The following is a 68,821-nucleotide window of genomic DNA, read 5'->3' as shown; positions in this document are numbered from 1 at the left end:
ACCTATTCCATTTATGTGGCGTCGTCAAATATGGAATCTTTGCTATCGTCAATTTATTCCAAGATCAGCATGCAGATGATGTAAGTTAGTGCTTCAATGTCGCTGTGGTAAGGTTAGCGATAAACTGAAGTCCAAACTGAACAGAACTACACTCTCTTCTACCATTGTCTTAAATATATTTAATGGTCTCGTTGCAAAAGCTAAATTGTCGCAAGGGAACTTTTATTTATTTATTTTATTTCACCTTTATTTAACCCGGGTAGCAAAGATTATAGCAAACACCACTGAAACTGAATTGGTGCTCGCTAGCTTTGCAAATTCAGCTATTGTTGGAAGCCAGCCAATATGAAACAAACTATTAAAATTACAAAAGGTTGCAGCATATGTTGTGTAAATGGTGAACTCATACAGCTGTCAACTCTTGTCATTTTAATCCGTTTCACATTTGCTAGCTACCTTTTAGATCGAAGCCCAAATACAATGATTGAAGATGATAGAAGCCCATCTCCTACTGTAAATAACCTACACACTGTGTGTGTAACCAGCCAGCCAGCCAGGTAGAAAAATGGCAGAAAAATAAAAGACGGACATCGGAGTATTTTTCAATACACCAAAACGCATAGTAAGAACTCTAGTAGCCTAATATCTCAAAGACTAGTTGATAAAATGTTCATAAGAAAGAAATGAAATTCTAATGGAAATGTTTCACAATGATGTCATTAGGCAGAGCAGGCAACAGATGGCACACAGACAGCAGAGTTGGGGACAGATATGCAGGGACAGACTGGCAGAGACAGGGAGTCTCAGGTAAGTTTGTTGAGTCTTTGTTTGGCAACATTATGAAAGGTTCTCCATTTTGTTGACTTGTAAAATAGGAACATAATTGGAAAATGCCATGGATACCCACACTCTCAACTTAAACTGGTGATTGAACTAAGATTTGTTAAAGGCAATGGTATTGCTGTTGTGATTAGTTGTGTAGTTTTGGGTACCGGTAGTTAGGAGTACGGCAAACACCTTATTTCTTTGGTTCCTCAATATACATTTACCATATTACAATGTAGGCTATGTGTTACAGCACTACTTTTGGTGTCCCCCTCAGGAATTGCTCTTGAGAAAATTTCATGTAATTGTCCCCTCCAAAGTTGATATCAGATTTTCGCCCCTGAGGCACACCTGCTCTTTCCATGACGTAGACTGACCAGAATGGTCCACCACCCAAAGGACATCCAGCCAACGTGACACAACTGTGGGAAGCACTGGATTAAACATGGGCCAGCATCCCTGCGGAACACTTTAAACACCTTGCAATCCATGTCCCAATGAATTGAGGTCGTTCTGAGGCCAAAAGGGGTGCAACTCAATATTAGGAAAGTGTTCCTAATGTTTTGTACACTCAGTGTATAAATGTTTAAAAAAACAAATCTCTCGTTGGACAGACGCATGTTACATAACTGGTATCGTGTAGGATGCGACTACTGACAAGAAACTTTTTCTTCTGGTGAGCAGATTTTTTTGTCACTGATTATTTGAACAAATCCTGATTTCGAAGATGTTCGCATCGGAAGAATATTTTCTAACACGTCTTCATCCAGAATTGAATCGAGCGTCTGACACAATTACGCCTGATTTTAGTTTCTGTGATTATGAAAATATTAGCTACTAGGATCGGTGTTGAAGAAAACCTCATAAGCATATTTATCGTAGTATTGGCAATTTCATGATTAGAAATATAGTAATTTAGCCGACGGCCTAACAGCTGAACCGCTTGTCTTTTGCACTTGTTGCCTCAATTAATAAAATAGCAAAATAAATGTTTTTGAGTGCAACCTCTCTACCAACAACTAGAAATGTGATCATGTACTACGGTTGTTCATGATATAGAGCTTGTCACATTTATGGCCAGCCTAAGCCTAAATACTCACCAAGTCCATTACATTCATCCCACTTAACCTTGTCTAAAAGGGCTCTAATGCAACAACATACTGTATATACAGTGCATTCGGAAAGTATTCAATACTTTTTTATATCACATTTACATAAGTATTCAGACCCTTTACTCAGTACCTTCTTGAAGCAGCTTTGGCAGCGATTAGAGCCTTGAGTCTTCTTGGTTATGACGCTACAAGCTTGGCACACCTGTATTTGGGGAGTTTCTCCCATTCTTCTCTGCAGATCCTCTCAATGTATGTCAGTTTGGATGGGGAGCTTCGCTGCACAGTTATTTTCAAGTCTGTCCAGAGATGTTCGATCGGGTTCAAGTCAGGGCTCTGGTTGGGCCACTTAAGGACATTCAGAGACTTGTCCCAAAGCCACTCCTGTGTTGTCTTGGCTATATGCTTAGGGTCATTGTCCTGTTGGAAGGTGAACCTTCACGCCGATCTGAGGTCCTGAGCGCTCTGGAGCAGCTTTTTATCATGTATCTTTCTGCTCTGTTTATCCTACAGATGGCGACCGAAGTCAGCCTGCATGCGCCCGGCGCGCCACAAGAGTGCAATGGGACAAGTGACTTACCCGGCTGGCCAAACCCTCCCATAACCCGGACAACTCTGGGCAAATTGTGCACTGCCTCATGGGTCTCCCGGTCGCGGCCGGCTGCAACACAGCCTGGGATCGAACCCGGGTCTGTAGGGACGCTCTAGCTCTGCAATGCAGTACCTAAGACCGCTGCGTAACTCGGGAGGCTTGACCTCTATTTAGAGTCTCATAGCAAAGGGTCTGAAAACTTATGTAAATAAGGTATATCTGTTTTTTATTTTTAATACATGTGCAAAAATATTTCAAAACCTGTTTTTCCTTTGTGATTATGGGGCATTGTGTGTAAATTGATGAGGGGGGAAAGTATTTAATCCATTTTAGAATAAGGCTGTAACATCACAAAATGTGGAAAGTCAAGAGGTCTGAATACTTTCCGAATGCACTGTATATATTCAGAAATGTATTCATTAACATATTATTGAAGGAAGCAGGTTAAATTGTTAGGTGCTGTATACAGTTGAAGTCGGAAGTTTACATACACTTAGGTTGGAATCATTAAAACTCGTTTTTCAACCACTCAACAAATTTCTTGTTAACAAAAAATTTTTTGGCAAGTCGGTTAGGACATCTACTTTGTGCATGACACAAGTCATTTTTCCAACAATTGTTTACAGACAGATTATTTCACTTATAATTCACTGTATCACAATTCCAGTGGGTCAGAAGTTTACATATGCTAAGTTGACTGTGCCTTTAAACAGCTTGGAAAATTCCAAAAAATTATGTCATGGCTTTAGAAGCTTCTGATAGGCTAATTGACATCATGGAAAAATCTAAAGAAATCAGCCAAGACCTTTTGTAGACCTCCACAAGTCTGGTTCATCCTTGGGAGCAATTTCCAAACACCTGCTGGTACCACGTTCATCTGTACAAGCGATAGTACGCAAGTATAAACACCATGAGACCACGCAGCCGTCATACTGCTCAGGAAGGAGACACGTTCTGTCTCTTAGAGATGAAAGTACTGTGGTGCGAAAAGTGCAAATCAATCCCAGAACAACAGCAAAAGACCTTGTGAAGATGCTGGAGGAAACAGGTACAAAAGTATCTATATCCACAGTAAAACGAATCCTATATCAACATAACTTGAAAGGCTGCTCAGCAAAACCACCATAAAAAAGCCAGACTACGTTTTGCAACTGCACATGGGGATAAAGATGATGAAACAAAAATGGAACTGTTTGGCCATAATGACCATCGTTATGTTTGGAGGAAAAAGGGGGAGGCTTGCAAGCCAAAGAACACCATCCCAACCATGAAGCATGGGGGATGGCAACATCATGTTGTGGGGGTGCTTTGCTGCAGGAGGAACTGGTGCACTTCACAAAATAGATGGCATCATGAGGAAGTAAAATGTATGTGGAGATATTGAAGTAACATCTCAAGACATCAGTCAGGAATTTAAAGCTTGGTCGCAAATGGGTCTTCCAAATGGACAAACACCCCAAGCATACTTCCAAAGTTGTGGCAAAATGGCTTAAGGACAACAAAGTCAAGGTATTGGAGTGGCCATCACAAAGCCCTGACCTCAATCCCATAGAAAATGTCTGGGCACAATTGAAAAAGCGTGTGTGAGCAAGGAGGCCTACAAACCTGACTCCGTTACACCAGCTCTGTCAGGAGGAATGGGCCAAAATTCACCCAACCTATTGTGGGAAGCTTCTGGAAGGCTACCCTAAACGTTTGACCCAAGTTAAACAATTTAAAGGCAATGCTACCAAATACTAATTGAGTGTATGTAAACTTCTGACCCACTGGGAATGTGATGAAAGAAATTAAAGCTGAAATAAATAATTCTCTCTACTATTATTCTGACATTTCACATTCTTAAAATAAAGTGGTGACCTAACTGACCTAAGACATGGCATTTTTACTAGGAATAAATGTCAGGAATTGTGAAAAACTGAGTTTAAATGTATTTGGCTAAGGTGTATGTAAACTTCCGACTTCAACTGTATGTCGTAGTAATTGGCCTCAAACAATAATGGTCTCTCTCTCTCTCTGTGTGTGTGTGTGTGTGTGTGTGTGTGTGTGTGTGTGTGTGTGTGTGTGTGTGTGTGTGTGTGTGTGTGTGTGTGTGTGTGTGTTTGTGTGTGTGCGTGTGTGCACTGGCAAGTGGGTGTGCAACCAGGTCAAATTATGTTCTGTGGAGAGGACCTTAATTGACCCCAAAGCTAATAGGACAGAGAGAGAGAGAGATACAGAGAGAGAGGGTAGAGAAACAGAAAACTGAAAAGTTTTAGCACACAATCATATTAAAATGCAACCAAGTGAGTTAAGTTATTTTAATTACTGTACAAAAGTTGTTTTAATTACTGTACATTTTTCAGGAAGGTCTGATGAAAACCGTATAAATCCATATTTCCCAGCATTAGTTCTCTGTGGTTAGGAGTGGAAGTGTTGTGTTCAGAGCTGGGGGTCTATTGATCCACATGCTTTATTACCCTACACTGGGAGTGTTAACACTGTCCAGGAAGATGGGAGGGGAGGATCACCTGGAAATGGTGCCATCGATCTCGGCTCGCTGCCACGGGAAAGGCTTCTATGACGGAACATCCTCCAGGGATACGTGGGATCGGGAAGATCTACCAACAGAGAACAGCGCTGCACAGGGGACACACAACACATCTGGCATGTGTTGGGTTTTTGGGGTCCGAAGGGACATCTAGTATTTAGTCTATGTTATGTGGGTTTTTGGGGTGAAGGGACATCTAGTATTTAGTCTATGTTATGTGGGTTTTTGGGGCCGGAAGGGACATCTAGTATTTAGTCTATGTTATGTGAGTTTTTGGGGTCCGAAGGGACATCTAGTATTTAGTCTATGTTATATGGGTTTTTTGGGGGAAGAGTTTTGTGGTGTCTCAGCTAGCGTCCCATTTGGTACCCTTTTCCCTAAATAGTGTACTACTGTTGATCAGGGTCCATAGGGAATGGGGTGCCATTTGGGATGCAGACTCATGTGTCATGTCTGCATTGTTGACCTATTCACTGTCCAGACACCATGATGTGACCTATTGGCTTATTAGTTGTCAAAACAAGTGCCTCGGTGCAATTTACCGTTTCATCATGGCCTGTCTTAACATATTGTCATTCATTTTGTAAGTTACTGCCTTTATATTGCACATGGTGAAGTAATGCTTGACAGCATCCAAAACAACTGGAACAAAAGAGCGTACCGTATAACACATCAAGACAGAATGTCACATGTGAAACATGATCTCGCAAAATTGATTCTGTCCAAATTCTGCAAATTCTGCAGTGTAAACATACAGACCAGGCTGCACCTAGAATTTAAATAATATGGAACATAGTATGGAACCCCCTGGAATCAAATTAGTATAATCATTTAATCACCATTTTATTCATCAAAGTACGTGACTTCAAATCAAGAGACTTCTGGGTTTTTGCATGGGCTGCATCTCATGCCACTACATCCGCCGGTGTCGGCCATTCGGCTCTGTGGTGGAAAACGGCAGACTTACCAAGGTGTTTGTGAGACCAGGAGACATCCCGGAAACAGGTCTTCTAACAGAAACTTCTGAACAGCTGAGACACTTATGAACATGAACGTGTCATCCGTTTTGCTCTATGACGCCCACCAGCTTCACAATACTGGTCCAAAGGTCATCTGGTGAATGTGCAGTAAAAATGACATCATAGGTGGACGGGTCATTCCACTACATAAAATGTAATGAACAATTCCTTCGCTATCTCTCAGATATAAGAAACATACTTCAAAACATACATCCTTTTGATTTATTTTTTGACTATTTGTTTTTCCATGCATGAATGTGTTATTCAATGTATTTCTATGGGCTAATAGCAGTAAGACCAAATTCAATGTTTCATCAAATCCTTTTTTAATATATATGTTTTTAGACTTACAAGGGTCCTAAAATTGTAAATCAATGAACTAAATGGTCCATGGTATGAGCATCGTAAAACAATTCCACATGTTAGCTTGGTGTGGAACTTGTAGCGAGTCAGTGAGAAGTGGGAGGAGGACGGTGCCAGGAGCAACACCTGGTAGACACCAGGGTCATAATCAATCAAATGTGCTGAAACATTACTTGGACTTGTCCAAAAGAAAGCACTCGTATTCATTTTCCATTGCACATTTTTAAAAAACCTTTTCCATTGTGTGCCCTGATGAATACAACCCCGTTCCTCTGGGGTCATGTGTGGAGGGTGGAAACCCTGGCAGACTGACAGCCTGGCTGGCTGGCTGACTGTTATACTGCAGTCACCCCATACCTCACTGGACTCTAGGCCTCTGCTACGTCAGGCTGCTCAAGCAATCCACTGTCAGAGTCAGTTTGCCCTCTGCTGGGGTGAGTGGAATCAACAATGTCAATACTGTCTCAGTCTATTCCACAGATAAACAACCCAAATAGACACTTAAACACTGCTGTATCATGGTGCAACTGCTGTCATCATGGTCAGCCCATCCCCAGTTCAAGCAAACCCCTTTGGCAGGCCAGGCATCACCTGAAGCATCTGAAATCCCCAGCATAATGACTCTGTGATGAAGTCAACTGACTCCTATCTGTTTTTTTTATCCTCCCAGTGCCCAGTCAGTGCACGGTGCCCATCGCAGTAACATCAAGACTATTAATACAGATTGTCATGTCCGGAGGTGTAAAGAGGCTGTGGCAGGAGGATGTTGGACTTATGTGCACTGGTGGTCCGCTGGGTTCTCTCCTTTGAACTGGTGACCTTCCTGGGGCTCTGGGTTCTCTCCTTTGGACTGGTGACCTTCGTGGGGTTCTGGGTTCTCTCCTTTGGACTGGTGGCCTTCGTGGGGTTCTGGGTTCCCTCCTTTGGACTGGTGGCCTTCGTGGGGCTCTGGGTTCCCTCCTTTGGACTGGTGACCTTCGTGGGGCTCTGGGTTCTCTCCTTTGGACTGGTGACCTTCGTGGGGCTCTGGGTTCTCTCCTTTGGACTGGTGGTCTTCTTGGGGCTCTGGGTTCTCTCCTTTGGACTGGTGGTCTTCGTGGGGCTCTGGGTTCCCTCCTTTGGACTGGTGACCTTCGTGGGGCTCTGGGTTCCCTCCTTTGGACTGGTGACCTTCGTGGTCCGCTGGCTTCTCTCCTTTGGACTGGTGACCTTCGTGGGGATCTGGGTTCTCTCCTTTGGACTGGTGACCTTCGTGGTCCACTGGCTTCTCTCCTTTGGACTGGTGGCCTTCGTGGGGATCTGGGTTCTCTCCTTTGGACTGGTGGCCTTCGTGGGGTTCTGGGTTCCCTCCTTTGGACTGGTGGCCTTCGTGGGGCTCTGGGTTCCCTCCTTTGGACTGGTGACCTTCGTGGGGCTCTGGGTTCTCTCCTTTGGACTGGTGACCTTCGTGGGGCTCTGGGTTCTCTCCTTTGGACTGGTGGTCTTCTTGGGGCTCTGGGTTCTCTCCTTTGGACTGGTGGTCTTCGTGGGGCTCTGGGTTCCCTCCTTTGGACTGGTGACCTTCGTGGGGCTCTGGGTTCCCTCCTTTGGACTGGTGACCTTCGTGGTCCGCTGGCTTCTCTCCTTTGGACTGGTGACCTTCGTGGGGATCTGGGTTCTCTCCTTTGGACTGGTGGCCTTCGTGGGGATCTGGGTTCCCTCCTTTGGACTGGTGACCTTCGTGGGGCTCTGGGTTCCCTCCTTTGGACTGGTGACCTTTGTGGGGATCTGGGTTCTCTCCTTTGGACTGGTGACCTTCGTGGGGCTCTGGGTTCCCTCCTTTGGACTGGTGACCTTCGTGGGGCTCTGGGTTCTCTCCTTTGGACTGGTGACCTTCGTGGTCCGCCGGCTTCTCTCCTTTGGACTGGTGATCTTCGTGGTCCGCTGGCTTCTCTCCTTTGGACTGGTGACCTTCGTGGGGCTCTGGGTTCCCTCCTTTGGACTGGTGACCTTCGTGGTCCACTGGCTTCTCTCCTTTGGACTGGTGGCCTTCGTGGGGATCTGGGTTCCCTCCTTTGGACTGGTGACCTTCGTGGGGATCTGGGTTCCCTCCTTTGGACTGGTGACCTTCGTGGGGCTCTGGGTTCCCTCCTTTGGACTGGTGACCTTTGTGGGGATCTGGGTTCCCTCCTTTGGAATGGTGACCTTCGTGGGGCTCTGGGTTCCCTCAATTGGACTGGTGACCTTTGTGGGGCTCTGGGTTCCCTCCTTTGGACTGGTGACCTTTGTGGGGATCTGGGTTCCCTCCTTTGGACTGGTGACCTTCGTGGGGCTCTGGGTTCTCTCCTTTGGACTGGTGACCTTCGTGGGGCTCTGGGTTCTCTCCTTTGGACTGGTGACCTTCGTGGGGCTCTGGGTTCTCTCCTTTGGACTGGTGGTCTTCGTGGGGCTCTGGGTTCCCTCCTTTGGACTGGTGGCCTTCGTGGGGCTCTGGGTTCTCTCCTTTGGACTGGTGGTCTTCGTGGGGCTCTGGGTTCTCTCCTTTGGACTGGTGGTCTTCGTGGGGCTCTGGGTTCCCTCCTTTGGACTGGTGACCTTCGTGGGGCTCTGGGTTCCCTCCTTTGGACTGGTGACCTTTGTGGGGATCTGGGTTCCCTCCTTTGGACTGGTGACCTTCGTGGGGCTCTGGGTTCTCTCCTTTGGACTGGTGGTCTTCGTGGGGCTCTGGGTTCCCTCCTTTGGACTGGTGACCTTCGTGGGGCTCTGGGTTCCCTCCTTTGGACTGGTGACCTTCGTGGTCCGCTGGCTTCTCTCCTTTGGACTGGTGGCCTTCGTGGGGATCTGGGTTCCCTCCTTTGGACTGGTGACCTTCGTGGGGCTCTGGGTTCCCTCCTTTGGACTGGTGACCTTTGTGGGGATCTGGGTTCTCTCCTTTGGACTGGTGACCTTCGTGGGGCTCTGGGTTCCCTCCTTTGGACTGGTGGTCTTCGTGGGGCTCTGGGTTCTCTCCTTTGGACTGGTGACCTTCGTGGGGCTCTGGGTTCCCTCCTTTGGACTGGTGACCTTTGTGGGGATCTGGGTTCCCTCCTTTGGACTGGTGGCCTTCGTGGGGCTCTGGGTTCCCTCCTTTGGACTGGTGACCTTCGTGGGGCTCTGGCTTCTCTCCTTTGGACTGGTGACCTTCGTGGGGCTCTGGGTTCTCTCCTTTGGACTGGTGGTCTTCGTGGGGCTCTGGGTTCCCTCCTTTGGACTGGTGGTCTTCGTGGGGCTCTGGGTTCCCTCCTTTGGACTGGTGGCCTTCGTGGGGCTCTGGGTTCCCTCCTTTGGACTGGTGACCTTCGTGGGGCTCTGGGTTCTCTCCTTTGGACTGGTGGTCTTCGTGGGGCTCTGGGTTCCAAAGGCCACCTCAGTTAAAGGCAGGTATCATGATGTTAGTATGTGGTGGTGAAGGTTAGAATCTGTCTGTCTGTCCGCCGGGTTTATGAACAATGTCTATTTGTGTACTAGAATGTAAAGTATGTGTATTTTTGAATTGGTAGGTCTATGGCTACGTATGTCTGTGCATGTGTGTGGTTAGTGTGTACCACAGGAGGCTGCTGAGGGGAGAACGGCTCATAATAATGGCTGGAATGGCGCAAACTGAATGGCATGTATTGATATCGTTCCACCCATTCCACTCCAGCCATTACCACAAGCCCGTTCTTCCCAATTAAGGTGCCACCAACCTCCTGTGGTGTGTACGTGTGGTGGTTGTACAGTATATGTACAGTACGTATCTCTGTACTATACCATTTGTGTTGGGTGTCTGTGTTCTCTTGTTGGCAGGCCTTGGGATGACTAGGCAGTTTTACAGTAATGACAGCAAGTGGTGAGGGGGTAAGGGTAGGGGGCCTGCACTTCTTAGATAGCAGGCTTGTATCCCAGTCAAGCTCAGACATCCTGTGTCTATTTAAAGATGACTATTAAATAGTCTAGGACAGATTTGTGATATGGACATGCTGACTGTACTGTACATTCAAGTATATTATACAATATGTTTGTATCAGCATATTAAAATATATTGAAGTAAACAATCTACAAGTACTTGCAATTGTCTCAAATTAGTACCTTTATTTTTTTGGTTGTATTTTTGTTACATGTCTTTATTTGGACTTCTATTGCTATTTAATTCTTAGCTGAAAACAAAGACTGTCTTGTAGTACATGAGTAACTACAGTTTATGGACTCCTGCACACACTGCAGTCCACAGACAGGGGAGGTCCTCCTGAGTTACTCCTCCCTCATTGCTAGTAAACACAATAGACACACATCTCAGATCAGATCTGCTTCCCATTGACTGACCCACTGAGACCCTAACAGCACATGAATAATCAAACAGTTATGAACCATTCTGGAGCATGCACACAGACTCACAAATACACACACACACACACACAGTGGGGTAATGTGTCTACTTTCTATGGTGGCTTTCTATGGTAACTAATGAGGTGGAGGGTGTGAACCACTGAGACAGACAGACATGATAATGACTGGCTTGACACTCACAGATAGGGTGTGTGACGACATTAAAACACATACACCGTCTTCAAAAACAAAGCATGGGTTTTAGAAAACTAATTTGGAAGTGGGAACAGTCAAAAGAAATGCTAGATAGATTTGTTGGCGGTAGAGAAGGCATACGGGTGTATCGTGACTCGGGAAAAGACCCAGATGCAGACATAGGAGGCAGATAGTTCGAATTGCAGGCAACAGGCAGGTCGAGGGCAGGCAGAGGTTTGCAATCCAGGAGAGTCAGGCAGGTACAGGATGACAGGCAGGCTCAGAACAGGAAGACTAAAAACGAAAACTTGAGAAACAGAAAACGCAGGTAGAAATACACAGGGGATAATCGGGAAAAATGGGAGACACCTGGTGGGGTTGAAGACAACCACAAGACAGGTGAAACAGATCAGGGTGTGACAGGGTGAGATACTTAGTTGATTCTTCCAGTGCATAGCACCATCTGATGTAATGCATTAGTCATGGCATTAGCTATCTAGTTAGTTAGCAATTAGGAAAAGTAGAACACTAAATGATGTCTATTGTGGGAGTAGTGTATTTATGCATGCATTTAGAATAAATTAAATGTTTTATTTCTAGCTGCTTTAATGTTTTTACCACATGTTATCAAAAGACGTACAGTACATGTATGCTTCAATTGATAGGAGTTTGATTTGAGGGTACCCATTCATTCTCTCATACACTCCCATACACTCTCATTACAGTCACCTCTCAAGTTAATTCTCAACGAAGATCTCTATTCTAACAAACTCTCATCCATGCTATGTATTGATAGGCTCGGTGTAGCCTTGGACAGCCTATTCTGTGATTGCTGCCGACCAAGCTTATTTATTTGTATGAAGGCATAGGCTGTGACGGTGGTTAGTTTTATAATTAGTTTAAAGTGAAGAGAGGTGTGTGTGCATGTTTTTGCACGCAAGTGTATGTGTGAGTGATAGGGTGTGTGTGTTCTCATCACGCGCATGCATCAGATTCCTGCCAAGCAGGGTGGTGGATAAACTGTGTCCCACTGTCCCATCCAGTCACTTTCCCAGTCAGGCAAGCAGGGAGAGTGAGGGGAGAGGAGAGAGACATTCTACTGCACTATACCATACACTATAACAGCAGGGCTACCAGGATCAAGGCTAATTCTTCTCTGCTGTCTTTTCCTTCCTTCCCTTATCTGGTCACAGGCAGTTCCAGGATCATGGCACACCCTAAAGACCACAGCAAGATGGGCATCGGCCGCTCCATCGCCGTGCTGACCTCTGGAGGCGATGCCCAGGGTAAGTGGGGCTGGGCGGACCAGGGCAGGTGGGTGCCAAAGGACTGTTCGGGGGAAGCATCAGTTACAGGGGCAGACAGTCCAAGGGAGGGCAGACAACCCAGAGGCTTGTTGGTAATCAGCAGGTGGCTGAGCCGGGCCAGAGTTATATAGGTCTGTGGGAAGAGTTCCCATGTGGGGGCAGCAAACAATGAGATATTACTTTAAGTCAACAATTCCCATAATTCCCATTCATGCTCAGAGCTTGTCAATGAATTTGGAGTAGGGAAACAGTGGAGTGTAGAAAGGTAAAGTAAGAAGTGATTTCTAAACATAATTTGTGTTGTCTGAAGTTATGGCTGGAATTCAAGTGTGATGCATAGACTGACTGGACTACAGAAATGCATACATTTTTGTTGACAGTCAGATGAGTCACAGCACATATACCGTACCGTAGCTCAACTAATAGAAAACATGCCTCTTATTTGTGTGGTTTGAAATTCAACTGTGTTGACGTTTTGTTTTCAGTCACAGTTCCAGTCACACAGTTTGCCACAGCCACCACCACGGCCGAATAAACTGTAATGATTGTGGAGTTCTGACATTAAAAGTTCATATCGTGTTGGTGGCTGTGATATCACATTATTGAACATATGAGACGTCTTATATGGCACGTTAGCTTCACATAGAGACCCCTTCTCTCGGTTGTCGCTGAGATATCTTATCAAGTTCAAAACAGGGTAACGTGAAGTCCTCCATCCGAGGAGGTTGCCAGGGTCACCAGAGCATTTGCAGTGGGTGTGTCACAATCTCTCCTTCCTTTTGAAGTGTGCACTCTTTCACTACTCCCCCCAAATGTAAAATCATTGGATGGGTGTAGGCATGGGTAGAGGGAGTTTCCTTATACCAATCATTTTGTTTCAAATCGAGGAAGGATGGTGAACATGCGCACACTTTTGGAGAAAGGAAAGATTATTGGGATGCACCCAACAGTCTTCCACCTGACCTTTAACTGGATGATGAATACCTCCCCTTTGACCTTTTGGGATGTCTGCCACTGACCCCACATGACCTTCTGATTGGAGCCTGTGTCAGGGAGCTGTCTGCCTGTCTGAACTTTACATCATTATGGAGCTGTCTGCCAACAACTAAGTGGCTCTAGTTGGTTAGCTGCTTTTCAGGGTTCTCTCCGTGTTCTCTCTTTTATTTCAGGTTTTTTCTTTCTTGTCTTCTTCCCATATTCTGTACATACACCCTGGCTACTCTGTCCTTTAAATATTCACCCATATCTTTCTCTTTCCCTCTATTTACCTCTCCCTCCCGCTGTCTCTCTTTCCCTCTCGTTCCTTCTCGTCTCTCTGTATTTTTTGAAGTGGTGCTAATTTTAGAGGCGTGACCTTTGTCATATGACATGGAGAGGAGGAGGAGGAGGAGATAAGTGGGCCGCCCTATCCCTCCCTTATATCCCTCCTCAATCCTCTTCCTCCTCTTCCACCTAAACCTTTTTCTCCCTCCATCATGTTGAAAGGGGAGACACTCTTGGCACCTCAATACTATCCACATGTGTTGCCCTTTAGAGTGGAGCTGGTGTGTTGAGACAGTGAGCTAGTTACATTTCCTGTCTTCCCTGTCTGCCCTACCCACCCGGTCTGCCCTACCCACCCACCCGGTCTGCCCTACCCACCCACCCTGTCCGCCCTACCCACCCACCCTGTCCGCCCTACCCACCCACCCGGTCCGCCCTGCCCTACCCACCCGGTCTGCCCTACCCACCCACCCGGTCTGCCCTACCCACCCACCCGGTCTGCCCTACCCACCCACCCTGTCCGCCCTACCCACCCACCCTGTCCGCCCTACCCACCCACCCGGTCCGCCCTGCCCTACCCACCCGGTCTGCCCTACCCACCCACCCGGTCTGCCCTACCCACCCACCCTGTCTGCCCTACCCACCCACCCTGTCTGCCCTACCCACCCACCCGGTCTGCCCTACCCACCCACCCTGTCTGCCCTACCCACCCACCCGGTCTGCCCTACCCACCCACCCGGTCTGCCCTACCCACCCACCCTGTCCGCCCTACCCACCCACCCTGTCCGCCCTACCCACCCACCCGGTCTGCCCTGCCCTACCCACCCGGTCTGCCCTACCCACCCACCCGGTCTACCCTACCCACCCACCCTGTCTACCCTACCCACCCACCCTGTCTGCCCTACCCACCCACCCTGTCTGCCCTACCATACCTGTCGCCCCTGTCTGCCCTTTCAGTTCCCTGCTAGTTTACTGACACAGACACACAGGCAGTTGCAACTACATGCCCAGGAGAGCTTGAAAGTGTTGCATTGTCATCCCAACTGTGTGGATGTGACAGGTGTGCTCTTCATTATTCCACTATGCTATGCTATGCTATGCTATGCTACGCTATGGTTCCCCATCAGCCATACATCCTGACCATGTGAATTCACAATAAAAAACTCTGGACCCTAGTACATAATTATTATTATGAACTGGTATATGTACACATTACAATTTTTTGTTCAGCAAAATCACTAAAATGAGACAATGAATCTGTTAAAGGTCCAATGCAGCTGTTCTGTTTTTATCTCAATATCAAATCATTTCTGGGTAACAATTAAGTACCTTACTGTGATTGTTTTCAATTAAAATTGTAAAAAAAAAAGAAACAAAAATAGCTTCTTAGAAAACAGAAATTTCCCAAGCAAGAATTTTGCTAGTACTGTCTGGAAGTGGTCTGAGTGGGGAGAGGAAAACCAAAAATTTGCTGTTATTGGGTGCGTTCATAAATTCACTCTGGTTATCTACTCCGATTTCCGAGCACTCTTGTCTGAGTGTGCCAGAGCGCAGAATAACGCGCAACACCCGTTGAGTATGCGCAACACCCGTTGAGTGTCAGTAAACGTCGGCATAAAAATGAATTAAATTGTTGCCAGCAGCACAGTTACAGTCACTAACACTCTAGATAAAATTAAAACCGCCTGACCAGCTCTTCTACGGTGATTTAAAATAGTCAGAGTGAGGTTTCTCTCATTTGTGTCTGGAAGTAGCTAGCAAGCTAACCAACTTTAGACAGTTATCTTGGTTGCTTGACTGCCGCTGTGAGGTCAGAACGCTCGGATCAACCCTACTCCTCAGCCAGAGCGTCCAGTGTGCGCTCTGAACGCTCCGAGATCGAAATGCTCAGAATTTATGAACAGGCAATCTGACAACGCTCTGAATTTCTGAACGACCCAAAGCACACTCTGACACACTGGAGGCAATTTACGAACACACCCATTGGCTGAGAGGTTTGGAATTCTCTTTCTTATTTGTCTATTAACTAATTCACTGCATGGTGATGTCACCATAGAAGGCCAAACTACATCCCACCAAAACATGCTGAAATTTCAGGTGGTCTATTCAAACAGCTCTTACACTAAAAGGGCATTATCTTAATTTTCAGAATTTCACAGTATTATTCCAAAATCATAAATATCTATAAAACCCAGGAAAATCTTTTGACTGCACTGGGTCTGTAAGAATGAAGTGATACAGTGGAGAGATATACTATATATACAAAAGTATGTGGACACCCCTTCAAATTAGTGGATTTGGCTATTTCAGCCACACCCGTTGCTGACAGGTATATAAAATTGAACACACAGCCATGCAATCTCTATAGACAAACATTGGCAGTAGAATGCCTTACTGAAGAGCTCAGTGACTTTCAATGTGGCACCGTCATAGGATGCCACCTTTCAGTTTGTCAAATTTCCGGCCTGCTAGAGCTGCCCCGGTCAACTGTAAGTGCTGTTATTGTGAAGTGGAAACGTCTAGGAGCAACAACGACTTAGCAGCGAAGTGGTAGGCCACACAAGGTCACCCAGGCGGGATCGCCGTGTGCTGAAGAATGTAGCACGTAACATGTGTCTGTCCTCGTTTGCAACACTCACAACCGAGTTCCGCCTCTGGAGCAATGTCAGCACAAGAACTGTTCGTCGGGAGCTTCATGAAATGGGTTTCCATGGCCGAGCAGCCGCACACAAGCCTAAAATTGCAATGCCAAGCGTCGGCTGGAGGGGCGTAAAGCTCGCCGCCATTGGACTTTGGAGCAGCGGAAACACGTTCTCCGGAGTGATGAATCACGCTTCACCATCTGGCAGTCCAACGGACTAATCTGGGCTTGGCAGATGCCAGGAGAACGCTACCTTCCAACTGTAAAGTTTGGTGGAGAAGGACTAATGAGTTGGTGCTGTTTTTCATTGTTCAGGTTAGGTCCCTTAGTTCCAGTGAAGGGAAATCTTAATGCTACAGCATACAATGACATTCTAGTTGATTCTGTGTTTCCAACTTTGTGTCAACAGTTTGGGGAAGGCACTTTACTGTTTCAGCATGACAATTCCCCTGTGCATAAAACGAGTTCCATACAGAAATGGTTTGTCAAGATCAGTGTGGAAGAACTTGATTGGCCTGCACAAAGCCCTGACCTCAACCCCATCAAACACCTTTGGGATGAATTGGAACACCGACTGCGAGCCAGGCCTAATCGCCCAACATCAGTGTTCTGCCTCACTAATGCTCTTGTGGCTGAATGGAAGCAAGTCCCTGCAGCAATGTTCCAACATCTAGTGGAAAGCCTTCCCAGAAGAGTGGGGGCTGTTATAGCAGCAAAGGGGAACCAACTTCATTATAATGCCCATGATTTTGGAATGAGATGTTCGCTGAGCAGGTATCCACATACTTTTGGTCATATATTGTAGTTTCTAACGGGCATACAAGCCATTGTGATGGTTTACCTTAACCTTCGTCTGGGGTTCTGACCTGTTATGATGAAGTGTAAGTACACTGAACAAAAATATGAACGCAACATGTAAAGTGTTGGTTTCATGAGCTGAACAAAAAAAGATCTCAAACATCTTCCATATTCACAAAAACCTTATTTTCTCTCAAATGTTGTGCACAAATGTGTTTACATCCCTGTTAGGGAGCATTTCTCCTTTGCCAAGATAATCCATCCACCTGACAGGTGTGGCATATCAAGAAGCCGATTTAACAGCATAATCATTACACCTATGAACCTTGTGCTGGGGACTTTAGAATGTGCAGTTGTGTCACACAACAATGCCACAGATTCCTCAAGTTTTGAGGGAGCGTGCAATTGGCATGCTTACTACACGAATGTCCACCAGAGCTGTTGCCAGAGAATTGAATGTTAATTTCTCTACCATAAGCCACCTCCAATGTCGTTTTAGAGAATTTGGCAGTACGTCCAACCAGCCTCACAACCGCAGACCACATGTAACCATGCCAGCCCAGGACCTCCACATCCAGCTTCTTCACCAGCGAGATCGTCTGAGATCAGCCACCCGAACACCTGATGAAACTGTGGGTTTGCACAACCAAAGAATTTCTGCACAAACTGTCAGAAACCGTCAAAGGGAAGCTCATCTGAGTGCTCGTTGTCCTCACCAGGGTCTTGACCTGAGGGTGAGCGGTTTGCTGAGCGGTTTGCTGAGCGGTTTGCTGATGTCAACATTGTGAACAGAGTGCCCCATGGTGGCGATGGGGTTATGATATGGGCAGGCCTAAGCTACAGACAACGAACCCAATTGCATTTTAACAAAGGCAATTTGAATGCAGAGAGATAACGTGATGAGATCCTGAGGCCCATTGTCATGCTATTAAGCTGCTGCTATCACCTCATGTTTCAGCATGATAATGCATGGCCATGTCGCAAGGATCTGTACACAATTCTTTTAAGCTGAAAATGTTCCAGTTCTTCCATGGCCTGCATACTCACCAGACATATCACCCATTGAGCGTGTTTGGCATGCTCTGGATCGATGTGTATGACAGCGTGTTCCAATTCCCACCAATATCCAGCAACTTGATACAGCCATTGAAGAGGAGTGTGACAACATTCCACAGGTCACAATCAACAGCCTGATCAACTCCATGCGAAGGAGATGTTTCACGCTGCAGGAGGCAAATTGTGGTCACAAGAAATACTGACTGGTTTTCTGATCCACACCCCTACCTTTTTTTTAAGGTATCTGTGACCAATAGATGCATATCTGTATTCCCAGTCATGTGAAATAAATATTTGAAATTGTTGTATGTAGCCTGTTTAGCTTCCATCTAAACCAGTCACTCAGGGAGGGACTAATCTGGCTGGCCTCTGGTGTTTCAAATCAAATCAAAATGTATTTGTCACATGCTTCATAAACAACAGGTGGAGACAAACGATGAAATTACTTACGGGTCCTTTTCCAAAAATGCAGAGTTAAAGATACAAATAGAAATAGTGACACAATAAATAAATACACAGTGAATAACAATAACAAGTCAAAATAAAATGGCTATATACAGGGAGTACCAGTACAGAGTCGATGTGCAGGGGTACAAGGTAACTGAGCTGTAGCAGCAGCGTGTGTGAAAGTATGTGTGAGTGTGTGGCGTCTCTATGCATGTGTGTGCATGTTATTAGTGTGTGTGTCTGTTGGGCTGTCTGTTTGTCAGTATGTGTGAGTGTGTGGTTAGAGTCCAGTGTGTGTGTGCATAGAGTCAGTGCAAGACAATTAGTTCAAAAAAGGGTCAATGCAGGTAGTCCAGGTAGCCATTTGATTAATTATTTAGCAGTCTTGTTTAGCAGTCTTATAGCTTGGGGGAAGAAGCTGTTCAGAGTCCTGTTGGTTCCAGACTTGGGGCACTGGTACCATTTGTCATGCAGTAGCAGAAAGAGTCTAGGTTCTTCCTCTGACACCGCTTGGTATAGAGGTCCTGGATGGCAGGGAGCTCAGCCCCACCCTCTGTAGCGGCTTGCGGGTCGAGTGCCCTGCAGTTGCGGTACCAAGCGGTGATTCAGCCAGTCAAGTTGGCTGCATCCCCTATATAATCATTAATATGTTAAGTTTGTAGCACACAGCATGCTAACTTAATCATAGCAGCTACACTGTGTTGTGTGTCATAGTTCAAAACCACCTGTGCAGGTGGGACTGTGTCAGTGATGTTTTAACAGCCACACTGTGCTGCAGGTATGAATGCTGCTGTGAGGGCCACAGTCAGAGTGGGCATCTACACTGGGGCCAAAGTCTACTTCGTTCATGAGGTTAGTACCTGACTTGTATCCCCCCCCATCTCATCAACCATTTTATATTACCCATTAGTCTATAACTATTACTATTCCCCTTTTCTGATTATTATAGTCTACAGCAATCAAGGCATTCCTAGTCGATCCCCAAACATTTCTGTAGAAAAGCCAACAATATAAAGGGATTTTTTTTGTATTTATTTTTTTGATCTCATGGCGGTAGGTGCACTTGATTCAGAAGCCCTGCGCACCGGGAAGGCAAAGTGTTCCCATTTTGAACCATTTCATTCAAACTCAGCTTACCCGGCAGACAGAGAGATCTGTGCTGGCCAATCTTGTAGCTCAAATTACAGTGCCTACAGCTTCCACGACCCAGTCCATAGCAAAGTTTGATACTAGCCTACATTACATTTTCTTTAACTTTTAAATCCATGACCAGAGAGAAACTGTCAAAGACTACAGCTAAGAGCTGCTGTTTTTATGAGTGAATTCATGTCAGTTTTTATTCAGCACTGTCAATACTGTTTTAATTCAACACTATTACAAAACATAAAATGTGTGGAAAACTGTCTAGACTTCCGGGATACTCAAATCAGTATGATATGTTATGTTTGGTATGGTTACGTTAGACAGATGGTTACTCAAGTCAAAAGTGAAAGTAGGGTGGCTGGATAGGTGTATAATGCGAACGTCTAGCAACCCGAAGGTTGTGAGTTTGAATCTCATCACGGTAATTTTAGCATTTTAGCTAATTAGCAACTTTTCAACTACTTACTACTTTTTAGCTACTTTGTAACTATTTAGCTAAGCCTTCCCCGAGCCTTAACCCTTTTAGCTAACCCTTCACTTATCCACATCCTTAACCCTTTAAGCTAACTCCTAAACTTAACCCTAACCTTAACCCTAGCCTAGCTAACATTAGCCACCTAGCTAGAGTTTGTAACATATCATACGTTTTGCAAATGTGTAACATATAGTACGTTTTTCAAATTTGTAATATCATTTAACATTTAACATTTAAGTCATTTAGCAGACGCTCTTATATTGTATGATGTGTAAATTCGTAATATATGATATGAATTATAATTCATAACATATCATACGAAATAGGTGGTGGACATCCACAAATTAATACACACCATACGAAATGTAACATATCTTACTAAATGGAGTATCTTGGATTTACAAATAGAATAATACAAAATCCATGATTAGAGGGGACAGGATGTAAACCAACAGAGCTACGGACAGCAAGGCCTGCATCTGAGAAAGGTGATCTGGAATGAGCCTCTTACAAACTCATATTCCTTTTTCCTTGCCTGTTACCTTACCGTAAAGATCTGTCAGCTAAGCCACCTCAGTTACCTTGGGTTTCACCTTAGATCCTCCCGTAACTGTGAGTGACAGGTTTGTGTGTTCGTCTCCAGGGTTACCAGGGTTTGGTGGATGGAGGTGACAATATCAAACCTGCCACCTGGGAGAGTGTGTCTATGATGCTGCAGCTGGTGAGCACACATACAGTATACACACACACACGTGTACACAGGCACACACACACACACACACACTTTATCAAATTACCTCCCCCCTCACTCTCCTTTAGTTTCTGACCAAATGTGACCTTTCAGTGAAAAGGGTGGGATCCATCCTGTGTAACATGAACTGGTCCTAGATCAGTGACCCTCTAGTCAGTAGGAGCTAGTCAAATGCCAGGGTTCACTGGATTTAATGGGCTTCAGAATGATAGGCTGGGGTTTCACCTCCCTCCTTTCCTCCACTTCCCTTCCTCCTTCCCTCCCCCTTGGTCTCTCTCCTTCTTGCTCTCTCTCTCTCTGACACACACTATTCCTGAACCACAATCTCTCTCATCCCTCTCTGCCTATATCCCACATCCTGTCCTTCTCTACTTCCTCCTCCATCTCTCCCTCTTATTTAGCCCAACTGAATGTGTTCTGTTGGCATGTTGTCTCGTCTCAGGGTGGCACTGTGATTGGCAGTGCCCGCTGTATGGACTTCAAAGAGAAGTGGGGGCGTCTGAAGGCCGCCTGCAACTTGGTCAAACTGGGCATCACCAACCTGTGTGTGATCGGTGGTGACGGTAGCTTGACTGGTGCTAACCAGTTCCGTACAGAGTGGAGCGAGCTGCTGGCTGACCTGACCAAACAGGGTGAGATACCTAGGCCACCAACAAGACTACATTACCAAGCACCCTTCACTCCAAAGCACCCAACTATCATAAAACCTAATTTAACCCACTACACTTACGTAACTCTCCCAGTCACTTTTTAGATTATCCTAAGAGGGGGGATTAGGTTATTATTCATTATGATCTTAAAGCCAAAAATGATCCTAGATCAGCACTACTAGTCATAGACAATTTGTGAATACTGGCCCAAGCATCTGTACAGTCTTTGAAATATGTGGCTCCTTATACTGTAATTTAATGCCTCCTTGTGGACCCAAGTAATTTATCCAAAGCAACTTAGAATAGTGCTTGCATACAGTTTGAAATGGGTGGCCCCAGCAGGAATTGAACCCACGACCACAGCGTTGCAAGGGCCCTTCTCTATCAACTGAGCCACATAGGACTACAAGTAGTGCATTAAATGTGAGAGCTGACTGCTAGTTTGTGTGTCCACCACCAGGTAAGATAACGGCGGAGGAGGCTAAGCGTTCTTCTCACCTCAACATCGTGGGCATGGTGGGCTCTATAGACAATGACTTCTGTGGCACTGACATGACCATTGGCACTGACTCCGCCCTGCACCGCATCATAGAGGTGGTGGACGCCATAACGACTACTGCACAGAGGTACACACACACACACACCAATATTAAGTCATTTGTAAGCATCAGTAAATCATGATTTTGGGGGGGGATTCTTGACTTTTTCACATATTTCTGTTGACAGTCACCAGAGGACCTTTATCCTGGAGGTGATGGGCAGACACTGTGGGTGAGTGCCTGACTGTGTGTGCATGCGTGTGTGTGTGTATCTGTGCGCACGTGTGTCTGTGCGTGCTTGTGTATGTATTAACATTGCTGTCTGTCCTCACAGCTACCTGGCCCTGGTGACTGCTCTGGCCTGCGGTGCTGACTGGGTGTTCATCCCAGAGATGCCCCCAGAGGACAACTGGGAGGAACATCTGTGCAAAAGACTGATTGCGGTACCACACCTCCTCTCCTGCTCCCTCTATCCCTCCATCCTTCTATCCCTTCCCCACCTCTTCTGATTGAGCCTCTATCTCTTTGTCCCTCTCCCTGGTTTTCTCTCTCTCTTCCTCATATAATAACACACGAAACAACGTTCTCTCTCCGTCTCTCTCTCAGCAAAGGGAGCGTGGTTCTCGTCTGAACGTCATCATCATGGCAGAGGGAGCCCAGGACCGTAAGCAGAAACCCATCACCTGTGACCAAGTCAAAAATGTGAGCGATGGCATTACACAGTCAATTGAAGTTGTCCCTAACCACTGAAACAGGCAGTGTCCCAAACGGCACCCTATTGCCCCAGCCAAAGTCCGATATGTTTCATCCCCCTAATGGTAAAGGTTATAAGGGGCTAGGGTAATATCACCTTTGATCAATTGTCTCGCTCTGATCTGACAGAGGACTGATGCTGTAATCTCTCTGTGTCACTCTGTACAGCTGGTATCCAAGAAACTTGGCTTCGACACCCGTTCCACCATCCTGGGGCACGTACAGAGAGGTGGCACCCCCTCTGCTTTCGACAGGATCCTGGTAATCCATCTGTCTATCACCACTTTGTGTCTGTTAATCCGTCTGTCTGTGCCGGTATTGTTTTTACTCTGTTGTCTACTCTTTCTTGACCTTCAGGGTCATTTACATAGCGTCTATAATGTTCCTGCTATGATAATCAATCCTTCATTCATTCATTCTCTCCCTCCGTCCCCCAGGGTAGCAGGATGGGTGTGGAGGCTGTAATGGCTCTGTTGGAGGCCACCCCAGAAACCCCAGCCTGTGTTGTCAGTCTTTCTGGGAACATTGCCATCAGGCTGCCGCTTATGGAGTGTGTCCAAGTTGTGAGCTATACACCTATGCCACATCAAACTGCATTATTTCCTCTCTTATTGCTGAGAAAGCATATTATCGACATCGTCTTTTAAAATGTCTTCCTCTCTCTATTGCCCCCCCCCCCTCTCTCTCTCACTCTCTCAGACTAAAGATGTGACCGTAGCCATGGCTGAGGGGAGATTTCAAGATGCTGTGAATCTCAGGGGAAAGTGAGCCTTTTATTTTGCCTATTTTTTTTTCCTTCTTCATTTGGACTTTGTAGTGAGATGAAAACCATTGGTCATTTTCTTGTTTGTAGGAGCTTTCAGAATAACTGGAACACATACAAAATGCTGGCTCACTTGTCCCCTCCAGAAGTGAAGGTGAGTAACTGTATCATTTTCATCAGGTTCTTTTTCTTGCTATCTTGGTCTGATATTTGGGCAACCTGGTTGCACATTTGAAGGCGTTATAGGGTTGCACCCAAAATACATCCTCTCTCTGTCTTGTTCTCCCCCTCTCAGAGCAACATCAATATTGCCATTGTAAATGTGGGCGCCCCCTGTGCTGGGATGAATGCAGCAGTGCGTTCAGCTGTCAGGACTGGTCTCATCCAGGGACACCAGATGCTGGCTGTACACGATGGCTTTGATGGCCTGTCAAACGGACAGGTGGGACATTCCACCAGGAAAGATGCCCCTGAGGATTTCTTGTAGTGGACAACTTGTATGTTATTTTACATCTGATCAGATGAATGGCATCATCAGGAGCATCAGTTCATTGCCAAGTTGAGCTCCACCTGCACAACTCAACACGAATAACACACACACACACACCATACTAATCTCTCTTTCCTCTTCCCCAGATTCAACCTATCACTTGGGCTGAAGTGGGTGGATGGACTGGGAAGGGAGGGTCCAATCTCGGTACCAAGAGGTGAGACATCTCCACAGAGCACACGCACCAATGCGTAGGGCCAGGGAAAGCTCACAGTCGTGTGTTTAGGAGGAACCCAGGGTCCTACTAAGAACAACAGAAACCTCTATTGATATTTAACTCTCAATGTTTCTCCTCTCTGGTGTGTAGACAACTGCCAGGTAAAAACATTGAGCAAATCAGCCTGAACATTGCCAAGTTCAACATCCATTCTCTGATCATCATCGGAGGCTTTGAGGTGAGGATCGAGGGGTTCGTTCAGAGAGTATTCGGATGGTACACTGGTCCACTGTCCAATCATTATTGATTGAATATATTCAGTGATCATAAGCACAACAATTAAAAACGAGTATCATGAATATTGTCTTGTCTGTTGATGCCTAGTCCAGATATACATGGTATTGTGTGTCTCCTTGTCAGGCGTATCTGGGTGGTCTGGAGCTGGTAACAGCCAGGGAGAAGTACGAGGAGCTGTGTATCCCCATGGTGATCATTCCCGCCACCGTCTCCAACAATGTTCCCGGATCAGACTTCAGCATCGGCGCTGACACTGCCCTCAACACCATCACCACGGTAAGACAAACACACATGAAGGATTCAAACATTTCAAAGGACAAAGATATCTGGATGGATATGAAAAGCACCTTCTCCGTACAGCAAGGCTGCCCATGACCGCTGACACAGAGCATTACCTTGTTAGCTACTTTGCCTTTGTCCTATGCAAGCCTGCATTCTGAAGGCCACGTACAGTCAGCCTATGTACATGGGCGAGACTCCCAAATATCAGCACCACAAGTTTGCACTGATAACTAAGGCTGTTCAGGCGTGACACATGGAGATGGTATTTCAGTAACTTAGCAACAAAAGGTCTGCCCCATGTAGGAGTCAAAAGAGGTAGCCTACTTCCAAAATATGCACCTCCCTCCGGCCTTCCCCACAACAACAATATTTGGCATATTTGGGATACAAGAAAACACCTTATTATCAAACTAGCCTCCTCTGACAGGAGAATGTTTGGGACACACACACACTTTTACCTTTTAGCAGACACTCTTATCCAGAGCAATAAGGGTTAAGTGCCTTTCTCAAGGACACATCAACAGATTTTTTAACTAGTTGCTCTGGGATTCAAACCAATGACCTTTTTGTTACTGGCCCAACACTCTTAACTGCTATGCTAACTGCTAGGCTACCTGTCTAACATATGAAAATACCCAGATACACATCCCTCCTCATACTAGCCTTTCTTTCTGTCAGACTTGCGACAGGATCAAGCAGTCTGCTGCTGGCACCAAGAGGAGAGTGTTCATCATTGAGACCATGGGGGGATACTGCGGCTACCTGGCAACCATGGCTGGCTTGTCATCTGGGGCTGACGCTGCCTACATTTACGAAGAGCCTTTCCATATCCGTGACCTGGAGGTCAGGGGGCACACTGACAGAATAACAAAGATGGATGGATGCTGTGTTATATTTCAAACACAAAAAATGAGGACATTGGGATGTTGAATCATCTGTTGTATTGTTTTGTTGCAGCTGAACGTGGAGCATCTGATAGAAAAGATGAAGACCTCAGTGAAGAGAGGTCTCATTCTCAGGTAGATGTGCTCTCCTCAAAAACACATCCTTGTCTGATATCCCTCAGACATTATCGTTCTCTTGTTTCTCTTGTTACCGCAAATCCTCCTCCTGCCCACAGGAACTCTAATGCCAACGACAACTATACCACACAGTTCCTCTTCAACCTGTACTCAGAGGAGGGCAAGGGCACGTTCGACTGCAGGATGAACATCCTGGGACACATGCAGCAGGTCTGATGGACACTTCTTCTAACTGTTTAATGGGCTCAACTCTAAACCTGTAGTAATATAAGGAATCAGTTCATCTATATATTCATATGGAAATACATCTCTCTCACCATCTCTCTCTCTTTCTCTTTGCTCACCACCAGGGTGGAACCCCCACTCCCTTCGACAGGAATTTTGGCACCAAGATGGGAGCCAAGTCTGTCCTGTGGCTGACTGACAAGCTGAAGGAGTGCTACAGACACGGTGAGGATCATTTCGTATTTACTGCAAAGCAGCAGCTACTCTTCCTGGGGTCCACACAAAACATGAAACATAATACAGAACACTAATAGACAAGAACAGCTCAAGGACAGAACTACATCAATTAAAAAAGAAAGGCACATGTAGCCTACATATCAATACCAAAACATACACACAAACTATCGAGGTCAAATAGATGAGAGGTGTTGTGCCGTGAGGTGTTGCTTTATCTGTTTTTTGAAACCAGGTTTGCTGTTCATTTGAGCAATATGAGATTAAACAGATTTCCGTGCAATAATGGCTCCATATAATACTGTACGCTTTCTTGAATTTGTTTTGGATTTGGGGGACTGTGAAAAGACCCCTGGTGGCATGTCTGGTGGGGTAAGTGTGTGTGTCAGAGCTGTGTGTAAGTTGACTATGCAAACAATTTGGGATTTTCAACACATTCATGTAGCTTATAAAAAAGAAGAAGTGATGCAGTCAGTCTCTCCTCAACTCTTTGCCAAGAGAGACTGGCATGCATAGTATTTATATCAGCCTTTTGATTACAATGAAGAGCAAGACGTGCCACTCTGTTCTGGGCCAGCTGCAGCTTAACTAGGTCTTTCCTTGCAGCACTTGACCACACAACTGGACAATAATCAAGATAAGACAAAACTAGAGCCTGCATCTCCCCATCTTTCCAACCATTGAATCTATATGTTTTGACCATGACCATTTACAATCTAAGGTAACGCCACGTAATTTAGTCTCCTCAACAGACACACCATTCATAACCAAATTCAGCTGAGGTCTAGAACTTAGGGAATGCATTGTACAAAATACAATGCTCTTAATTTTAGAGATGTTCAGGACCAGTTTATGACTGGCCACCCATTTCAAAACAGACTGCAACTCTTTGTTAAGGTTTTCAGTGACTTCATTAGCTGTGGTTGCTGATGCGTATATGGTTGAATCATCATCATACATGGACACACATGCTTTGTTTAATGCCAGTGGTAGCTCATTGGTAAAGATAGACAAAAGTAGAGGGACGAGAGAGTTGCCCTAAGGAACACCACCCTTTATGTGTTTGACATTAGAGAAGCTTCCATTAAAGAAAACCCTTTGAGTTATATTAGATACATAGCTCTGAATCCACGATAAGGCAGAGTTTGAAAAACCATAACACATATGTTTTTTTCAACAACAGGTTTTGGTCAATCATATCAAAGGCTCCACTGAAATCTAACAGTCCAGCTCCAACAATCTTTTTATTATCAGTTTCTTTCAATCAATCATCAGTCATTTGTGTCAGTGCAGTACATGTTGAGTGCCTTCTTTATAAGCATGCTGAAAGTCTGTTAGTAATTTGTTTACAGAGAAATAGCATTGAATTTGGTCAAACACAATTCTTTCCAACAGTTTGCTAAGAGCTGGCAGCAAGCTTATAGGTCTGCTGTTAGAACCAGTAAAGGCCACTTTAACACTCTTGGGTAGAGGAATTAATTTGGAGGAAAAATACTTTCCTCTAGGCTCAGATTAAAGATATGACAGATAGGAGTGGCTATAGTCAGCTACCATCCTCAGTAACTATCCATCTAAGTTGTCAATGCCAGGAGGTTTGTCATTATTGATCGTTTACAATAATTTTCCACCTCTCCCACACTAACTTTGCAAAATTCAAATTTGCAATGTTTTTCTTTCATTATTCGTTTTTTATGCATGAATACGACGGCTCACTGTTCGATGTTGGCATTTCCTGCTTAAGTTTGCCCACTTTGTCAATGAAGTAATCATTAAAAGAATTGGCAACATCAAATGGCTTTGTGATGAATAAGCCATCTGATTCGATTAAAAGTTGGTTGAATTTGTCTTTTTCCCATCATTTCATTTACAGTACTCCAAAGTTTTTTATACCGTCATTCTTTATATCATTGATCTTGGCTTCATAATACAGTTTCTTCTTTTTTTCTTGTTTAGTCACATCATTTCTCAAGGTCAGCCAGTCAGACGTGCAGCCAGACGTATTAGCCACTCCTGTTGCCCCATCTCTTTCAACCATACCGTTTTTCAGTTCCTCATCTGTCACGCTTGTCGTTGGAAATGGAGGACCAAAACGCAGCAGGCATGCGGTTGTTCATTTTGAACATTTATTAAATCAAAACGAACACTCCAAAACAACAAAACGAAAACCACGAACAACAAAACAGTCTGGCAAAGCATAAGGCTTACACACAGAACAATCTCCCACAAAATACAAGACAAACACAGCCAACTAATATAGGACTTCCAATCAAAGGCAACACCAAACAGCTGCCTTCAATTGGAAGTCCAACCCCAATTAACTCAACATAGAACCACCCACACTAGACTAAACATAGAAATACATGAAGACCAAACAGTGCCCAAAAACCCCCCAAAAACCCCGGAATACTTATTCAAACACCCTTTTAACCAACACACCACCCTGAACCACATAAAACAAATACCCTCTGCCACGTCCTGACCAAACTACAATACTAATGAACCCTTATACTGGCCAGGACGTGACAGTACCCCCCCCTTAAAGGTGCTAACCCCGGAAGCACCTTAAAAACAAAAAACAAAAAAACAACAACCCCAAACAACAAAACAAATTTCCCCTCTACTAAAAGGGAGGGAAGGGAGGGTGGCTGCCGTCAACGACGGCACTGTGCTACACCCCCCCTCCCCAACCCACCTATATTAGGAGGTGGCTCCGGTTCTGGCCGTTCCGGGCAGTCGGGCCACTCTGGCAGTTCAGGGGCAGTCTGGCCAGTCTGGCAACTCAGGGCAGTCTGGCCAGTCTGGCAGCTCGGGGCAGTCTGGCAGCTCGGGACAGTCTGGGCAGTCTGGCAGTTCGGGACAGTCTGGGCAGTCTGGCAGTTCGGGACAGTCTGGGCAGTCCGGCAGTTCGGGACAGTCTGGGCAGTCTGGCAGTTCGGGACAGTCTGGGCAGTCCGGCAGTTCGGGACAGTCTGGGCAGTCCGGCAGTTCGGGACAGTCTGGGCAGTCCGGCAGTTCGGGACAGTCTGGGCAGTCCGGCAATTCGGGACAGTCTGGGCAGTCCGGCAGTTCAGGGCAGTTTGGGCAGTCCGGCAGTTCAGGGCAGTCTGGCCACTCCGGCAGTTCAGGGCAGTCTGGCCACTCCGGCAGTTCAGGGCAGTCTGGCCACTCCGGCAGTTCAGGGCACTCTGGCAGTTCAGGGCAGTCTGGCCACTCCGGCAGTTCAGGGCAGTCTGGCCACTCCGGCAGTTCAGGGCAGTCTGGCCACTCCGGCAGTTCAGGGCAGTCTGGCCACTCCGGCAGTTCAGGGCAGTCTGGCCACTCCGGCAGTTCAGCGCAGTCTGGCCACTCCGGCAGTTCAGGGCAGTCTGGCCACTCCGGCAGTTCAGCGCAGTCTGGCCACTCCGGCGACTGTTGACTGGCGGGCAGCTCTGACGACTGTTGACTGGCGGGCAGCTCTGACAACTGTTGACTGGCGGGCAGCTCCGACGACTGTTGACTGGCGGGCAGCTCTGACGACTGTTGACTGGCGGGCAGCCCTGGTGATGGTTGACTGGCGGGCAGCTCTGACGACTGTTGACTGGCGGGCAGCACTGACGACTGTTGACTGGCGGGCAGATCTGGTGACTGTTGACTGGCGGGCAGCACTGACGACTGTTGACTGGCGGGCAGATCTGGTGACTGTTGACTGGCGGGCAGCTCTGGTGACTGTTGACTGGCGGGCTGACGCACTATAATCCTGGTGCGTGGTGCTGGTACCGGATATGCCAGCTTGGGAACATGCACCTCTAGGCTAGTGCGTGGAGCGGGAACAGGATATATAGGACCATGGAGGCTTACTGGCGGTCTCGAGCTTAAACCTGGCATCGCCCTTTCTGGCTGAATGCCTACTACCCCCTGGTAACTGCGGGGCGCTGGTATAGCGCGTACTGGCCTAAAAACACTTGGCCTCGCCATAACACCCATTACCCCGAAGCATAAGACCTGTCCATTAACTGGCCTCCGAGAAACAGTCCGGGGATTTGGCCTGGGGCTCCAAACTTGCCCCGCCAAACTACCCATATGCCCCCCCCAAAAAAATTCTTGGGGTTGCCTCTCGGGTTTAATCGCCAGTCGTGTTCCTCGGTAGCATTCCCGGTCTTTGCTCCATTTCCTCCATGTATCCAATCCAAATTCCCTCTGCTCCTTCCTCTGCTGCTTGGTCCTTTGGTGGTGGGAGATTCTGTCACGCTTGTCGTTGGAAATGGAGGACCAAAACGCAGCAGGCATGCGGTTGTTCATTTTGAACATTTATTAAATCAAAACGAACACTCCAAAACAACAAAACAAAAACCACGAACAACAAAACAGTCTGGCAAAGCATAAGGCTTACACACAGAACAATCTCCCACAAAATACAAGACAAACACAGCCAACTAATATAGGACTTCCAATCAAAGGCAACACCAAACAGCTGCCTTCAATTGGAAGTCCAACCCCAATTAACTCAACATAGAACCACCCACACTAGACTAAACATAGAAATACATGAAGACCAAACAGTGCCCAAAAACCCCGGAATACTTATTCAAACACCCTTTTAACCAACACACCACCCTGAACCACATAAAACAAATACCCTCTGCCACGTCCTGACCAAACTACAATACTAATTAACCCTTATACTGGCCAGGACGTGACATCATCAGTCCAGTTCTAACTGCATGTTTATCAATAATAGGAAGAAGCAATTTAATAAATGCATAAAGTGCAGCGTCTAAATGCTCCTTATTAATCACATCAGACAAACAAATATTTTTAACATCATCCACATAAAGAGTCACAGCAAAATATTTTGTATGCTCTCTTGTACACTATTTTCAAATCAAATCAAAGTTTATTTGTCACGTGCACCGAATACAACAGGTGTAGACCTTACACTGAAATGCTTACTTACAGGCTCTAACCAATAGTGCATAAAAGGTGTTAGGTGAACAATAGGTAAGTAAAGAAATAAAACAACAGTAAAAAGACAGGCTATATACAGTAGCGAGGTTATAGAAGTAGCGAGGCTACATACAGACACCGGTTAGTCAGGCTGATTGAGGTAGTATGTACATGTAGATATGGTTAAAGTCACTATGCATATATGATGAACAGAGAGTAGCAGTAGCGTAAAAGAGGGGTTGGTGGGTGGCGGGTGGCGGGACACAATGCAGATAGCCCGGTTAGCCAATGTGCGGGAGCACTGGTTGGTCGGCCCAATTGAGGTAGTATGTATATTAATGTATAGTTAAAGTGACTATGCATATATGATAAACAGAAAGTAGCAGCAGCGTAAAAGAGGGGTTGGTGGGTGGTGGGTGGCGTGGTGGTAGGGCACAATGCAAATAGTCCGGGTAGCCATTTCATTACCTGTTCAGGAGTCTTATGGCTTGGGGGTAAAAACTGTTGAGAAGCCTTTTTGTCCTAGACTTGGCACTCCGGTACCACTTGCCATGCGGTAGTAGAGAGAACAGTCTATGACTGGGGTGGCTGGGGGTCTTTGACAATTTTTAGGGCCTTCCTCTGACACCACCTGGTGTAGAGGTCCTGGATGGCAGGCAGCTTAGCCCCAGTGATGTCTTGGGCTGTACGCACTACCCTCTGTAGTGCCTTGCGGTCAGAGGCCGAGCAATTGCCGTACCAGGCAGTGATGCAACCAGTCAGGATGCTCTTAATGTTGCAGCTGTAGAACCTTTTGAGGATCTCAGGACCCATGCCAAATCTTTTTAGTTTCCTGAGGGGGAAAAGGCTTTGTCGTGCCCTCTTCACGTCTGTGTTGGTGTGTTTGGACCATTCTAGTTTGTTGTTGATGTGGACACCAAGGAACTTAAAGCTCTCAACCTGCTCCACTACAGCCCTGTCGATGAGAATGGGGGCGTGCTCGGTCCTCCTTTTCCTGTAGTCCACAATAATTTCCTTAGTCTTGGTTACGTTGAGGGATAGGTTGTTATTCTGGCACCACCCGGCCAGGTCTCTGACCTCCTCCCTATAGGCTGTCTCGTCATTGTCGGTGATCAGGCCTACCACTGTTGTGTCATCTGCACGCACCCCTGTGGAGCTCTAGTGTTGAGGATCAGCGTGGCAGATCTGTTGCTACCTACCCTCACCACCTGGGGGCGGCCTGTCAGGAAGTCCAGGATCCAGTTGCAGAGGGAGGTGTTTAGTCCCAGGATCCTTAGCTTAGTGATGAGCTTTGAGGGTACTATGGTGTTGAACGCTGAGTTGTAGTTAATGAATAGCATTCTCACGTAAGTGTTCCTTTTGTCCAGGTGGGAAAGGGCAGTGTGGAGTGCAATAGAGATTGCATCATCTGTGGATCTGTTTGGGCGGCATGCAAATTGGAGTGGGTCTAGGGTTTCTGGGATAATGGTGTTGATGTGAGCCATTACCTACCTTTCAAAGCATTTCATGGCTAGGCCCAGCTTTTGGAACTTTGGCTTTCCTGGATATAGCCTCAATTTTGTGATCACTGTATCCAATCGGTACAGCTTTGGTACAAAGTTATACAGTATTAGTAAAAATGTGATCTATACATGTGGATGATCCTGTCCCTGTAGTGTTTGTAAAACACCCTGGTAGGCTGATTACTAACCTGAAACAGATTACAGGCACTGATTACAGTGAGAAGCTTCCTCTTGAGCAGACAGCTTGATGAAAACCAATAAATATTCAGGTCCCAACAAACTTTTCAAAACAACAAAACGAGCTCTCCCTTGTTCAACAGGAAGTGGTTCCACACTCCCGTCTAGAACCAAATGTCTTTAAGCTGATGGAAATAACTTAATTCCTTCAATCACCTAGAGCGAATTACTGTCTCCGGGGGGATGATGATGTAAACAATTACATTGATGGAAGCCACAATATATCTGCAATATTAAAGCTGATCTAACGACTAAAAATAAATTTTTCAAAAAGCAAATAACTCTTCCTTGCTTTCATCAACAAGCACAATGCCCTCTTCTGTGCCCACTACCCTTGGCCTGGTCCTAGATGGGTGTTTTATCCAACTCCTCTGACTATTGTTGTCCTGCTATAAGAGATGAGCTGGATAAAGCCCATACAGACAGGTCTAGGACCAGCCAGGCTACTGCCCTCCTATGTTGATGCTTGCCCTCTTTGTGTCCCCAGGTCGTATCTTTGCTAACACACCAGATTCTGCCTGTGTGCTGGGCATGAAAAGGAGATCCCTGATCTTCCAACCCCTGGCTTCCCTCAAGGAAGACACTGACTTTGAGTAAGTCCTAATCCTCCCTCTGTTTCCACACCTCCTTCTCTTTCTCTCCTCCTTCTCTTTCTCCCCTCCTCTTTCTTGTTTGTGACTCTTCATTGTGTGTTCCACATTGAGTTCAGCTGTGTTTTAATGATGAGCAGTGGTAGGTAAGTGCTGTTGTTTGTAAGTATGTGTCACGACTTCCGCCGAAGTCGGTCCCTCTCCTTGTTCGGGCGGCGTTCGGCGGTCGATGTCACCGGCCTTCTAGCCATCGCCGATCCATTTTTCATTTTCCATTTGTTTTGTCTTTGTCTTACACACCTGGTTTCAATTCCCCAATTACTTGTTCATTATTTAACCCTCTGTTTTCCCCATGGTTTTTGTGAGTAATTGTTTATTGTATTGCGGTCCGTATTTGTGGCCTTGTATTTATACGACGTGTATTGTTATATTATTGAGTAAAATTGCTTTCATTACTCATATCTGCTGTCCTGAGCCTAACTCATCTCACCAGCTACACACAGACGCATTACAGTATGTGTCAATCCAATCAGAACCATTGAACCAGCCCAGGTTCCTTCTATCATTTATCTTATTATTCTTCTTCTGTTTCCGGTTTTCTTTTTCTGATCCCACTGTTATTCTCCTCCTCCTTCACACTCCCCCATTCTACCACCCTTTCCCCTCACTCCATGCTTCTCTCCTCCCTCCACAGGCACCGTATCCCAAAGACTGAGTGGTGGCTGAAGCTGAGGCCCATTCTGAAGATCCTGGCCAGGTATGAAGCTGTGGAAATAGACACCTCTGAGGCGGCTACCATGGAGCACATCATCAAGAAGACAGGCGAAATCAAGGGGGGCAAAATGTAAACAAACCAAATAAACACACACAACCTCACATAAACACATACATACACACCCTTAGTCTTGCACCTAGACCCGCCCGCACTTATGAAAAGAAAGGAACCTGAGGATCTGTCTTTTTCAGCCATCTATTTCCTGTGTGAGGGGTGCAAAATCCACTTTTTCAGCCATCTATTTCCTGTGTGAGGGGTGCAAAATCCACTTGTCACTTAAATCTGGCTGGACTGATTGCTTTCATTTTAATCCTGTGACTCTTTCATACTCTTGCTTGTGCCTGTCGTTTTTACCCCATTAACATTACGACCGTGGAAATGTTTGTAATGACCTGTCAAACACATCCCGGTAATGGCTGAAAGGGGCTCAATGGAAAACATTGTATTTCCGTTGAATCTAGAAGAACGCTAAACTTTGTCTGAGACTAAACGCATAGTCTCAACACTTGCATCACAAGAAAGAGAAGAAAGATAACTTTATTTTGATTGGTGTACATTTTGTGCGGCACTGAAAACAGTTATAATTTAATACATTTGAAAAGTTTACAAAAGAGATGCGCTAAAATGAAAGCAATTTCCAAAAAGGAACACTCGGATTATAGAAATACTATGTCTGATCTCGCAAACGATGTAAAGTATGTATAGATAGGTGTAATCTATTCTAAGACATATTGCAATTTGACAATAAATGTAATACCTGAATTCCCACCAAATCCCTGAACTCCATTATTTGTCCTTGCCAGTAAAATTTTTAGGGCTATAATTCAGTCAATATATAATGGATACATTTTTTTCCAAAAGGTTTGGAGTATCTTCATCCATTGTCCAACTGATTGCATTTATTGGAATTGTTTTTAAAACCTTCTAACAATTTTGTTAGTAACTAGTAGTTAGTTGCTAGTAACAGTCAACCATTCAGTCAACTGATGGGTGTATCATGTCAGTACTAGTGGTTATGAGGAAAAGACTGTACATACAGTTTGTTGTGTGGAGCTTTGAACTATCCTACATCACAGAAGTCATTCTGCAGCTGGCAACCCTTCAACAATACTGTGCAGATCTCTCAGCAAAGTCAGAGTCTAACACATCTGAAAACCACAAACACCCACAGTGTTCTGTTTCCTGTGTCTGGTGTACTGCCTTCTCCCCTGTTTGTATGGCAGAACAGTTTAGAACTTAATACTTCTTTCTTCCATTGAAACTGAACTAGGACATGTAATAAACATTCTGTTTAGTTTTCTGGACTATTTAAAATTTGACATGATGAAAGATCATTTCGAAATTTACTATGTTTATTGAAAATAAAAAATATTGAATGTTTAGTGATAAAAGGGTATCAATGAATTGCAAAGAAAATCTAACTCATTTTGTGATGCTTTTTACAACAATAACTTCATTATCTTTTATTAAATTATGCCTAATAGGCTGACTAAGTACAGCCTACCCCAATAATAAAGTTGTTATGCATTTAGTAATTTAATAAATACAAAATGTAAGGTGTGGGTAAAAAGAATGATTCAAGGCTAGATGGTCCTACACTGATTGGTAACAGAGATGATTATGACTGACAGAAGAAATGAAGATTGTAAGTCGCTCTGGATAAGAGCTTCTGCTAAATTACTAAATTGTAAAATGTAGACCGTGGAACCTACTGCAAGTTCCCCTGGTTTCTGATGTATGAATCATGACAGCTCAACCATGACCATTTCCCTATTTACTCTTTCTCCCTTAGCTACAAATGTTACTGAGTGTACCAAAGGAGTGTGTGTACATAATAGTATGTCCTCTTTGCGGGGAATTCAGACCAGAGTTACACGCACGTAAATGGAAATGAATTCCTTTTTATACCCCTTTTCTTTCTAGGGGAGAGTGGGGTCTGTTGAGCCATTTTTTACATTCAGCATCACTCTAACAAAGATATCTACATATATTTCAGGATGTTGTGTATCCCTGGAAATAATCAGAATTCATGTAAACATTACAGTTTTGAAAACATAGCTTGTCCAAAAAAAGTGGTCTCTTGGTGCAACTTACCCTGGGTAAATTGATCCTCCGGACAGGGCGAGTTAAGCCACCTACAAATTTCTGTGCTGAATGAAATATTACCACTACCTTTTTAAAACTATCTTTATTTCCCCAAACACTATTCAACACAATCACAATCGCTGTCTTTTAATCATTTTAAGCATATTTTAACACAGCACCAATGACATTATCTCTCCATCCAAACTCAAATCAAAATGGTGCATATAGCTATATCTGCAGTAACACCTAAAAAAACACTGTACTTTTTAAAATACTTTATCATGGGCCACGCCGTGTTGTTACATCATATCCCAGCAATAATGCTTTGCATTACGCCTGGGAAGAAAACACTTACATTTGCTTAACTTACCCCAAGGCAAACATTTTGACTATATTAGCCCACACAGCTACAAGGATGCATTTTCATGCTAGGTTTAGGACATTGAAGCTTATAAAGACCCCAACTGTTAAAATGATCTACTTTGGTTTAGATACAAGCATCATGAAACCTCTAACACAATAGATGAATTTTACTCGGGCCTAACTTCCTTACCACTCTTCAGACTCCATGAAATTATGACCTCTTCCTAAATATTTGGTCAAATTATACATTTTGTGTATGGTTTGCATGAAACAAGGGTGGCTTAACATACCCCTTTGGCTCAATTTACCCCAGTCTCCCATATGCATATTCTGACATTGAATTTAAAGGGGGCTGAACTTCCTGATTTAGCCTCAGTTTCAATTCTCCTCATTAGAAAATGCATCTGAGAACAATTTGGGTTTTGGAGGCGTGCTTTGGTGTGGGTGTCTCTAGTGTGTGTTTGAAGTGTTTGTACTTTCACTCTGCCAAAACAGTACACAGTTACAGTCTAACCAGGTCTTGTGTCTGGAAGTAGCCTAGACTAGCTAGCAAGCTAGCCAACTTCTTTTGCCAATTAGCTTCAGCTGGCTGGTGTGAGACTGTGGCAAAATTGGTTTGACTTTGGATAGCCTATCTGTGGGGCTAGTCAATAAATTACACAATGTAAATGGGACAATATTTTCATGTTGCACACCTTTTAGTTGTGCAACATGATGCTTTCAATATGTGTATATGCATTTCTAAAATGTATGGTTGGTTTGAGGTTTTTAAGTAATTGAAATGTGGAGCTATTGACATTTTTAAGTAATATTGTGTAATTTACTGATGGTCCATAACTAGCCCCATAGGGAAATCGAATGTCAAACCAAATTGACCGTGGGCATTATGATCTGGCCGCACGCAGCTGCGCTCCGGATTGATGATTACTTGGGCGCTGCCAACTGTGGGCAGGATTTAAAGCCCAACTCACAGAGAAAACTGTTACAATACCCTTCATTCCATGACATACACATTTTTCCTAATTATCGCCAAATCTCCGTTTTGGACCAGACTGACTTTATGACCAAAATGATACCATTTACACTTTGTAGTACATGTTGACACTAAAATAAATGTTTTTGACTCATATCGATGCCACATAGACCGTTTTGAAAACAAGAAGTTGCTTATTACGTTCAGTTGCTCTTAAAGCATGGGGAAACACTAGTGCCAGCCAAATATACGTTTGGGATGGAGACTTATCCACAGGAAGTAGGGGTGCTGAGGGTGCTGCACCCCCTTAAAAATCAGAATAAATGTATATATATCTATATCTATATAATTTTATTTGAGGAAAAAATATTTATTTACAAAAGTAGTGCACTGAGCCTTTACTAGTCCTGTATTAGCGGACCGATATAGCCTTCTGTAGCGTGGGCAAAAAAAATTACAGATTTTCTTCAGTAATTATCAGTTGGAGGGCCATTCAGGCGCACATTTCCTAAGGTCACAAAGGGGCCGTTAAGTCTGAATTGGCCCCTTTGTGACCAAAGGCTGTCACCCAGCTAGTCAAACAAGCTGCAATATTTGATCTGCGGTCGGTAGTTTGTGTTAATCAACGCCTGACCCATTTCAGACACCAGCCAACTTCCTTCCCAGAACATCTGTAGCGTGTTTATGAGAGAGAGCGAGAGAGAGAGAGAGAGAGAGAGAGAGAGAGCATATCCTTAATGAAGCCCATAGATGTGAGGCTATGATGCCCTAAAGACAAGTTCTAAGCGGGCCTTGAAATGTATGTGTAATGTATGTACAGTAGGTGGATGAACGTTGGGTGTACAGTACTTGGATGAACGTTGGGTGTACAGTAGGTGGATGAACGTTGGGTGTACAGTAGGTGGATGAACGTTGGGTTTACAGTAGGTGGATGAACGTTGGGTTTACAGTAGGTGGATGAACGTTGGGTTTACAGTAGCTGTGGATGAACGTTGGGTGTACAGTAGGTGGATGAACGTTGGGTTTACAGTAGGTGGATGAACGTTGGGTTTACAGTAGGTGGATGAACGTTGGGTGTACAGTAGCTGTGGATGAACGTTGGGTGTACAGTAGGTGGATGAACGTTGGGTTTACAGTAGGTGGATGAACGTTGGGTTTACAGTAGGTGGATGAACGTTGGGTGTACAGTAGGTGGATGAACGTTGGGTTTACAGTAGCTGTGGATGAACGTTGGGTGTACAGTAGCTGTGGATGAACGTTGGGTGTACAGTAGGTGGATGAACGTTGGGTGTACAGTAGCTGTGGATGAGAAAGCAAGTGTTTGTAAGCGTAAGAGTGATATTCAAATCACTACAATTATTTATTGCGATCATAACAATATTGGAAGCTCCAGGGAACGTTTCTGAATTAGAAATAAGGTTTGGTTTAGCTTTGAGTTTAATTTCTCACATTAAGGAGACGGGAGAACGCCTCTGGTTTCAAACTAGTGGCTCAAAATTATTTAGTGATTCTTTTTCTCCTTATCGAAGAGGATCGACTACAAAAACATGACAAAATGAACATTGTGGGGTGTGTGGTTGACAACTTGTGAGAACTCAAGGGGAAGTGGCCTGTCTGCTGTGTTCTGTGCCTGCCTCCTGCTCCCTGTCTTCTCACAACTCTCTCTTGACTTTCTCTTTCTAGAAGAAGACTCTCATCCACTCTGTCTCTTGCTCACTCCGTTTATATCCTCAGGCAATGGTTGGGATCTTTATATTAGGGACCTTTCTCTTGTACTGTGTGGGACAGAACCAAATTCAAGGTAAGTGCATTCCCCATCTACAACTACTAGTCAGGGTTGGGGGTATCCCATTTTAATAGAGGAATTGACTTGAAATTCTTATTCAATAATTACAAAGTGTAATTTATTTCCAATGGTGTTTTTGAAATCGTTGAGTAAGAATTAACTTCTGGAATTGACAAGCATTGACCCCAATCCTGGTACTGGTACCTGGCACAAGGCAGACATGGGTAATGGCAGGTCCGTTATGAGAGCAGTATTTCCCCAATATTAATTTAGCAAACCATAGGCGAAATTGCCACGGGGAACAGGCCCTTGCTTTAACGGTCAACTTTGGGCACGAAAACAGTCCAACTTTCAAACAGAAATGGGGTGTGCCTTTGGTGGTTCATCAATGTGTCTTTCTGGTCATGGGCGCCACAACCAACGTAGTTAGTTCGTTAGCTAAGATAGCTACTTGTAGCTAGCCAGTAACTCCTCCAGTATGTGTTGACGTCATTTCAGAGGATTGGTTTTTGGACGGAAGCTGTAGAGATCGTTAAGAAACACAGGAGGTTGGTGGCACATTAATTGGGGAGAACGGGCTCGTGGTAATGACTGGAGCGGAATTAGTCGAATGGTAACAAATACATGAAATACATGGTTTCCATGGTTTCCAGGTGTTTGATACCAATTAATTTGCTCCGTTCCGGCCATTATCATGAGCCGTCCTCCCCTCAGCAGCCTGTGGTAAGAAATGGCAAATACCTTATATTATTCATCCATTTACTTTAAACGTTAAATTACCTGGTATGACGGTGTATTGATCAATTAAACAGTTTAAATACTTTTTATTTAGTTTTACGTTTTTGCCCAAAGTCAACCTAAAAAAAAGCAACTGTCCAGTGTTTCCAGATTTCTATGAAATATGACTTATCATTAATTAGAATATGAGTGAAATAGTTCTTTCCAAAAAAAAAGCCGCTTTTCTGTGTTAGAATGGTGTGGTAGTACCCCAACAACAGGCTGGTGTGGGCGTTTACCGGTCATTAAAAATAAATATGCAAGTAGACCCCTGATTGGTCAGCTCACATCATCTTCTATGAGGAAATGGCAAGTATTTTTTAAACATTCTGTTTGAGATATATGTTTTGTTTTCCTCCAATTTATGCTTTGGCCACAAATATGAGTATAGGGTCAACAACATTATTTGGGTAGGAGTTAGCAGAATATTAACTTTTAAAATGAGATTTTCACCAGAGAGTTACTTTAAAACTGCAACATTTTCTCTCAGCCTCATGGCAAAATGTGTAGAGTAGCAGGAAATTAACTTAAAACTGCAACGTTTTCTCTCAGACTCATTACAAAATGTGAAGAACAACATTATAAGACTGCACATTTTTCTCTCTGCCCCATGGAAAAAATGTGTTGAAATGCAGGAAATTTGCTGTTTTTCCCCCAAAAAAAATCAGTTATGGGGGGCCTTCCACTTATACTTCCACGTATACTTTCAAAATCCCCCTCTACATCCCCCTCAACAGAGGCATAATAGAACTGCAGGAAATGTGTTTTAAAATGTCAAACAGAGGGGGTATCACCTGGATCCACCGTCTACTGTTCATCCACCCCAATATGTACACCACAATTTCGCCCTTGTAGCAGACCCTCCTAGACCTCTGCTGTGAATTTGTGCCTGAGAGAGTCAGGGATCATTACTGATGTCACTGTTGTGTTTGGTGTGTCAGGGGTCCCCCAAGGATGTGTGTCCCAGCCCTCATGTTCAGCTTGCCTGAGGAGCCCTGGATGTGCCTGGTGCATACACAAGGTCAGCTTTATCATGCATCATCTGGCTTGCTGCTGCTACCTCATTTCTTTGTTTCAAACTGTTGCATGTTTTATCCTTGAGTGTTGCTATACTTTGGACTTGATTGCTTTGTGAGTTGGCTTCTCTGTGGACAACATGTGGGACAACGGCATTAGGGAATTCACACTGTAGGAGCTACTTACAATAGGATCAAATACAATTATTTGTCATGTGCGTCGTAAACAACAGGTGTAGACTAACAGTAAAATGCTTACTTACGGGTCCTTCCCAACAATACAGAGAGGAAAAAAAGAAGAAGATTAACAAGGGGAAGTGGGTCTTCACTGCAGACTGAATGGTGAAAATCTTTTGCAACTTGGGTGAGATCATAGACAATGATGTCCCATCAAGCTCATGTAAGATTATGTGGATGTTATATTTTCAACATTTTCAATAGCTTCTACAGTTTAGCAGACATTTTACTTACAGTTATGGGTTGAATTATACAGAACCTTAAATTTAGTGGTGGAAGAGATCACGTGACGTGTCAAACACTTAAAAAAAACAAAAAACTCCTGACCTCCTGGTGATAAGAGGTGTGAAAGGTTAGATTGACGGAAAGCCAGTTAGGTCAAGTGAATATTTACATTTCTCCTTCACATTGTCATACATTTAGAGGAAAAGTTATTTTCCAATCGTTTCTTCCTGAACATATTTTTTGTTCTGTTCCACTGTTCCGAAGAGCAAAATAAAGTTCTGAACCATTTTAAACCAAAAACAAGTAAAATGACATTTAGCTCAACATTAAATTACTTCACCAATGGATAGAGCAGCTTGCTATGGAGCGGGCAAGCTATGTACATACATTGGACAGACAAGTGTAGTGTAGAGTATAACATTCAAATGAAATTTTGCGGGTGAGGAGAGTGCTGGGCATGAAGCGCTGGGCATCTTGTTGTTATGACATTCGTTATCTGAATTAGGCCCACAGTATTATACCTACGGAGGAGCGGCTTCTATGAAGGAACTTTGAATGTCTTTGAACTTCAGAGAGTTGGCTTAACTAACATTGGACCAGAGCTAGCCGTTGATCATGACTCTCAGTTCCATTACATTACACATAATGCCACCTAGAATTTTCGAGAGCTAGACCAGAGCTAACTAACAAGCTTGTGTGTGCAGAGCGGCACCATAATTAAAATGAAAACACGTCTTACCTTTTTGTAATTAATAAATCCAATGTGAAACGTGAAAACTATAGTATCCTTAACTAGCATTGAAAAGATAATCCTTCGTTCTCCAATTAAAAATCTCTCTACCTAATTTCTGAATCACACCTGTAATTGTCAGTAGCTACAGTAATCTATGCATGGTTCGGAGGGAGGGGAGTGGCAGGTAGCCTACACACACACACTGGCAAAGATTTTCAGCTGGCAGGCAGACACTGGAATAAGTTTATGAGTGACAGTGAGGTCTTTGTGTAGGCAATTTGTTGCATGTTTTGTGGGACTATAAAAAAATGACCGGAACGTAAAATTACTTTTCTGATCCGGAACAGTATATATCACTTTTGTTTTCATTTCTGATTCTATTCCTAGAAAAATGTCATCATTTTCAGGTTCTTTCTGTTCCCTGAACCGGCTCCAACCCCTGGTTATAAGTGTTAGAATATCTTCTCTTTCTAGATCCTCAACCATTTATACTAGTTTCAAAATACTGACGTATGGCACTGCATAGGTTCTTCACCATAGCACTACTCAAACAAAGTGTAGTGGCTAGATTCTAAGATTCCAAAAAGCCACTTCTATAGACCAGACCGGGGTTCAAATACTATTTCAAATATCTCAATTACTTTCACATACCTTTTGAAGCAAATATTCAGATATATTTTATTTGAAAAAACAAGTAGTTGAATATTATAATGTATTTGGAAATACACTTGGAAAGTTTTTGAAAATACTCAAATACACTGACTCAAATACACTCCCATGCATTTAACCCAGGTTTTTGAAAATAGAATTTGAAGTAAGTATTTGACAATACTCTCAATTACAATTTCGCAGACAATTTTTTTTTTTTTTATACAAATAATCATTCCAAATACTCAAATAAAAGTACTTGTTGTGGGTTGTGTATTTGAAAATGCTCAATGTTTTTATATACATACAGTGGCAAGAAAAAGGATGTGAAGCCTTTGGAGTCAGGAGTCAGCTAACCTGGAGTCCAATCAATGAGACAAGATTGGAGATGTTGGTTAGAGCTGCCTTGCCCTATAAAAAACACACACAAAATCTGAGTTTGCTATTCACAAGAAGTATTGCCTGATGTGAACCATGCTTCGAACAAAAGAGATCTCAGAAGATTTAAGATTAAGAATTGTTGACTTGCATAAAGCTGGAAAGGGTTATAAAAGTATCTCTAAAAGCCTTGATGTTCATCAGTCCACGGTAAGACAAATTGTCTATAAATGGAGAAACAAGAATGGTGTCCATGGGAGGACACCACGGAAGAAGCCACTGCTGTCAAAAAAACATTCCTGAAAATCTGAAGTTTGCAAAAGTGAACCTGGCTGTTCCACAGTGCTACTGGCAAAATATTACACACAACACTATGTGTGGAGAAAGAAGGCACAGCACACCAACATCAAAACCTCATCCCAACTGTAAAGTATGGTGGAGGGAGCATCATGGTTTGGGGCTGCTTTGCTGCCTCAGGGCCTGGACAGCTTGCTATCATCGACGGAAAAATGAATTCCCAAGTTTATCAAGATATTTTGCAGGAGAATGTAAGGCTATCTGTCCGCCAATTGAAGCTCAACAGAAGTTGGGCGATGCAACAGGACAACGACCCAAAACACAGAAGTAAATCAACAACAGAATGACTTCAACAGAAGAAAATACGCCTTCTGGAGTGACCCTGTCAGAGTCCTGACCTCAACCCGATTGAGATGCTGTGGCATGACCTCAAGAGCGGATCACACCAGACATCCTAAGAATATTGCTGAACTGAAACAGTTTTGTAAAGAGGAATGGTCCAAAATTCCGCCTGACCGTTGTGCAGGTCTGATCTGCAACTACAGATCTGCTGCCAAAGGAAGGTCAACCTGTTACTAAATCCAAGGGTTCATATACTTTTTCCAGGTATTTCCAAAGGGTTCACATACTTTCTTGCCACTGTATATATATTTTTTTATGTTTAAATAATATAATTTAAAAGTATGCATTACGGTGTCTGTAACAGAATAAATGTGTCATTAACTTATGTAGAGATTAATAAATGCATTTCTATAGCTTCCCTCAAAATAATTACAATGGAGGAAGAGTACCAAGATGGCTGCACGGTGGCTTCAATGCATAATTGATTTGAACCCAGGTCTGCTATAGCTGCTTTTACAAAGACTGGTTCCAACACGTTTTCCCCATTTAAAGACTTAAGAGTTATTGTTAAAGTTGCAATTCAAATGTAATTTATTACTCACAAAAAGGTCCAGGTTTGTCACACAGATTCCAGTTGATGAATGGTAAAACAAAGCAATAGATCCTGGGTCTTCTAAACAGATTCCAGATGATATTGATGAAGTCAAAAATGTATAATGCACAAAAGTAAAAAGGACGAAAAAAAGATATACATGAATGATTAAGTAAATGGTTCCAACGGTTGAAAACGGTATGTCTTCCATTCAGATTTGTAACAACTTTTCCAATTAAAAAATACTAATCTCAAAACTGGACATTTAGCAGATATAGTCTGCAAGGCTTTGTAGTATCAAGGCCTTGATTATACATATCATAGGTTCTGGTCCTCTTTAAATTATTTCAATTTTTTTCCCACCACTTTTTCATAAGAATTGCCATAACATAAGCTTTTTTTTATGGTAAAAACAAATAAAGACAGGTGCCTTAAAGTGTTGGTCCCGTGTTTCATGAGCTGAAATAAAAGATCCCAGAAATGTTCCATACACAAAAATATTATTTCTCTCAAAATTGGTGCACAAATGTGTTTACATCCCTATTAGTGAGCATTTATCCTTTGCCAAGATAGTCCATCCACCTGACAGGTGTGGCATATCAAGAAGCTTTGGGGAACAAAAAGGTTTGGTACCCTTCCCCAAAGCTGTGCCTCGACACAATCCTGTCTCAGAGCTCTATGGACAATTCATTCTACCTCATAGCTTGGTTTTTGCTCTGACATACACTGTCAACTGTGGGACCTTATATAGACAGGTGTGTGCCTTTCCAAATCATGTCCAATCAATTGAATTTACAAAAGGTGGATTCTAATCAAGTTGTAGAATCAGCTCAAGTATGATCAATGGAAACAGGATGCACCTGAGCTCAATTTCTAGTCTCATAGCAAAGGGTCTGAATACGTGTGTAAATAAGGTATTTCTGTTTTTTATTTTTAATAAAATTCCAAACTTGCCACATTTTATTGATAACTATCAAGTAGTTTACTAACTTTAGGTGTCATAGATCAGAAAAAAAGATGTCAGTTTACTCATCCAGAGCTGCTTTAACAACGTTGCTTGGTATCCATAGGATATAGTGTATTTTTCATTTCAGAGAACTATCGCTTTAACAAATGTGTGATGAACATGAATTAATATATTTGATGTGTTTAGAAAGAAGGAAGGGTATTCTCTTTATTTAATCATTAAATGTCTGTACTTATCTATTGAAATTGAAATAATTTGAACATTCTGTGATAGAACCTTATGTCTGAACCCAGATTGACATTTCAGAGCCATAAGGTTCTATCTGCGATTGCACACCCTAAAAAAACGTATGTCCAAATGTCTTAAGATTTTGATACTCTGTACTTTGGGTACCTAAAGGTAAGGACCTGAATGAGTTATGAAAGAAGAATTCACTCCAAAACCTCTGAGATCTGGGATATCAAAACTTTAATGCTCAATATCTCAGAACTATGCTTTGCGCAGACAGAACCTTATAGTCCCATGGTCTCGAATCATCAATCATGTATCACTATCATTGATCCTTCATTAGACATCAGAAAGTAGGACAGATTTTGTCTCATGCTTATTTTGCTTAGATTTTTGAAGATTATCAGTGAGGCTCTTGCTTTATTGTTTCAAGTTAATATTTCAAGTCAGCTGTCAAATCCCACTGGGCACAGGTGTCAGTTCATCGTTTATTTCACGTTGTTTAACATCATTTCATTGAAATGAATGGAAATAACGTTGAATCAACCAGTGTGTTCCCAGTGGATTGTCTTGATTAGAATCAGTGAACACACTGTCTTGCTTGGGTGCTCATGTCTTACACAACATGTGTATGTTCTCTATCCTGCTCTCAGTTTGGGGTTGAAAATTGAATGATGTATTGTTCTGCTGCAGCGCTCTGTGGTTTCCTAAGCTTGTCGTGCTACTGATGTCAGACTCACTTCCGTCTTTCTATTCTATTTCCACATGCATTTCCTGTTAATTTCTGTGGTATATATTTTGGTGAAGATATTGGTGATACATTCAAATGTTTGTTGGCTTTGACTTTAACTCTGTCATTTCTCCCTGCAACCAAAACCCTCTTCCCCAAAGCAACAGTCTAATCTATAGGTCCTATCTATAATAATGACATGTCCTATGTATCTTTAAAGATAATAATTATACAGAGATGTACCCCCATCTGTTGGATTGACAGCAGGCAGACCCACATGATAATCTGGCACCCCACGTGTATGAGTCGGTGTTTTATTTTCTCTATCCTTAGTCCGACACACTGAACTAAGACCATAATACACATCCTCCTGACAGGACTTCCTGAAGTCTGGAGAGTCCAGTGAGCGGAGGTGTGACACTGCTGAGTCTCTGAGGACCAGGCGTTGTGAGCAGATGGACATCATCAACCCCCGATCAGATCCAGTCTTTCTGAAGAACAATGATCTCAGCAGCAACTCAGACAATGTGGTCCAACTTAAGCCACAAAACCTCCTCTTCAAACTCAGAGTTGGTGAGAGTTATATGACTCTTCCTAAAAGGAAGTATTTCCCAGAATACAAACAGGGACAGGTCTGAAATCTGAAATACAAACAGGGACAGGTCTGAAATCTGAAATACAAACAGGGACAGATCTGAAATACCAACAGGGACAGGTCTGAAATCTGAAATATGAACAGGGACAGGTCTGAAATCTGAAATACGAACAGGGACAGGTCTGAAATCTGAAATTCAAACAGGGACAGGTCTGAAATATGAAATACCAACAGGGACAGGTCTGAAATATGAAATACCAACAGGGACAGATCTGAAATACAAACAGGGACAGGTCTGAAATCTGAAATTCAAACAGGGACAGGTCTGAAATATGAAATACAAACAGAGACAGGTCTGAAATATGAAATACAAACAGGGACAGGTCTGAAATATGAAATACCAACAGGGACAGGTCTGAAATATGAAATACCAACAGGGACAGGTCTGAAATATGAAATACAAACAGGGACAGGTCTGAAATATGAAATACCAACAGGGACAGGTCTGAAATATGAAATACCAACAGGGACAGGTCTGAAATCTGAAATACCAACAGGGACAGGTCTGAAATCTGAAATACCAACAGGGACAGGTCTGAAATCTGAAATACAAACAGGGACAGGTCTGAAATCTGAAATTCAAACAGGGACAGGTCTGAAATCTGAAATACAAACAGGGACAGGTCTGAAATATGAAATATGAACAGGTCTGAAATCTGAAATTCAAACAGAAACAGGTCTGAAATCGGAAATTTGTGGTGGTGATTTGTAGATTATTTTTGAAGCCGCGCAAAGTAATAGAAATAACGACATCATGTGAAGTATTGTAGTGATGCATGTATTTGCAGTTGATAACTGTTCTAGCTGACCCGTTTGTTTCAGGAGTCCCTCAGACCTTCAATGTGTCATTCAAGAGAGCCGAGGGCTACCCCATAGACCTGTACTACCTGATGGACCTGTCCTTCTCCATGAAGGACGACCTGGACACCATCAAGAACCTAGGCCAGGACATCCTCTATGCGCTGAAAAAAGTCACCCAGAAGGTTCGCATAGGTGAGTGCTGAGGAGACAGACTTTTGCAGAAGATAGGATTTCATGTGAGGATTTCAATCAACTGTGTGTAGTCATCCGACTGTGCCACCTCTCCTCATCCTGTCCATCTCTATCCCTCTCCTCTCTCCGCTGTCAGGCTTCGGCTCATTTGTAGACAAGGTGGCTCTGCCATACGTCAGCCAGGTGAAGGCCAAGAAGAATAACCCCTGTCCCAACCGCATGAACACCTGTCAACCTGCCTTCAGCTTCCAGAATATTCTGAGACTCACAGAAGACGCGGACAAGTTCAAGACCAGGGTCAGCGACCAGATCATCTCTGGAAACCTGGACTCCCCCGAGGCAGGCTTTGATGCAATCATGCAGGCAGCTGTCTGCCAGGTAGTGTCATACATAACCAAACACAGTCACCTCCACTTTATAGATTGGAGGCAAGGATGTCTAGAACATCCATATTTCTTTTTCTATGGGTTTCTCCTTCTTTCTCTCTCTCTTTACTCTCCCACTCTTACTTGCCTCACACCATCTCTGTCACTCTGTGTCTCTCTCTTTCCTTCCAGAGTGTGATTGGTTGGAACAATGTCACCCGGATCCTGGTCTACACATCAGATGACACCTTCCACATTGCCGGGGATGGCAGGCTGGCTGGTATATTCGAGCCTCATGACGGCATGTGCCATCTCAATGACACTGGCTTCTACGATAGCACTAAATATGTGAGTTATCAAGAGAGGAGAAGGGTGATCAACACTTAGAAGCCGTGAGCTTGTTTCAGTGATAGGGGCTAACATTTATTGCAGGAGAACTGGGGTACTACAATGTTTTTCTGTGGTTATTTACTCCACTTCCTGTATGTGTCTCAGGACTACCCTTCGGTTGGCCAGCTTGCCAGGGTCCTGTCAGCCAATAACATCCAGCTCATCTTTGCTGTCACCGAGGACAGTGTTGCTGCCTACAAGGTCAGAACTGACAGGAGAGGTTGTTTGTAAGAGCAGATTACAAAATGTCACAAAATGTTTAAAGGCCCAATGCAGTCAAAAACATGATTTCTCTGTGTTTTCTATATATTTCCACACTATGAGGTTGGAATAATACTGTGAAATTGTGAAAATGATGATAATACCCTTTCAGTGAAAGAGCTGTTTTAAAGACCACCTGAAATTCCAGGCTGTTTTGGTGGGATGAAGTTTTGGCCTGCCTGGTGACATGAGTTAATAGACCAATAAGAAAGAGAGTTCCAAACCTTTCTGCCAATAACAGCTAGTTTTCGTTTTTCCGTTCCCCACTAAGACCACTTCCAGACAGTCCCAGCAAAATTCTTGCTTGAGAAGCTTCTGTTAGCTAAGAAGTTATTTTTGTTTCTTTTTTACCATTTTAATTTAACACAATCACAGTAAGGTACTTAATTGTTACCCAGAAATGCTTTGATATTGAGATTAAAACAGCTGCCTTGGACCTTTAACCTCAGTATTTATGCCTCCTCCCATCTCTCTCTATTGTGCCCATACCTAAACACACACACACACACACACTTCTCTAGGCATTGAGTAAACTAATCCCTCAGTCAGTGGTGGGAGTCCTGAAGAATGACTCCAGCAACGTGGTCCTGCTCATCTCAGAGGCCTACAATGTGAGTATCTCAAGCTTAGAATACAGTTAACAAGCTACTGCAAAATGGCGAATGGCTGCAATGACAAAAAAAGAGGACCGCTTTATTTGAAACAGAGATGCTGAAAGTGGAAATAAAAGCATGTCTGTGGTTATGCTCATGAGTCACACTGCAGACTAAAAGGGTAGAACTAGCTCTCATACGTATTTTCATTGGAAACCATGGCATCATGGTTACCTACTGATCTATATAGTGTGTGCTGTGTTCTCACAGGTCTAAAAATAGGCTATGGCAAATTATGTCTAAATCTTCCTAGTGGGGACTTCAAAGGTTTCATACATGATAGACCTACATTTCTCTAGATAGGAGTATGTTAAAAGTAGAGAAATATATACTACTTTTGCAAATGCATAACTTACAAACAAAAGTGGCTTTGCAATGAAATGCCATTTATTGGACACATAGACGTACATGTAACATCATCAGTTGTTCTATCTAGTAATGCATATCTATTCACAGAACCTGTCCTCCACCATCTTACTGGAGCACCATGAAGCTCCCTCAGGTCTGGACTTGACCTACAGATCCCACTGCACCCCTGAAAAAGGGGACAACACCCCATGGCAGAGGAGGGGCGAGTGCATGAATGTCAAGCTCAACCAGCAGGTCTGGCACAAAGCAGGGGCGGGGGGAGTGATCATAATGTGAATAACAACAACAAAGCTCATGTCTTCAATGGATTTAGTCATGTAACTTGGACTTATAGACTTATTAACCCCTCCCTTGCTCCCAGGTCAACTTCACGGTAAGCCTGAACATTTCAACATGTCTGAAGGAGAAGCAGACGTTTTCCCTAAAACTGCAGGGCATCAGCGAGACCCTGAAGGTTTCTGTGGAAACCTTGTGTGACTGTGACTGCCAAGACAGAGAAGAGCAGTCCTCACACTGCAATGAAAATGGAACGCTCACCTGCGGCATCTGCAGGCAAGTCCTAAAATTATGACTGGAACTCACAGCACCTCCTGTTTGGTGAGATAGAGAACTGTGCTTACAAACTGCACAGAGTAAGGGAAACCGCTGCAGTCTGCAGTCTGACTGTTACCACAGAGCAGTAAACTAGTTTCTGTAGTCAAAGAAATGTATCAAAGATATACTGTATGTTATCAAAACTTCAGGTGATTTAAGCCAATTGTTCTCCAGAGAAAGTGAATCCAGAGAAAGTGATTAAAGTGTTGTTTAGATACTGATGAGTAGGAATAGGAGTCTTCTCTGATCACGTAACCTGACCAGAAACAACTCCTGGCCCAAAATAGACTATAAGTATCAGAATATCCCCTGGTTTTTCTTGTTTTTCCCTGGATTTTCATAGTTTTTGTAAAATACTATGCCCTTTAGCTGTGATGAGGGTCACCTGGGTCAGAGGTGTGAGTGTGAGCTGCCTAAGGACATGACCTCTGCCGACTCTATGGCCGCAACATGTCGCCAAGACAACTCCTCGCAGCTGTGCAGCGGGCATGGGAGCTGTGAGTGTGGAAAGTGTATCTGTTGGGGCACCCACAACGGCAATTTTTGCCAATGTGATGACAACAGCTGTGCCCGCCACAACAACAGGCTCTGCGGTGGTGAGTAAACTCAAACAGTTAGTTCCTGCCATGCATTTTGATTGGCTGAAGAATGTGTTCCTTAGTTGTATTTTATTGCAGCCCATTTTTCAGCCGTGTAATGTCTTCTGCAGGTAATGGGCAGTGTGACTGTGGAACCTGTAATTGTACTGCCAACTACACAGGCTCTGCATGTGACTGTTCCACACTCACCGACCAGTGCAGGACTGTTGGGAAGCTGTGCAATGGCCAGGGAACATGCCAGTGTAACAAGTGCCAGTGCACCAAAGACTTCTTTGGCATAAACTGCTCAAAGATTGCTGACGCATGCCCAAAATTCCTGTGAGTAGAAAACAATAACTTAAAGTGAGTTTGGATTGAGCTTCCAGGTTGACAAAGCTTAGGTCTTAAATAGTGACCGTACAGCAACAGTTTACTTTTGCTACAATAATGCAGTGTGTGTGGGGGGTTGGTTATTCTATCCTTGTGGGGACCTAAAATCCCCAAAAGTCCCCACAAGGATAGTAAAACAAGGAAAATTCTCCCTCGTGGGGATATTTCCCACATCCGCGTGAGGACAAAGGCTATTTTAAGATCAGGGGTTAGGGTTAGGGTCAGGGTTAGAATTAGGGTTTGGGTTAGAATTAGGGTAAGGGTTAGGAGTTAGGTTTAGGATTTGGGTTAGGGTTACGGGTTAAGGTTAGGTTTAGGGTTTAAGGTCAAGGTCAAGGTTATGGTAAGGGTAAGGGTTAGGGTTCGGTTTAGGGTTAGGGGTTAGGGAAAACAGGATTTTGAATAGAAATTAATTTTAGGTTCCCACGAGGATAGAACAACAAAATGTGTGTGTGTGTACCTTCAGCGTGTCTGTTAACCTGTCTTTATGTCCAGGGAATGTGTGACATGTGAATTGGACAATAAGAAGAGTAGCGGCCTAATGAGTAACTGCAGCCAACTCTGTGGCTCAGTCAAGCTCACCTGGATGAAGGGACCCCAGGAGTTCCCCTGCAGTAAAGACACCATCTCCTACAAAGTAGAGCTGTTGCCTGATGGCAACATCCTGATCTTCTACGCAGATCTGCCTCGTGAGACCTTCAATTTATCTCTAATCGTCATCCTTTATTTTCATTTTAGGTCCGAATGTTTTCACTTCTTCGGATCTCACTGCTCATTGGAGCAATTTATAATATTACTAGCGTTAGTAATATTATAAATTGTTCCAATGAGCAGTGAGATCCGAAGAAGTGAAAACATTCGGACATAAAATGAAAATAATTTAGGCTCACCTAGAAAAGACTATTCCTATGATGTATTTGTTCTGCCCTATACTGCTATAGTTGTTTGATCTAATATTGTTTACATTAGACAAAAGGTTTGTTCAATATTTGAAGCTGTATTATAATTGGGGTTTTCCTTACCACGTGACCTGACCAGGGAAACTGGGGCTCAGTCAGGACACATGTTCTACAACAAACGCTTCCTCTCCACATTTCTGGCAGGCTCTATTGACAGGACTTACGTGATCATCGGCAGCTCTGTGTCCAGCATCATCTTCATCGGCATCGCAGTGATCCTCATCAGCAGGCTTATGCTAGAGATCCACTACCGGAGAGAGTATGACAGCTTCCTCAAAGCAAAGGAGGCCGAAGTGTGGCAAGATGTGAGAGAAAGAACAGCACACACATGACAATGAATCACCATGACGTGAGATAGGCTAAATGTCCCTGCAATAACTGGTTGCTTGTCATAACCAAATAACTTTCTATTATTCTCAGTCTCATAGTTTTTTATATGAATAGTGGATTTCATCATTGTTTGGGTGAATGTGTTTGGTCTTCTTATGGTTGTTTTGTATTGATTTTAAAGAAAATAATCAACTTAATGAGTCTTTAATGTAAGATTTGTAAGGTTAGGTGTTGAAATTGATTGTTGATAACATGATGCTCCCTCTGTACTAAACTTCTCTCTTGTTTGGTCCTTTTATGATTCAGACAAAAAATCCCTTGTTCCAGGATGCCACGACCGTGGTTATGAACCCCATGCACATTCAAGAGGACTGATCCAAACCATTAGACTCTAAAGCCAACAAACACTTCACTTCCAGAAAACCTGTGATCTACTGTAATAAGTGAAAGCCAGACCATACTGCATGCCGATCATAACTTCAGGGAACCGCAAGAACCGTCTGTTGCTAAGAGGATCAAAGACTTAGTCATGAGAACATTACATTCTATTTCCCTGTATTTCAAGTCCAATACGTATTTCAGTTATGATTTGCAGCACGTTTATTCCCATACTCACTTATTGGTTCTCTTCCATTTGATTGCTTCCTCTTGTTGTACAGAAGTAGTAGTGAGACCACTCCACTCTCTCTCAACTTTCAGTCTTTTTCTCATGATAAAGTCCCCCATCTCCTTATGTCCTCCTTCTCCTCTGCATTTGTCTGTTTATTTAAACATTTGATAGTTAAAATGTTCTGAAGTTAGTATGAATTATTAAGTCTTGTGAAGGGTCATTCCTTTTTAGTCTGTGCATATAGTTTGTGTTGCATTATATTCCGTTTTTCTTAATGAATTATTTTCGAATTATTATCAGCTGAATTATATTTAAAATGATTCTCTGTACAGTGTATTAATTAAGTAGGCCTATGTGAACACTGTGTGATTGAAATTATATAGTACCGTTTTTAATTATATCAATTATAATAAAATAATTTGTTGTGTAATGAGCAGGCAATAAAGAAGGAAAAAACATGAACCAGACAGATGTCAAAATTATTATTAAACTAAGATTAGTCTCTCGTCAGACTCCACAGCGCGTATGAAAATGACCTAAACAATGTATCTATCTGTTACATAGACTGTATACAGTATTTAGAATTCTGCTGCTGCTGCTGCTGGGTATTTTGGAGATGAAAATACATTTCTATATGAACTAGCTTACATTAGGAAAGGAACTCTGTCCCTACCTCGCTCTCCAACCACTGTGCATGAATTGTGAAGAAGTTCAGCAACTTGTGTGCAGTTGAAGTTGCAAAAATATTTTTCGGCCCTCATTCACTGAGGTATATGAACGCCCTCGTCAGGATTTATGAAGGAGGCTTTTATAATGAGGAAGTTTGAAGGGTAATCTGTGCTGCTCGGTCTTATTGTCAACATCGCAGCATGGTGCATCGTTCAGAAACATACATTTCTTTTCCAATTTTCAAAATAGGTTTCTTTGGAAAGGCAGATAAAGCGTGTACATGTACAATATAACATTTTGTTTTACATTTGTTTCTTTTTAGGGGGACATTGTGTGTGTGTGTGAGCAGACTTAGGGAGAAGGGTGGAGAATTGGGACGTAGCCCTCGTGTGCTCTCTCAACCAACTCTACGCCCAGATCTGTACTGAAGGCTACAGCGATATTACAACATAATGACTATTCCACGGCATGAATTCAAATGGAATTATATTCATATTGTAGTCCCATCCTCCCCCACTGAGTTCTTGTATGTGACATTTTGTTTGTTGCAAGTCAAGCTTTTGTTTACATACCAGTAAATATTGTCTATTGTCAACAGTGGGGACAGTACCAGAGACTCCGAAAGGGGGCTGATCTATGATATGGACTGGAATTAGTCTAATTCATTTTCATTTTCCTGTTGTGATATTTGAAGTTTACAAACTTTATTTTTTGGAAGAAAATACTTTTCTATATAAGTTATTTTGCTCCAGACCTGACAGTGTGCCTTTCAACTAATCTATTTTGTGTTCCAACCCTCAGGAAACTATGAGAAGGTAGTGGTTCCGCTGACCAACGGCATTGTTGTGTGCGGGTATCCCCAGCATCTTCTCTAACAGATGCTGCCCCCTCCTGTCTTTCAGTTGCTGCTGACCAAGCTACCCACCATCAAACAGGTGAGGATTCTCTCCCATGGGTGCAAGGTTCCATTTAAGGACCATTGAACACTATTGTTTTCACTATATATTCTACCTCTTGGTGATGTCATTTGGACACACAATGTCAACTTTCACTGCTATGCAGACAACAAAAAGCTGTACATTTTGATGAAACATGGTAAATCCCCAAAAAGCCTGTGTTTCAGACAATAGGAAGTGGATGGCGACAAATGTTTTACTTTTAAACTAATGTAAAACAAAGATGCTAGTTTTAGGTCACAAGAAACAAAGAGATCTGCTGTTTGATCTGACAATAAATCTTGATGGTTGTACAGTCGTCACAAATAAAACTGTGAAGGATCTCGGCGTTACTCTGGACCCTGATCTCTCTTTTGACGAACATATCATGAATATTTCAAGGGCAGCTTTTTTCCATCTTCGTAACATTGCAAAAATCTGAAACTTTTTGTACAAAAATGATGCAGAAAAGTTCATCCTTGCTTTTGTCACTTCTAGATTAGACTACCGCAAGGCTCTACTCTCCGGCTACCTGGATAGACTACTAAATAAACTTCCGTTAGTGCTAAATACAGCTGCTAGAATCTTGACTAGATCCCCCAAAATAAATCATATTACTCCAGTGCTAGCCACTCTACACTCTAGGGTTGATTTCAAGGTTTTACTGCTAATCTACAAAGCATTACATAGACTCGCTCCTACCTATCTCTCCGATTTGGTCCTGCCGTACATACCTACACGTACGCTACAGTCACAAGAGGCAGGCCTCCTTTTTGTTCAGTATAATTTCTAAGCAAACAGCTGGAGGCAGGGCTTTCTCCTATAGAGCAACATTTTTATGGAATGATCTGCCTACCCACGTGAGAGACGTAGACTCGGTCTCTTCAGTAGGTCCTATGATTGAGTGTAGTCTGGCCCAGGGGTGTGAAGATGAACGGCAAGGCACAGGAGTGACAAACCGCCCTTGCTATCTCTGCCTGGCCGGCTCCCCTCTCTCCACTGGGATTCTCTGCCTCTGACCCTATTATTGGGGCTGAGTCACTGGCTTACTCTTCCATGCCGTTCCTAGGAGGGGTGATTCACGTTGTGCCAGGCTTTTTTCGCTATACTCGACTTGAGTGGGTTGAGTCACTGATGTGATCTTCCTATCCAGTCGGACAGAGGAAATCTTTGTGGGCTATACTCAGCCTTGTCTCAGGGTAGTAAATTGGTGGTCTGTTGATATCCCTCAATGTGATGTGGGGGCTGTGCTTTGGCAAAGTGGGTGGGGTTATATCCTGCCTGGTTGGCCCTGTCCGGGGGTATTGTCGGACAGAGCCACAGAGCCATAGGCGACATGGGCAGCCGCCCAGGGCGGCATCTTGCCGGGGAGGCACGGGGTGCCTCCCCGGCACCCCGGGGAGGGGTGCACAATCGTTTTTACAATCGTAATTGCACAATCGTTTTTTTATTGCTGATTTGCACGTCACGTCAATGATATCATGTCACCGCGTGGGACTGTGGGTCAATTAACCTTGTCGGAGTGGGCGCCCTGATTCTAGTTTGTGAGCTAGGCAGGTTACTGCCTGGGATGGTCTCCCACTCAGAAGTACGAGATGGGGAGGGTAGCGGGGGTAAGTTAACCTCAGGTCTCCCCACTGGAAGCCCGAGTTAAGGGGAGCGGGGGAATCTATCAAAAAGCGCACCTCTAACTTTGTACAGTACTAATGCAATTAGTAAAATTAGTCACACTACGAAACGCTACCAAATAAACCACAATTCATTCATAATACTGTGAATATATAGTTTCACAGACATATTGTTGCATTTTTTTCTAGTTTGTGCAAAATCGTTAAGAATAATATAAAACCAATCTGCACACCACCAAGGTGAATTGGTTTAGTCTTGACTCTTGGTTGACAGTGTTGGGGGATGGGTAATGTATTGATGCTCGAGTGCCAAATCAACACAAATTTGTTCCTATTTGTCTTTGTTAATTCTTTTTGATATTTATGAGTCTTATTTTTGTATATTATTATATTTATATAGTTTAAAATGTTCTGATTATTTATTTGTGTTGTTCCAAATGTCTGAATAAAAATGACAGTTAGTGCAGAATGGTGCTAACTATGGCGGGGGTTCTCCCAGGAAGCCATACAAGCTAGAACCATCACTGGCCGGGGGGCTAGGGTCAGTCTGTCCTATCTGGTGAAATTCTCCTGTCTTATCTATGCTCCCTCTAATTCTCCTCTCTCTTTCTCAATCCCCCCCCCCCCCCCTCTGCTGGAGGACCTGAGCCAGAGGACAATACCTCAGGACTACCTGGCCTGATGACTCCTGGCTGTCCCCGTCCCCAGTTTCCTCTGTTTTGCCTGTGGCTATGGAACCCTGATCTGTTCACCAGACGTGCTACCTTGTCATGCTGCGGCTCCAGTTTCAACTGTTCTGCCTGTGGCAATGGAACACTGACCTGCTCACCGGACGTGATACCTTGTCCCGGACCTGCTGTTTTCGACCCTCTCCCTCTCTCTTTCTCTATCTCTCTGTCCCTCCCTCTTTCTCTCTCTACCCACTTGCTGTCTCAACCTCTGAATGCTCGGCTATGAAAAGCCAACTGAATTTTACTCCTGAGGTGCTGACCTGTTACACCCCTCTACAACCATTGTGATTATTATTTTACACTACTGGTCATCTATGAATGTTTGAACAACTTGAAGAACGATCTGGCCCTAATGGCCATGTGCTCTTATAATCTCCACCCCACACAGCCAGAAGAGGACTGGCTACCCCTCAGAACATGGTTCCTCTCTAGGTTTCTTCCTAGGTTCCTGCCTTTCATGGGAGTTTTTCCTAGCCACCATGCTTCTACATCTGCATTGCTTGCTGTTTTGGGGTTTTAGGATGGGTTTCTGTATAAAGACTTTGTGACATCTGCTGATGTAAAAAAAAAGCCTTTATAGATGCATTTGATTTGATTTTGATTTGGACTGAAAAATGCATTGGCGCTGTGATGGAAAATGCTATATTGGTGCTTTTCTATTTTATACATTTGTGTGTTCTATGTTTGTGCTTTTCTAATAACCGTTTTCTGTGTTCATGGAAGTGACTGAACGAATCCTCACTATCAGTGTCTGTAATTTGGCAGTACGCCCAGAACGTTTTTTTTTCTTCACCTTTATTTAACCAGGTAGGCTAGTTGAGAACAAGTTCTCATTTACAACTGCGACCTGGCCAAGATAAAGCAAAGCAGTGCGACACAAACAACAACACAGAGTTACACATAGTTACACACATGTTCCTAATTCTTGGTCCTAATGGGAAACAGTGTGTTAATTGTCATCCCGACCTGTGCTATAACTACTTAATAAGTAAATGCTTGGAGCGTACAGTTATTGTACAAACAATAAAAAAGTAGGGCATTTGAATTGTGACTAGTGCAATTGACACGAGTTGTACATAATCAGTTTTAGGCTTCCACACATGTTAACCATTGCATAATATGCACTACTTTTTCACAGGTGGTTCCAGCTGATGACCTGTCTCCATAGCTGAGAGAAACTGAGGAGGAATATCACTTTGCCCCCAATACTGCTACTAATGTTTCTAACTGTACTGATGAAGAAGAAAAGGGCAGACTTATCCATTGTTACTAAACTATGTTCAGTGAAATTGACAGTGCCACTTTGTTACCAGAAACTAGTCACATGTTCAATAAGGTATTCTGCAAATAGAATTACAATACAAAAATGTTCTTGCTCCTCAGTGAAGTTCTGCCAATCGTATGTTGGAAACCATTATCAAGGAAACCTAGTGGAATACTTTGTGTGAATTGTAACATGTTTCTTGAACACCAGTGATTCTAAGGACAAGTATAACTGTGCTACCTGTATAAAAATGTCTCTATCACAGGTCGCTAATAAAATCATTTGTTAATTGTGCAGACTGATTGCTATGGGCATGACAAATCAATGAACTAATTAAACACTGTTATTGGCTATTATACCTCAACTTCCAGTCGTCATTGGCAAGGAAGAAGTCAATATGCAGTATAGCAATACCCATGGCTTGCAGCTTTCACAGTATTGAGTCAAGCAACAGCTTTACTGTTTCAGAAAATATGTCACAGTGCTGGAGGGGCAGAGCAGGAGGTGGACTTCATATCTCCTGATACCCTGACGATGCACACCAACACTATTTGTAAAGACTGTCTCACCAAGGATGACTACTAAGACTGTAAAGGCTAAAGGTGTCCTTCTCCCTCACAAAATCACTGTGTGCCAAAAAAAAAGTATTTTAATGTGTTCAACCAGAATGATTGCAGTAGGTTATGTCCATCTTCTCAAAACAAATGCAATGAACACATACACAGAGCATTAATATAACTCCCTCATTTACAGTTTTTTTCAATTGTTTAAGCACAATTTTGAAAACAGGGCCCGGTTTGTCAAAACACTACACACAATTAGCACAACCCTACACCAAAGTATCACAACACTTCAGATCATTTGCTAAATGGAACACTTGTCAAAACTATACACCACTTCATAAAAACAATATTTTGTTACCATACGAAACACACATTTCATATGACTTCAGTCTTTTTGAACCAGTTACACACTGCGGTTGCTAACCTAAAACACTTTTAGCAAGTCTAATTGTCAGTGATTAGAGTACTGTAAATGAAGTACACAGAGAAAGTGCAACTATACAAACACTACACAAGACCAATGCTGCAGACTGAGGGAAATATCATTTATTTCTCTCCATATACCCAAATCAGTCAACATGGAGAATCACAACAAAACATGTCCCAGTTTTCATGCTACTACAGTAGTGTGCATAACACTGTTAGCTCAGCAAACAGACAAACGTAAAATACTGTATCCAGTACAGGTTACCATTACAGTAAATAACAACCATAAAAAATAATCAGAAAAAAAGGGACAATATTGTACAGAAAATACTATAGTAAACATACTATACATTATCTCTTCGCCTAGCTGGATCTGGCCAGAGAATTTCATCAACATCACAAGCAATAGCCTCATTAGCAAGACAACGCGGGAAGAACCGTCTTGAATGTCGAATCCATCCTTGCACAGCTGCGGCGTCGACTTGGTCACAGGCGTCCTCCATGGCCTGAATGAGGGGTACCTGAGCCTGGGGCTGGAGATCGTAAACCTTCCACTACCATGCAGAGAAAAACTCTTCGATAGGGTTTAGAAACGGAGAGTATGGTGGAAGGTATAGTACTGTCAACTGTGTATGGTGTTGAAACCAGTTCTGGACCAAAGCAGAGCGGTGGAATGACACATTGTCCCAGATGACAGTGTATTGCATCTGGTGCATTTCATTACCTGCTGTGACGATGTGGTGCAATCGGTCCAAAAATGCGAGAATGTGAGGTGTGTTGTAAGGGCCCGTTTTGGCATGACGGAGGAGAACCCCATGCTGTGAAGTGGCAGCGCAAAGGGTGATGTTACCCCCACGTTGCCCTGGGACATTGATTATAGCCCTGCGGCCAGTGATATTTCTGCCTCTCCTTCTTGCTTTTGTGAGGTTGAACCCTGCCTCATCAATATATATGAATTCATGCAGGATTTCCGCAGCATCCATCTGCAAAACTCCCTGAAATACAGTGTGTCATGTACGAATCAGAATTAGTTGGGTAACATAGATAATTAAGATGTTTTATTAGTATAATATGCTTATTTGAGGTACTTGTCATTAGAAAGTGTCCATTGGACTCTGGTGTCTTTTCAGTTGCATGTCTACCTTAGATGGGGCTCAGACACTTGGGGCCCAGAGAGGGGAGAGGTCAGACTTGTCGTCATGGGAATGTGTCTTTACCTATGCTTAAACCATGTGAAGGGATGGCGTGATTAATGGGGAACCAATGACTTGTCTCCACAATGTCTGTGAGCAAGTCACACCCTCCTTTTCTTTATTGTGGGGAGGATTATGGCAGTAAATGGACCCTTGTATGTCCTCTCTTAGATCTCACACTTATCCTGTGATAATATATGGCCTAGAGGCTCACTCCCTCCAGTGAGCCTGTCCAGGAGTAGGGTCAAGAGGGGGTTTGCTTGAGATGGGAGTGTCTACAGTTGACAATTGATATATGCCATTGGATGAAACAGTTCTGTTCAATACCGTACCAGGGAGGGACGGTTCTAAGGAGACCAGATACTGGGCTATACCATTAATCCTGTTGACATAGCAGTTACTGTCTGATGTGTTTTATTGATATCTGTCATACACAACGTAACCTTTGTGAACTGTTACTAAGTATCTGTGGTTTGTCAATGTATGTTGAAGGGGCTGTATCGTTGCTATAAAAGATCCCTGAGCCATTCTGTAATCACCTCATTAAATGATTCATTCGAGAGAATGCATTATTGGGGTCAATAACTTTTGCAAAAGTATCTTAAGTATTAAAGATGTAGTTTAACTCGAACTGGTGTGTTTGTAAATCCTCATTTGGTAATGCGGAAATTAGCCACCACAAGTGAAAGACAAGATTGTGTAGTTCAGGATAGGTCTAGTACACAGTCAATGTAAAAAAGTAATGTGTGCAGTATGCAACATTACAGTGCTAAAGTGAACAATACAAACCTCCACATACTCATGCAGCAGCTGTTTGACCCTCTCTGAATTCCACTCAAAAGGCACTTGATAAAGTTGTTTATTACTGAAAATGGCATGGTCATCGATAATGTTGGCTTGTAGTTCTCTGAGCCTGATAGCATTATTGGCCAAAACCATGTTTATTATCTCTCTCTTGTTCTTGCGTGAATATGGTCCCCCTTCCTCCTTGTCGTTCCCGACCCTCAATCCTATATAGAGAATAATACATGTAACTTACTGTACAATGTCACAGGAAGGGGTATCACAAGTGCTGATATGGTGCATACAATAAGTGGCTGATTACTGTAACTGTAGACAAATCTTTTACCTGTTTTCCTGTCGAAAAGTCCTTATGACAGATGCCACTGTATATCTGCTAAGATTTGGCTGAACTCTCAGTCCAGCCTCCCTCAGCGTCAATCCGTGGTTCACAACATGGTCCACTAGTGTTGCACGAATGTCATTTGATAAGTTTGGTCCTCTTTTCTTTGTGCACGTTCTCCTCCTGCTTCAGGTCTTCCTTGACCTCTGGATCCTTCTCCTCTGTGTACTCCTCCTCTCACCCTCACTCTCACTCTCACCCTCACTCTCACTCTCACTCTCACTCTCACTCTCACTCTTCTTCTGACTCCTTCCATTTTGGTTGAAGGCAGGTGAACCTACCTGCTGCATTTTTATAGGGCTTAAACCTGATTGGTGTGTCTACAATTTAGCAATCATGTGTTTGTGGACCTGATGGCTGTGTTTAACAGATTGGCTCATAGGTGTAGTAATTTGACAGTCAGTGCTTTGGAATTGCAAGGAAGTGACATCATGATATACTTCTGTGTCTGATGTATACAAGTGTGTTTAGTGTTTTGCAAATCACTGTGTGTAATGTTTTGCAAATAGTGTGAAGCTGACAATGTGCTTACAGTTGTGCAAATCTAGCCTTGTGTTTTGCTCCTTGAGTGTAAGGTTTTGCTAATTGTGGGAAAAGTTACATTTTAGTGTGTAAGCAATCGTAAAAAACTGTAAACTACAGTACCTCCTATGGATTCAGGCAGGGTTCCCACGAGTTACCACAGCCACAAAGTCAACATTTGCGATATTGTAAAAATGTATTAGAACAAAAAAGTGATTTAAAGAGGATAAATTGAAGAAATGGGCGGGGTTTATGACTTTGTGGCTGTGGTAACTAGTCAGGTAGCATTCCCATTGTGATTGGTCAATGACAAATCTGTAGACGTTATACTGAATTACATTCCTTGAACTACATTGCCCAGCGAGACTTCCGTAAGTATGCGGATATGCAATTTGATTGGCTAGATACTTATTTTAAAATACAGTGCGCGAGTTTTCGCCTTTGAGTGTTGTGGTTGTCATTTTACTTTTTTACCTTTTAAGATAAATGTTATATGTAATATTTTAGCAACTCGTTAGAACTGTCAAAGCAAAGGAAGTAGTACAAGACAAGAGGATAAATTGTCGGTTTAACGTGGTAAGTAGCTAACGTTAGCTAGCTTGCTAACGTTACCGTTAACTGAGCTGCAAAACTAGCTAACGTTATTCACTAGCGAAAATATGCATTCATTTGTTTTGCAGATATGAAAATGAAGTGTTTAAAGGTTGACGAATACATAAAACGGACAGCTTGTCCAAAAGAGACAAGGGTTCTACATGAAGAATTAGAGGTGAGTGTGTTTTAGCTAACGTTAGGACAATTGGCTAACTAGCAAACGTTAACTGTTAATTTTAGATAGTTTACTAACCACTGTAGCTAGTTAATCTTTGCAGCTGACCTTGCCCTGTAGTGGGGCTACTAGCTAGCGCCTGCTTGGTCTCAGTGGACTCCGTCATGATCCGTAATCTCTCATCGGTTAAATTTAGTTAGTTTGGTAGGTGTAAAATATCCACCTAGCAATGTTCTGACTATGGATAATAAATGCCTCGGCTGTGGCCAAAAGTTTTATTTGTATAATTTGTCCTGTATTTCCTACAGACTTACATGAGAAATGGACCTGGGCCACAAGGTCGAACATTGTATGACCGAGTTATCAGGGCCTGTAACCACCAACTTGGAGTTGGGCCCCCGGACAGTGACCATATTGCTGGACTCATAAAGCTGGTGGAGCTTGCACTCAGGGGGTATGACATCTCAGGGGAGCTTGGTGTGCAAAGCACCCCTTTGTATATGGAGAAAATCACCTTTCATGTACTCAAGAAACTGGGCTCCTTGGGAGTGTACCATCCATGTAGCTACTTGGGAAGCCTACTCTACCAGAGGTTGGCTCCAGCTCCACAGGTAAAGGATGGATGATAGAGTACTAGTACAGTACTTCCTATTATAGTAACTGTAGTCAGCTGTTTTTACATCATCTCTGATTGTGTCTTCTCAATCTCTTGTTGAATGTGTCTTCCTTCCTCTTGTGTGCCCCATAGACAGAAGACTACTGTGTGCTTGTACGCAGCTGCTTTGCTGTACTGTGGAATGGACTGTCTGCAGCACAAGACGGCGCCTGCCTAAACCCCAGGGACAAATTCTGCTGCCAGTTGCAAGCCCTGAGCTTCCTGCTGCTGCTGGACAGGGAGAGAACCTCACCCCCCTCCTGCTCCAAAACCCCCATGTACGTGGAAGACGCCCTGACTGAGTTTGAGAAGGGCTGTGGGACCCTGACTAAGGAGGATGCCTCCTTGATCTTGGAGGAGACCCATCGTCATCTCCTGTCCCCCTGGGCTGGGGGATGGGGCGGGGATGGGCAGCCTTCGGGGAGGCCCTGCCTCTCTACACTCTGTGAGGTGGTGCTGATCACCTCAAAGCTTCTGTCTAAGGCAGGTTTCTGGAGCCTGGCTGAAGGGCTGGTGGGTGGAGCCCTGGGAAAGGTCAGGAACTCTACAGACGGCCTCAGCCCAGCTCTGGTGCTTGGCAGGCTGGCAGTAGACATCCACCGTTCCATGAGCTCTGGAGTGGAGAGTGGACAGGCTTTTACAGAGTGTGCCCGGACCCTCCGGTCTCTCCCTAACACCCTTGGGGACCGGCAGGCCCATGTGATCCTGGAGGGGTGCAGTCTGGTGGTATGGGCAGTGGAGGCAGGGCAGAGCAAGGGGCTAAGTGGAGCTGTGCTCCTGGCCTGGTTCTCATTCCTGGAAGAGCATCAGGAATTCATGCAGAAGAAATTACAGAAGGTTAGTGTCATTCACTCATCATTGACCAGAAAAAAACATTAGGGAACATCTTTGCTGTCAATGATGTTTGACAAATGTTACTCTGTGTGTGTGTGTGTCACCCTGGACAGGACTTGGGATCACAGTCTGAGGAGAGCCGACTTCAGCAGTCCCTATGCTTCAGCATGTACCAAGGCTTTGTGTTTTCTTATGAGAGCATGCTGGCCTCACAGGTAAGGAGGGTTTCACCCCAAACTAGTTTTATCCTTAAGTTACAGAGGAGTACTGTTTCAGTAGCTGCTGGTCATTGGGTGTTCACATTTAACTCGGGTCTCGGGTTTAGCCCTGGTCTGTCAGTGTAGCTAGTAAAGATATTTAGATTTGGCATGTGCATTATTTGACTGTTAACACAATATATTTAATAATGTTTTGTAGCTGGAAAATACTGAGACACTGAACAGAGTACTGCTGTACTGCCAGGCAACAGCTGGCCGGATGATGACTGAGTTACGCAAGCTGCCCAGTGACAACATCCTCATCAAAGCAGGTATACTAACTGATAGCTCTGATTTCTCATTTTTACAGGCTTCTCACCAGAGTGCACTGCAGACGTTGTGATAACCATTAATTGCTCACCATATCATTGTATGCTCTTGTGAATTTCTGCCTTTGACATTAAATCTACGTTATAGATTGTTACAATAATATTCTCCCTCTTGCTTCCCTATCTGACTCTGTGTCCCTTCATCTCCGCAGTGACCGCGGTCAGTAACCTGGTGTGTGGTCTTTATAACCGTCGGCTATACGACCAAGCCTTCACCCTGGTGGAGATCCTGTGCCAGGAGCTATACAAGAACTGCCCCCCCTCTCTGTCTGTGGACAGGGTAAGATACCCACCCGCTAGCTAATTGGTCCACTGTGTGTGTAAAGTGTTGGTCCCATGTTTCGTGAGCTGAAATAAAAGATCCCAGAAATGTTCCATGCAAACAAAAAGCTTATTTCTCTCAAATTATGTACACAAATTTGTTTACATCCCTGTTAGTGAGCATTTTTCCTTTGCCAAGACAGGTGTGGCATATCAATAAGCTGATTAAACTGCATGATCATTACACAGGTGTACCTTGTGCTGGGGAAAATAAAATCCTGCTCTAAAATGTGCAGTTGTCACACAACACAATGCCACAGATGTCTCAATTTTGAGGGAGTGTGCGATTGGCATGCTGACTGCAGGAATGTCCACCATAACAGTTGCCAGAGAATGTAATGTACATTTCTCTACCATAACCCACCTACATAGTTTTAGAGAATTTTGCAGTACGTCCAACCAGCCTCACAGACCACGTGTAACCACGTCAGCCCAGGACCTCCACATCTGGCTTCTTAACCTGCGGGATCGTCTAAGACCAGCCACCCGGACAGCTGATGAAACTGAGTTTCTCTGTCTGGAATAAAGCCCTTTTGTGGGGAAAAACTCATGATTGGCTGGGTCTGGCTCCCAAGTGGGTGGGCCTATGCCCACCCAGGGCTACACCCCTGCCCAGTCATGTGAAATCCATAGATTATGGCCTAATATATTTTATTTCAATTGACAGATTTTCCTTATGAACTAACTCAGTAAAATAGTTGAAACTGTTGCGTTTTATTTTTGTTCAGTGTAGTTTTTGGTGGGTGGATGGCTTTTATGTAAAGTGCTTGGAGAATTGCAAAAAGTGCAATAAAAAGCACTAATTATTACAAATGTAATTTGTTTCTATTATGTTGTCTGAATAGTCATCTATTTCCCCTTTAGTTGAGCCGGGCCTTCATGCTGGCGGTGCAGAGCTCGAGGCGTGGTAGTCATCTGGAGCGGGCGCTGGACTGGGTCATCCTGTGGCTGCAGACCCTGGGGCCGGGGGAGCGGCTCACTCAGCACATGAGTGAACCTGTGTCCCTGTGGGTCAGGACCAAGGCTGATGCCGCCCGGGCTGGTCAGGAGGACACACGCCTCAGGTAGGCTACACTCGGAGACGTGACCGAGCCATGAGCTCTCGTCTTCACATCAGAAATTCATTATCCTTCACTGGGCTGCTGCTAAATAGCATAACCGCTTTTGCATTTTCTATGCATGTATGATCTTAAGTTGAAGGCTTTTTCTGACATTGCCACACAATTTAAAAACAAATACTATTTGTCTTGTTTAAAAACATGCATTTTCCTCTTTCTGGGTACTCTGACAAGGAGATAGGAGATGAATGTGTGTGTATATATATATATATATATATATATATATATATATATATATATATATATATATATATATATATATATACTGTTCAAAAAAATAAAGGGAACACTTAAACAACACAATGTAACTCCAAGTCAATCACACTTCTGTGAAATCAAACTGTCCACTTCGGAAGCAACACTGATTGACAATACATTTCACATGCTGTTGTACAAATGGAATAGACAACAGGTGGAAATTATAGGCAATTAGCAAGACACCCCCAATAAAGGAGTGGTTCTGCAGGTGGGGACCACAGACCACTTCTCAGTTCCTATGCTTCCTGGCTGATGTTTTGGTCACTTTTGAATGCTGGCGGTGCTTTCACTCCAGTGGTAGCATGAGACGGAGTCTACAACCCACACAAGTGGCTCAGGTAGTGCAGCTCATCCAGGATGGCATATCAATGCGAGCTGTGGCAAGAAGGTTTGCTGTGTCTGTCAGCGTAGTGTCTAGAGCATGGAGGCGCTACCAGGAGACAGGCCAGTACATCAGGAGACGTGGAGGAGGCCGTAGGAGGGCAACAACCCAGCAGCAGGACCGCTACCTCCGCCTTTGTGCAAGGAGGAGCAGGAGAAGCACTGCCAAAGCCCTGCAAATGACCTCCAGCAGGCCACAAATGTGCATGTCTGCTCAAACGGTCAGAAACAGACTCCATGAGGGTGGTATGAGGGCCCGACGTCCACAGGTGGGGGTTGTGCTTACAGCCCAACACCGTGCAGGACATTTGGCATTTGCCAGAGAACACCAAGATTGGCAAATTCGCCACTGGCGCCCTGTGCTCTTCACAGATGAAAGCAGGTTCACACTGAGCACATGTGACAGACGTGACAGAGTCTGGAGACGCCGTGGAGAACGTTCTGCTGCCTGCAACATCCTCCAGCATGACCGGTTTGGCGGTGGGTCAGTCATAGTGTGGGGTGGCATTTCTTTGGGGGGCCGCACAGCCCTCCATGTGCTCGCCAGAGGTAGCCTGACTGCTATTAGGTACCGAGATGAGATCCTCAGACCCCTTGTGAGACCATATGCTGGTGCGGTTGGCCCTGGGTTCCTCCTAATGCAAGACAATGCTAGACCTCATGTGGCTGGAGTGTGTCAGCAGTTCCTGCAAGAGGAAGGCATTGATGCTATGGACTGGCCCGCCCGTTCCCCAGACCTGAATCCAATTGAACACATCTGGGACATCATGTCTTGCTCCATCCGCCAACGCCACGTTGCACCACAGACTGTCCAGGAGTTGGCGGATGCTTTAGTCCATGTCTGGGAGGAGATCCCTCAGGAGACCATCCGCCACCTCATCAGGAGCATGCCCAGGCGTTGTAGGGAGGTCATACAGGCACGTGGAGG

At 43.9% G+C, this 68,821-nt stretch overlaps 3 protein-coding genes across 5 annotated transcripts in view; all 3 read left to right on the top strand.

The window, feature by feature from the left end:
* Positions 1–11,985: 11,985 nt before the first annotated feature.
* pfkmb (phosphofructokinase, muscle b) lies at positions 11,986–35,106 on the top strand. Its single transcript, XM_029775311.1, has 22 exons — positions 11,986–12,239; positions 19,244–19,317; positions 20,727–20,804; positions 21,277–21,466; positions 21,945–22,110; positions 22,211–22,255; positions 22,358–22,466; positions 22,630–22,725; positions 22,945–23,037; positions 23,214–23,339; positions 23,476–23,540; positions 23,630–23,693; positions 23,835–23,981; positions 24,176–24,246; positions 24,397–24,484; positions 24,667–24,819; positions 25,504–25,668; positions 25,783–25,844; positions 25,946–26,057; positions 26,198–26,297; positions 33,456–33,561; positions 34,253–35,106. Exons 1-22 carry the CDS (start codon positions 12,161–12,163, stop codon positions 34,404–34,406), a joined length of 2,343 nt encoding a protein of 780 aa, XP_029631171.1. The 5' UTR covers positions 11,986–12,160; the 3' UTR covers positions 34,407–35,106.
* Positions 35,107–39,384: 4,278 nt separating this feature from the next.
* itgb7 (integrin, beta 7) lies at positions 39,385–54,319 on the top strand. 2 transcript variants are annotated; one of them, XM_029775309.1, is made up of 15 exons: positions 39,385–39,555; positions 41,259–41,338; positions 47,088–47,283; positions 48,188–48,358; positions 48,495–48,736; positions 48,916–49,071; positions 49,219–49,314; positions 49,896–49,985; positions 50,484–50,630; positions 50,758–50,948; positions 51,360–51,586; positions 51,700–51,907; positions 52,454–52,647; positions 53,062–53,222; positions 53,554–54,319. In XM_029775309.1, the coding sequence occupies exons 1-15, from the start codon at positions 39,492–39,494 to the stop codon at positions 53,620–53,622; spliced, it is 2,292 nt and encodes a 763-aa protein (XP_029631169.1). In that variant the 5' UTR covers positions 39,385–39,491; the 3' UTR covers positions 53,623–54,319. The 2 variants fall into 2 exon arrangements, with proteins under 2 accessions (XP_029631169.1, XP_029631170.1); XM_029775310.1 differs by lacking the exon at positions 41,259–41,338 and having other exon boundaries at positions 39,468–39,555.
* Positions 54,320–63,358: 9,039 nt separating this feature from the next.
* The window catches only part of espl1 (extra spindle pole bodies like 1, separase), a 23,923-nt gene continuing 18,460 nt past the window's right edge, over positions 63,359–68,821 (top strand). For both annotated transcript variants that reach the window (XM_029775306.1, XM_029775305.1), the window contains exons 1-8: positions 63,359–63,547; positions 63,652–63,740; positions 64,049–64,351; positions 64,489–65,232; positions 65,343–65,444; positions 65,647–65,758; positions 65,968–66,095; positions 67,001–67,200. In XM_029775306.1, the coding sequence (XP_029631166.1) occupies positions 63,654–63,740; positions 64,049–64,351; positions 64,489–65,232; positions 65,343–65,444; positions 65,647–65,758; positions 65,968–66,095; positions 67,001–67,200 (1,676 nt within the window). In that variant the 5' untranslated portion in view covers positions 63,359–63,547; positions 63,652–63,653. The remainder of the gene's footprint in view (positions 63,548–63,651; positions 63,741–64,048; positions 64,352–64,488; positions 65,233–65,342; positions 65,445–65,646; positions 65,759–65,967; positions 66,096–67,000; positions 67,201–68,821) is intronic.

The sequence above is a fragment of the Salmo trutta genome, chromosome 14, assembly GCF_901001165.1.
Source record: "Salmo trutta chromosome 14, fSalTru1.1, whole genome shotgun sequence".
In the NCBI taxonomy this organism is placed as follows: Eukaryota; Metazoa; Chordata; class Actinopteri; order Salmoniformes; family Salmonidae; genus Salmo; species Salmo trutta.
This window is presented reverse-complemented; position numbering and strand designations above follow the sequence as displayed.

Excerpts from the sequence above, each read along its gene's own strand:
- pfkmb (XM_029775311.1), top strand. The coding sequence starts at position 12,161 with ATGGCACACCCTAAAGACCACAGCAAGATGGGCATCGGCCGCTCCATC. Across the intron at positions 20,805-21,276 it reads TGTCTATGATGCTGCAGCTG|GGTGGCACTGTGATTGGCAG; the intron begins GTGAGCACACAT and ends GTCTCGTCTCAG. Across the intron at positions 23,541-23,629 it reads GCTGTGAATCTCAGGGGAAA|GAGCTTTCAGAATAACTGGA; the intron begins GTGAGCCTTTTA and ends TCTTGTTTGTAG.
- itgb7 (XM_029775309.1), top strand. The coding sequence starts at position 39,492 with ATGGTTGGGATCTTTATATTAGGGACCTTTCTCTTGTACTGTGTGGGA. Across the intron at positions 48,737-48,915 it reads TGCAGGCAGCTGTCTGCCAG|AGTGTGATTGGTTGGAACAA; the intron begins GTAGTGTCATAC and ends CTTTCCTTCCAG. Across the intron at positions 50,631-50,757 it reads ATGTCAAGCTCAACCAGCAG|GTCAACTTCACGGTAAGCCT; the intron begins GTCTGGCACAAA and ends CCTTGCTCCCAG.